Source organism: Carettochelys insculpta, chromosome 3, assembly GCF_033958435.1.
Source record: "Carettochelys insculpta isolate YL-2023 chromosome 3, ASM3395843v1, whole genome shotgun sequence".
NCBI classification, from domain to species: Eukaryota; Metazoa; Chordata; order Testudines; family Carettochelyidae; genus Carettochelys; species Carettochelys insculpta.
Genome location: NC_134139.1, coordinates 35,025,827 through 35,097,915, shown reverse-complemented (window position 1 = coordinate 35,097,915; position 72,089 = coordinate 35,025,827).

The window sequence follows — 72,089 nt, the reverse complement described above, 5'->3', positions numbered from 1 at the left end:
CTAGTCCCAGGCACTGTATATGACTCTCAAGGTGTTTGTTTAACTCACATGTCCCTTCTTTTCATGCTGAGAGATTGAAGTGTACACTTAGGATAAAAACCCAAGAAATATTGCATAAGATTTTGAGTGGGTTAGGTAAGGCTGGATAAAAAAAGATGCTAGCTTTAATATTGGAAATGCTAGAGGAGACAGTTCAAGTGCTGTAGGCAAGCAAGTATACAAGTGGCCTGAAGTTATACAAACGTCAGGTACTCCCCAACGGTGAAAGCTAGTGAAGTTCCCCTTCCAGATAGTAATTTCCAAGAACAGTCTCATAAATAAAGTAACAATCACTGGCTTATGTTGGGGTGCAGTGAGGGGCAGGTGCCTTCCCCCACCACCCCCAGTCCTTGACCAGAGCTGGTGTCATAACAACAGATCCCCTTTCCAGCTGGCATGGCAGAGTAGCACGCAGACCAAGTTTGAGTGGTGTTGCATCTAGCATGAGGTAAAAAAAATATCACCCAAAATAGGCCTGGCACCCCTCCATCATGCCAACAATAAAAGAGCCTCCACCCTTATGCCATTCAGCCCCAATTACTGCCTTCCTATCCACAGAGGTGTGCCTGCTGCATCCACTCTGGGAGGACTGAAGGGGACCTGAACAGAACCTGACAGCTCCTAACAAATCAGCTTCTGGAGACTCCATCCCCACCGATCAGTAGGTGGGACAGGGCATACCGCTGCCAATAGGGAGGCGGTAATTGAAACTAAGAGGCATAAGGGTGAAGCCTCTTCCCATGCTGGATAGGTGGCCAGACCAAATCTGGTCAGCATTTGTACTCTGTGTGTCTCACCACCACTCAAATTTGAGGCAGCCAAGAAAGTAATTTGGGCCAATCCTTAGAAAAGCTCTGCTTCCAGCCCAGCCTACTTTCGAACAAATCTGTAATAATACCACTTCAAGGAGCACAGCAGGGTGAACTTAGAATAAAAATATTTTGAATCTTTTCTTGTATTATTCAACCAGCTAAGGCAAAATAGACAATCATGACGAAAGAGAGGAGACTTGAGGTCAGAAGGAGCTGTGAAGTCTTTTGCTTTGTGTGCTTTTCTGCTTCTTCCTGATGATTCTTAGCACAGTTTCCCCTCACTTTTACTTTATGACGATATCTGTTCAGGCCTTGCCCACACGTGCTTTGTTTCCCCCTCTCACAATAATGACCAGTAGGAATTTTTTTAAACTGTAGAGCAGCTGTGATACGTAAAAATCAGACTGAAAAGGCTTTTTCGAAAACACCTGAAGAATGACCACAAAACTCAAAGTGTTTGCTGTAGTTTGTAAACTCTAGATAGTTTGGGTATGGAAAACCATGAAGAACATGTCTCAACTGCACCACTGGAATGACTAAAACCAGCTACAGTGTGTCTGCTGACAGGGCTATAGTTCAGTTTAGTGGTGCTGAGGCAGGCCCTTCTCATTGCAGGGTCCTTGACTCTGAAATTTGTTCCCCCTAGTTGTGCAACTGAGCTCAAATACACTGATCTTCAGGCCCATCTGTTTACCTAGACTTTTGACTGAAGAGGACTGGTTAGAAGGGAATCTCTGGTTTTGTCTGTTTCAGATGCATCTGATATAACAAAAAAAAAATCTGAATTGATGGATTATTGTAACCCATGTTCAGTAAATGAACTGAGGTGATCCTGGTACATTTTAGACATAAAAGAAAAAAATAGTGCTGCATTCAAAACTCTGCCTCAAAATGCTGTACTAGCAAATCCTTGTAGTGCAGCTAATTCTCACAATAGTTGGTGATTTGATTCCTCCTGGAATCTTGTTGGCATGAGAAGTTCAGCTTTTATTCCCCAAAATGTAAAATTCTAGTCCATATGGTAGAGGAGAAAACACTGAAATGCCTCAGACACTGAAAGGCAAATCAAAATAATCCAACATTCATTTTTTAAATGTGACGATATTTGAATGATGACCGAATTCAGCTACCATGAAACTTGTTGGGTTTCAAAATAAAAACATTTTGTTTTCATTTATCCTGCAAATCCATTAAAGACAAGTACTGATTCACCTCCCTTTTCTGTCACCCTCGGGAGTTCAGTGGTCCCCTTTGGGGGATTTTGATAGCTCAGGGGAGGTTAATGCTTACCCCACCTGCCCTGGTCTCTGGCCACCCCTGCTGACTCTCTTCCTCGTCTCTGGCTCCAGATGGGGCTGCCAGGAAATGCTGGCTCCCTGAGGCTGGCCCTCTGTGGAGTTGCTGGGGGATGCCACCTCCAGCCCTAGGCCTTCTGCCCCCCATGGAGCTGCCAGGGGGCCAACTTAGCTTGCACTCCTACCCCAGCCCTCTGGTCCAGAAGCATCTCTCATCCTGCCAGATGAGGGATGAGGGATGTTGCCAAACCAGAGAATGCCAGTTTTCAGAGGTGTAACATGTACTATGTATTCATCTTTCTTTTCCACATTGGATAAGTGCCAGTACATATGGGCTATGTCTACACTAGCCCCAAACTTCGAAATGGCTATGCAAATGGCCATTTCGAATTTTACTAATGAAGCGCTGAAATACATATTCAGCACCTCATTAGCATGTGGGCGGCCACGGCACTTCAAAATTGACACGGCTCACCGCTGCGTGGCTCTTCCCAACGGGGCTCCTTTTCGAAAGGCCCCCACCTACTTCAAAGTCCCCTTATTCCTGTGAGCAGATGGGAATACGGAGACTTCAAAGTAGGCGGGGTCCTTTCAAAAAGGAGCCCTGTTGGGACGAGCCACACAGCAGCAAGCCACGTCAATTTCAAAGTGCCACAGCCGCCTGCATGCTAATGAGGTGCTGAATATGTATTTCAGCACTTCATTAGTAAACTTCGAAATGGCCATTTACACGGCCATTTCGAAGTTTCGAAGTTTGGGGCTAGTGTAGACACGGCCATAGTGTCCCAAAGTTATGATACACAATTTAATCATATGCTTCTTGGATCATCATCTAGCTATCTGCAGATCATCATCTGCAGTGCTCCTCAGATCTGAAACTGTCCCAGGGTATTACCCCTGCCTTTTGGCAATATGTGCCAACTAAATATTAGATCAGCGAACTGTTTATAAACAGCATGTGATACAAGTGACAGCATTTCTAGGGATATTACTTTGAAATCTATCTCAACTCAGCACATGCTGGTATGCTAAATTATGTTTTGGTGGTAGTGAGTCCAGAAAGCTCTGAAAACAATGGATCCAACACAAAACAGCAAGTCACCATGACACATTAAGGAAATGTATCAGATACATGTTAAATTTTAATCTCTGGGCAGCTGTAAGATGCATGGCGTTTTTTTTCATACAAAGTAATACATATAAGGACTTAATCTTCCACCATTGCAGAAGTAATGCAGTCATCTGAGAAAAAAACTCCAATATAGTAGGTAAAGTAGATGCAGTATTAGAAAAAAAAAGTTTAAGAATGTGCAGTTAACTGGAGACAAGTTTTTGATCAAACTCCCCTGGCCTTTTTTTTTTTTTTTTGTTCCTGATTGTTCACACACACATTCTGATTTCCGTATTGTTTTTTGTAAGTAATCACTGAAGAATGCACATGACGAATTTCCTACCTACGTGATATTTATAGTTGACTTCAGTTATTTATTATTCACCTTTTGTTTTTCCATGTCTGATAGGTCATGTAAGACATATGATATTGGTCCTACTCTTTCACTAGATCAAAGAAACAGAACAGTATCCCCTTGACAAAGATTCAGGTGGGATTATTTTATGCACAATATTGTGCATTTATTTACTCCCATAATGTGCACCAGGAAAAAACTGTTGTCCTGAACATTGATCTTTAAAACTTAGGCCTGTAAAATCCCTTCCAGACGTCAATGGGTAGCCACAAACTCTGGCTGCTCCTTTGGTACTTATTGTATGCAACTAAATTACATTAATATCTTTATTGCATGCAATCATATTGAAGATGAAAAATCAAAGCATTTTTAAGCATACTTTATTCATATTAAGTCCCAAGTTTGATAGACTAGCTCAAGGATGAGCAAACTTTTTACATCAGGCCCCACTTTTCATTCCTGCAATTAGCAAGGTTCTCCAACCTGTCTCATATAATCCAAACTGATGGAAATTTTAGTTATGTTCATATGAAAAAAACCCCAGCTTTTGGTATGTGTAAGAAAATAAGTATGCAGAATGTAAAAACTTTATTAATTAGTATATAAATATGAATAAATTTACATAAAATAGTAACATTTCAACAATTTTAATGGGATGGACTAGCCTAAATCCTAGCAACTAATTATGCTGTGCCCCCTTTTGAAATTTCAGGGTCCCCCCGGGCTAGTTTCCCATAACTACATTTTAAAATACTGGTTGGTGCTCTCGCTCTCTCTCTCTGCTAGAGGTAGTCATTTGATTTGAATATTGCAGTGCTTTCAGGTATTGGATTTAAACATGTTCATGACATATATGGCACCTTTAACAACTTTGACATGATTTTTTTTGCCTTTTGGTTACTTATTTATGCTGTTCCTTTCCTCCCTCATATGTTCTGTTCTCCTACTCAGCAAAAGAAACTCTGCAAAGAGACATGGAATACAATGCGTATTACACCTGGAGTAAGCTATGGCGTGTTTTTTCCTGGTCCTAGCAACTGATTTTGAGCACACCTCTAGTCCTCCCTACCATCTCTTTTTCATGGAAATCACAGGGCCAAATTCTTCTCTGACTCATGCTTCAAGTGTCACCATTTAGCTCACTGGGTTAAGTGACTACATAAGGTGTGAATGTGGGGAAATCTGATCCACAGTTATCTATGATTAAAAAAGTAATAAATAATTGGACCACATTCTGAACTCAGCTAAACTCCTGCAAAACTGATAATAGAATTGCATGTGTTAGCCTAAATTCTGTCCTTGGATAAGTGTTAAAGTTGCAATGCTAAAGCAGAGTCAGGGTACTGAGTGGGGAAAAAACAAATCGTAGGCAATAATACACAAGATCAAATCTGTAACAGCAGCAAGACACATACTCAGTGTTGTACACATACCTATTGTGTGCCAAGATACTTCACAGAAAATATTCTCTGTTTAACTTTGTCCCAGGATTTAAAGTCTGTCTTTCAGCTTTTCACATATTATAGCAAGACTGTCTGCAGCACAAATGTTAAGGTTATGCCCATGTTTCCATTATAAGCTCCCTTTTAACTTCGTTATAAAAGTTTGCTTCAGGCTGGAAGTTGGCATTCAAGGGCCGAGCACAGAAGGATATTTCTGTGTTCTATATTTTGAAATAAAGCCATTTCACCAGCTTTATGTAAGAGGGAAGCAATAAATAAGTGAATAAACAGCACTAAATGCTACAGATTCTGCTCCACACTCCTAAAGAAATGTTGGCAAGAGATCAGTCTTTAATGTGAATTGAACTTAAATATTTATTTTTTAAACAAAAAGCAAAAGAAAAAAAAAATCCCTGAATCTAAAATCCTGAATCCTGCAGAGGTGGTTTGGATTGAAAACACACGTGCAACCACCTTTTCTAATGAGGTTTCCTAATACTCAGGTCCTTATTAATCTTGCAGAATGGGTTGAATGGCCCATTGTAAGGGCCAGTGGAAGGTATCCTGCCAAAACTTTAAAAAAAATACTTTAAATGAGCTATGGACTGCATTCACATGATTGCTTGAGATCCCTTGAATGGCATCTTTACACAAAAGGTGTTTGGAACATTCTGTAATGAGTACTGGAAAATTTTAAAAGGGTGCTGTTATCCCGAGAGAGAAAATCTGTAATGTTTCTTCTGTGTATGGGACCCACTGCAGAAGAGCGAAGCAGGTGCGGTCTAGATATTAAGAACAGATAAGGAGGATGCACCTAGGAGCCCAATTATGGACCATGACCCCATTGTGCTACATTCCCTTTAGAGCAAAGAAAAAGAATCTGTTCTGCCAAGTAACTAACATATATACAAACTGGTGACAACAGGCTTATACAGATGTGATGGCAGAATTTGTCTGAAGCTACTTTAAGTAATCCATTGATTATCTCTGTTTACTAAGGGAACACGCTGATATTCATATATTAAAATTACAGAATGTAAGATAACTATCTAACGACACCCCAACCATTTTACATGCAGCAATTTCCAGACCTCAGATTTCCAGCTAACCCAAGTTTGTTCTTAACCAGAATACATTTTCATCACTGTGTGTATGCCACTTTCATCCAGGGCTGATGAGAAACAAGTTTGGAGGAAAAAAAAAAGAACTGCTGGAGTCAAAAGAATAAAAGGAAATAGCAGTTGGGAGTCTAGGATCAATTAGCAAATGTGGAGTACACTGCTAGTGTGTGTGTTTTAAATAGATCAGAAGAGGTGCTTGAGGCTGAAATTCATTGACCTTTGAATTCAGTATTATTGCGGTATAGATTTAAAATACAGGATGCATTGCGTATTTGACAATTTTTCCTGAGCCTCATTCTTTTCACAGCTTTGTTCACTAAAATAAAAGGCCTGCTCTTAAAAATCTTTACCCATTTAAGAAGCCCTTCCTTACTCACGCAAATGAGAGTTTGCAGGACCTGACAGGTAGAGGATTTGTACAGCTTTATGTGCAAAAGAACAAGTCTGGGTTGTTTGGGAGAAAACTGAATGTTTTGGAACGTAAATTGTGTATTAACATTTAATAAATGAATAGATTTTTAATTACATTTATAGGTTAAAAATGCTCTTGCTAGCAAATTATTTTAAGGGAAGGTAGTAAAACAACAGAGCTCTAACATTAGATGGAAGAGAGCTGAGATCTAAAGAGAACTATTCTACCTAATGAGGAACACCTGAGAAGTACATAATATAACCAGGATGTATATTCTCCATAGTTTGCCTGACAATGGTCCTTTTTCATGAAGGAAAAAAAAGCCATTTCCTTGAACAGGTTATATCTAGAACATGCTATTAATGTTCTATTAATAGAACATGCTATTTTTATAAAAAGAACACTTTCCTGCTATTCATTACATCTTGCTTCCCCCTACCCCATGATCACATGTTGTAGCTCCTACTATCATGCATAGAACACCTGCATAAATTCTACAGAACTGACATCTGAAAAAGGAGGTGTCAGGTTCACAGTAATCTTCCCACGGTAGGTATAGAATGCATTCTACAGTATTTTTAAGAAATAGAACAAAGCAAATTCAATACACTTGTCAAGTGACAAGATCAATAATTAGGTTATAAACGTATTGGAAACATGACTTCTGTATTCGTCCAAGTAGGAGGTTACCTGAGCAAACAGATGTGTATTCTGAAAACTTATGACACAAAAAAATTTAAGATCTTTCCTTTCACATAAATAGTTCTTGCTTACATTCTTACATCGAGGGGCATAAAAATATTTTGAATTGGCAGCAAAAATGTGGTTTGATTTTCCACGTGTGTTACATTCTCCCTCAGGGTAGCTTCACAAAAGCTATTTAAATAGCTTCATTAAAGTAAATGGTGAATGACTTTGAGCCAATAGCTTAACCGTTTGTTCTGTTTTCACTGATGTCTCCCAGCCTTGAACATCCAGAGCAACACAACTCAATATTAACACACTACGACCCACTCACTTAGTCACCCTGTTAATGTTCCAACTTGTCTGCACTTTGGGTTGCTGGACATAGTTTTACATGTTCAGGTTTCAGTGTCCCCCAGTGGCCAACCAATACAACTGCATCGCTCTGTCTATACAATGAAATTTGTATTTTAAGCTTGTTCCAAATTTTACTCATACTAGGGTTCAGATCTGGACTTGGATTCAGGCCCTTCTCGGCTTTTCACATTTTGTTTCAGTTGATAGCTGAACAGCTGAGACTGCAGGCAGGAGATTCAGAGATCCCAGCTCACTCGTTGGTTATAGCAGTGGTGCTAAGAGCCATGGAACCAAACTGTAACCCTGCTTTGGGCAGGGGGTGCAGCAGCCTCCCCCCACCATGTTCCTAGTTCCAGCTCCCTGGCTTGTTGTTATGCATTTGACAGGGATCACCTTGTGGCCTGGTGTTCTTGTTTGTCCATCCTACATTCTGATCTTTTGCAAAATGACATTTACATATGTAGCTTCTCTGGTTTCTTACTCAGGTGCCAGTTTCAAAAAGTACCTGATGAAATACGTAAGAGCTGTCCTACATAGGTAAAATTTCCTGAATCAGGGCCTGAGACAGCCCAATGTTGCACAAGTACAGCTGGCTTTTACTAATCTTGGGTTGAAAAATCTAATCTCCAAGATCAATAATACCTTCTTGTTGGAACTTCTTGCTTTTGGAACCCTATCTAAGGTTCAGTGAAAGCAATAAGAAGATTCCAATTTACCTCAAGGACTTTGGATCAGGCTCTGAATTCCAGGAGGATGTTTTTTCCAACCTGAAGGATTATCCAAACCTCAGTACTAGTCAAACCCTTCTACATGTGTATGAATGCTTGTACTCACATTATTCATAAGTTTGATGACTTACATGGTCTGTAGGGTTTTTCTTATTAAATACCAGCATATTTACCTGGCATTGCTTGGTCCTTAACTCAACTAAGGGTTTGTTTTAAACAAAGGAAAATATGCATGCTTTATTTAAATGACTGTATTTTTCAAAAATGCAGTGTTATTTTATAAAGTTAATTTTTATTTCAGAATTCTTAAAAAGACATCGTTAAAATTTTTCAGGTTAATTATTTTTGCTATTTTTTTAAATGGGAATTCGACCAGGTAATTTTTTTCTTCATCCCTGTAAGTTCTTACTATTTGGTATGTTTGACCAGAAAAGGGCTATATATAATTTGTTTTCCAAAAACATTTTCTCCTAGTTTTCAAACCATAAGTGTTGATTCAGTTGTGCCAAAACAGCGTATTACTCCAAATATCCTGATTTTATCTGTTTTCTGTAAGGTTTATTGAGAAGCAATCCTATTCGAGATTTATCCTATTTTTCTGGTTCATCTTGTCTCAGACTCTTAACTTTCACCCTTTTGAGTACTGTAATTAATTTAGTGATTGTCTCTTTTCTTTTTGGTTTTATGAGAAGCAGTCTAATTCCAGGTACATCTTGTTTTCCTGGCACAGCCAAACCTCTGGATTTGGTGTCCCTAGCCTTTTAGGAGGAGTTCTTGATCAAACAGTCAAACTCTCAAAAAGGTATGGTAGATTATGTGTATTTTGACTCCTTAAATGAAGTCTTTGGTAGCTGGTTTTAGGACATATGGGCTACGTCTACACTAGCACACTACGTCGAAGAAGCCCATTTAGACATAAGAACATCGAAATAGGCTACTTTGACGTGTATCATCTACACATCCTCCAGGGCTGGTGCCATCGACATTCAACATCAAAGTGGAGACAGAGAACATCAAAAGGAGCCACCCCAGAAGGAAATGTGGAGCGTCCACACACACAAGCGCTCCCCATAGAAATAAGGGGCCAGCAAAGCCCCAAGCCGCTCCCTTAAAGGGCCCCTCCCAGACACACTCGGCCTGTACAGCACGAGATCCACAGAGCCGACAACCGATTGCAGACCCCATGCACGCAGCATGGACCCCCAGCTGCTGCAGCAGCAGCCAGAAGTCCTGGGCTAAGGGCTGCTGTACGCGGCAACCACAGAGCCCTGCAGGGGCTGGACAGAGCGTCTCTCAACCGCTCAGCTGATGGCCGCCATGGAGGCCCCCACTATTTTGACGTAGTTGGATGTGGATCGTCTACACATGCCCTATTTCGACATTGAATGTCGAAGTAGGGCGCTATTCCCATCTTTGGATAGGAATAGCAATTTTTACATCTCACTGCCTAACATCGATTTCAACATTGAAATAGCTCATGGCACATGTAGATGCGACACATACTATTTCGACATTGTGCCAGCTGCTTCAAAGTAGCTGGCTAGTGTAGACACACCCATGCTGTTTATTCAAGGTTCGTTAAATATGAGTTATTTACACCTGTGTCACTGTGCAATTGTCTTGACCAGAGTGAAAAATCAGTACAGTGAGTGTGACAAACTTAAGATAGGATAAGGATATAGCCAGAAAATACACAAGAATTAGAGCAAAGGTGAGAAGGAAAATCACTGCACTACGTGGAAATTCCAAAACTCGGGATATCATGTCACAGTCATACGATTCACTCTTTCCTTGCATCTTATGAAGTCATTTACACCCATGGAAAGTGAGCTAATACACAACTACTCCTATTGGTTAACACTATACACTAACTTTTTCACTGATGTGAATGATACCACCTCCCGCCCCATAAAGTGCAGCATCACAGTGATTAGGTCCCCAAGAATTCAGTATGGTATGGTATGCAGATTCACATCCTAGTTCATGACTGGATTCCTAGTCAATACCACAATATAAATAATTAATTGCTAGTAGATGCAAAAAGCATTCAGTGAATCAGCTCAATTAATAAATATGTTCACATATCTCATAGCACCAGAAGGGACCATTGAGGTCCAGTACCCTGCCTTCTCAGCAGGAACAAGCACCATCACTGACAGATATATGTTTTTTTAAGTTTATTTGCTCCGGACACCCATATGGCCTCCTCAAGGAGTAAACTCACAACCCTAGGTTTACAGGGCCAATATTCAAGCCACTGAGCTATCATCTTGCAGAGAGCATGGGCCAGCTTTTAGATAAAAGCATACGTAGGCAGAAAGGGGCCAAGTCCACTCAATAAGTTAAAAACTCAGCTCAGAAAAAAGAACCTGCTATCCTGCAGAATCCAAGGAGGCAATTTAAATGCTGAGAAAGTTCCTTCCTTGGTTTCTTCCTTACTTTAGGAGGGAATTTTTTTTGTACTGAGCCATTTATTGACCCCACCCATATCGGGTGACCAATTGGCAACAGAGGCAGAGTCAAGCCTTCTCCCATTCTCCACCCACTATGCTTCCTTCACACCTGCATGGGAAGATGGGGTGGCACGCTTACACAGGCCAGTGTCCCCCCAAGATGTAGATAGCCTACAATAACACTTAAAAGGACTCCCATACTCACCATGATGGATGAACCATGACCTTGCCCTTCAGTATTTAATCCACCTCTGCAAACTTAAATTCATATTTATAAACTTTCTGTCTTTTCAGTATCTAACAGTAAGCTTTTTTTAAAAAAAAAAAGTACTTTTCTATCTCAAATTACTTAAAACATCATGTAGTAAATCTTGAATGTTTTCACCCACCTACCTACGCTGGCATTCTTGTGTCAACGCCCATTCCATCTGGAATAGTGAGTGTCTGTTTAAAGCTTGGCAACATATATTGTTTTTGAGAAAGCTTTGGCACATCATGCAAGAGTTCTTGGGTTAGGCCTATACACAAAAATGTATTTTATGCCCAGTATCAGTATCAAGTGACCTTTAAAAAATAAAATCTGCTAGTGTCATGGGGTTAGAGTGCCCAAATTAACATTAATGTATTATTCTGTGGTGTGCCATTAGGAAATGCTGACACCAAAGAACTAATAAACGTATGGAAATGAAGCATCTTAGAGATCATGTGCTTCCTATTGATCAATGAAAGAAAACACCCACATCCACTTCAGCAATCAGCCCATAGTATAAGCATGTGACATACCCTGCTCCTATACAGGAAAAATATAAAAAACTTTGTATTCTGTGTGAATTGTATCATGACTATTTCAAGTTCCATGTTAACAAGAAAACCAAAGGAATTTAAAATACTTGTTTCAGCAGAATTCTGATTGAATTATTCCTTAGGTTGACTATATTGGATCAAGAGCTGCCATCTAATGAATGGTCAGTCTAGCGTCTCATTCCAAAATGGCAATCATACTCCAAATTGTTCCCTAGAAATGCAAGATGTATAAAGGGTACACTGTTCAAGTGTTTGTCTCTGTTTGCTACTTTCATACTGGGGTCATTCCTGACCTCCTTCTTGGGCAAAAATGTCCTTACTCCTTTCTATGTTGCTTTCTCTCAAGCACATGAGGAAGTGGGATTCAGGAAAGATAGTACCATACAGCAGATATTGGCACTAAGACTGATAGCAGAGAAAGCTCAATGAAGAAACAAGAACATCTACAACTGCTTTGCCAATTTTCAGAAGACATTTGAGACTATAGATCAGAAAGTGACTTGGACGGTGTTGGAGTTGTGCAGAGTAGATAGCAGGCTGATACAGTTGTTGAAGGATATCAATGACAATGCACAGGCAGCAGTGAAAACGTGCGGACGGATGGGAAATTGGTTTAGAATGAGCAGTGGTATGACGCAAGGAGATCCAATATTGCTGTGTATCTTCATCAAGCACCTAGAAATAACATTGGACAAGATCAAAGTAGAGGCAGAAGGGATCAGAATCAACAACTTGAGGTTCACAGATGACATTTATCATTGAAGAAGATGAAGAGCAGCGAGTGAGAATAGTGCAGGTGCTAAACAAGGAAGGGAAGTGGTACGGACTGATTATGAACATCGATAAAACAAAAACAATGGTATTTGGAGATAAGCAAATAGGAAGAAAGATCAGTGTAGATGGGATTGAACTAGAGAACATAGAGAAGTTCATGTATCTGGGGAACAACAGAACATATTATCTAAACTGTAAGAAGGAAAGAGCGACTAGAAGAGAGAAAGCAAGAGCGAATTTGAAGGCGATGGATAAGATCTGGAAAAGCAAAGCAATTCACTTAGGAACAAAGCTGAGCATCTTGAAAATGTGTGTATTCAGCAGCATATTGTATAGATGTGAGACATGGGTGATAATGAAAGCTTTGAAGAGAAGAATACCGGCATCAGAGAGGAGTTGCTATACAAAGATTCTGAGAATAGGACGGATGCATAAGGTCACCAGTGAGGAATTATATAGGAAGATACAGCCAAAAGAGAACCTCCTGCAGAAAGTTATATCACACAAGTTACAGATATGCGGGCATATTTACAGAATGAACGATGAACAGAAAATCAAAACCCTGGCATTAGGCATAATGGACAGTTTGAATAGGAGAGGCAGACCCCACAGAGAATGGGTAGATGTTATAGTAGATTGGTGCAGAGGTAGTCTACAGAAACTAAGCCACTCCACACTGGACAGGGAAAGATGGAAGGAAATAGTGAGAGAGGCATCAGACACCAAAGGGAGCTGAGTCCATGTTTGTTGATGATGATGATGATGATCATCATCATCATCCCCATTTTGTGCTGGCCAGTTTCTGAAGTACACAATTCCTAGAGTTCAGGACCCTTTTCAACTCCTTGTTGTACTCTTTGAATGTCAGCATTTGGTCCAATGGATCACAAGGAACACCAGATGGTGACAGTGACCAAGGATTATCCCACAACATCTAGAGCTTGCTTTGCCTGATTGTGTTTCAGGACACACCTGCATTTTGCTGGTACTGGCATTCTGGAATCATGTGCAATATAGCTTCCTGAGCACACACAATGAGATAGTTAGAATGAACTCAGTCCCCTCAAATCTTTTCCAGTGGGTGGTGGTGTAAGGGTCACCCCCATAAATGAATCTCTGCACATTGGGGAATTAAACCTGATCATCTGAGCAGACATTAAACATGATGGCTTTGTCTACACTAGCACACTATGTCGAAGTACCCTATTTCGAAGTTAGGACATTGAAATAGGCTACTTCGACGCGTCTCATCTACACATCCTCCAGGGCTGGTGCCATCGATGTTCAACGTCAAAGTAGCGACGGGGAACATTGAAAGGACCCACCCTGGAAGGAAATGTGGAGCGTCCACACACACAAGCGTTCCCCGTCGAAATAAGGGGCCAGCAAAGCCCAAGCCACTCCGTTAAAGGGCCCCTCCCAGACACACTTGCCCTGCACAACACAAGATCCACTGAGCCGACAACTGGTTGCAGACCCTGTGCATGCAGCACAGACCCCCAGCTGCAGCAGGAGCAGCCAGAAGCCCTGAGTTAAGGGCTGCTGCATGCGGTGACCATAGAGCCCTGCAGGGGCTGGACAGAGCGTCTCTCAACCCCTCAGCTGATGGCCACCATGGAGGCCCCACTATTTCGAAGTAGCAAGATGTGGATCGTCTACACACGCCCTTACACATGCCCTACTTTGATGTTGAACGTTGTGGTGCAACTATACACCGCACCACAGTCACTCTAACTCAGGGACCCATCCATGTAACAAACCTCGTTGCCAGCTCTGCCCACATATCTACACCAGCAACACCATTATAGGACCTAACCAGATCAGCCACACCGTCATGGGTTCATTCAGCTGCACATCTACCAATATAATTTATGCCATCATGTGCCAGCAATGCCCCTCTGCTATATACATCGGACAAACTGGACAGTCTCTACGTAAAAGAATAAACGCACACAAATCAGATATCAGAAACAGCAATATACAAAAACCTGTAGGAGAGCACTTCAATCTCCCAGGCCACACAGTAGCAGACTTAAAAGTAGCTATCCTACAGCAAAGAAATTTCAGGACCAGACTCCAAAGAGAAATTTCTGAGCTACAATTCTTCTGCAAATTCAACGCCCTCAGCTCAGGCTTAAACAAAGACTGCGAATGGCTGGCTAAATACGGAAACAGCTTCCCCTCCCTTGGTGTTCACACCTCCAGATCAACTGCTGGTAGTAAGCCTCACCCTTGCTGACTGAGCTAAACTTGTTATCCCCACCCTTGCTCTGGCTTATTTATACTGGCCCTGCAGATTTCCAAGACCAACATCTGATGAAGTGAGTCTGTGCTTACGAAAGCTCATGCTCAAAACTTTTCTATTAGTCTATAAGGTGCCACAGGACCCTTCATTGCTGATGCATATCGTTGTTAATGCAGAGATTATCATCTTAGGCTGGGATCTCTTAGGGTCAGAGTCTTCACTTATTTGGACTGTGCCTATCAGAGTGTGGATGTCACCATAACTCAGATGGGTGTTTTGGGCCCATAGCCTTTCAAGGCACACTGTGAAACCCATCAGATCGGCTTTTGGATTGGAACAGGTAGGATAACGTTGTGCAGGGTATTCTTGGGTCTGATTTAATCTCTGACATTGGTTATTTCATGGTGTGGTGATGAAGATAACTTGTTTATCTTTTATGTAGCTCTCCCCACCCTAAGCAGTGCCCAGCATAATAGCTCCCATACTAATTTTCTTCCCCATAGTCAGAATAAGAGGGAAGAAAATGTGGCAGGGAGTTTTGTCTCAGTAATCCCTGGCTGCCAGTGGCCCTTTAGAAATGCTAAGTAGCTGTCACAAGTGGAAGCAGACTGTGGGAAATGGGATGTGGTTTGGGGGTACTTACACCAGTTAACCAGCCTAACAAATATATCCCAGGAGCAACAAAGCACAAAGATAACATGAAAGCAGCTGCGGACTGAGTGTTAAGTTTTATCATTTTTATTTATCATAAAAGTTGGGAAGGAGATCTAAAAAATAGCCCTTCCAGAATGAAAGGCAATCAGCCTTGGAGCAGGGGGTGGGAGAAGATCAGAGTGTCTTATATTAAGGAAATGAGGGCCTTGTGAGAGCAAAAGATGAGCTCATTTTCTTGCTTTAAAAACAGTATGCCAAGAGAACACATAATATACCATTATAGCTATGGCTTTAAACTTGAACTCAGCATAAATTATTTCAGGAATGTTGTGCATACTGTCTTTTTATATCTCCAGTGCAGGAACTATTTTGATTGCATGGCCCTGGAACAAGCCTGTTATTTTTCAAATTTTATCATTTTTGGAACAGTCTGTTGCAATGCAGGCATCTTATCTTTTGAACCTCTTTAAAAAATAAAAAAGCAAAAATAAAGAACATTTTACCACTTATTAGAGAAACAGCCTAGAGCAGAAATCTCCCTTTATCCAGGGAACGATTTGTCTCCTCCAAGGAAACCAAAAATAAGGGAGAATATCTTTATTAACAGAGCACCAACTTAAAATGCTGTGTGCCAACATTCTTTGACATTCTAAATGGTCAAGACACAAAGCTGTATTGGTAAGTTAATGAAAGTTGTTTGTTTTTTTTAAATGCTGGTGATAGAGTCAGACAAATACATATGAAATTGATATTGTCGTTATATCAATACCAAACATAGGAGATCAGTAATCACCCAGAAGTCCTTTTGCCATTAAGTAGCTGTTTGTGAGCTAGTTTAAGTTCAACTCATTTTCTATCATCAAAAACACTAAGTCAACTTACATTCCTGACAGCCAAGTATAAGGGTACCTCTGCTCTAGGGAAATAAGTTGATATCAGATACACAGTTCTACCTACAGCATTTATGTAGCTAGAACTGATGTACCCAAATCAACTTATTCCACTAGTGAAGACTTAGCCTCTATACTCTCATGTCCGCCTCCCTCACTGAACATGATAGCACAGAGTAGTAGTTGACTGCAGACCCCAGAGAGATTGATTTGCCCCATTTTCACCAGACGCGCAAAAGTGAACTCTGGAAGATCGACCTTGGCCGATCAGCGTACTTCCTCATGAGAGGAATCGATCTTCCGCTTAGTATGGACAAGCCCTAAGTTTATCCCCTCGTGTGGGCATAGAAGGACACACTGCAGGACCAGACGTAGCAGGCTAGTGGTCAATCTAGAACAGGAGTAGAAAGGGTGGGCAGGAGTGAGGGAATGAATGTAGGAACATAACTGCAGCAACCACAGCTGACTCTAGAACCACTTTAAGAGGAACAGACATTGTTCCTGCTATCGCTACTACATTTTAAAATAAAAAGATGGAATCACATTTCTGGCAAGCCTGCAAAGACCTTCTCTACCACAATTTAAGGTGGACTCGGGTTAGGGACAACTGTGGCTATGGAAGCATCTGACTGCGCAAGACAGATAAACAGGACAGAAATCCCAATATATCAATGGTGTAGTTTATCAGTGTTTGCAAGGCACGGGTTCTGCACACACTGGCCATAAAGAATAGCAGTCCAGGCTGTGTGAGCAGGCAAAGCTGGTCAGAAGAATGTTCCTTTACATTAGAGTGCATTCCTATCTTGTGTGAAAGTCCATGGCAGCTTTGCCCAAACCAATTCTGAAACATTGCTCATTATTGAACAGTTGAATGCTAACACAGGAATGACATGGCTGTCACCAGACTGAGCAGATTCTGGTGATGTGTATTTAAATGGCTACTTTATGGGCACACCAAGTCCCATGTGCAAATGCACACAGATTGAGTACCAGTGTGTCTCATTATGTGGTGATGGGTAAAGTACACTGCCTTCTTGGTGGCTCATGTAATGTTGCTCCCAAAATCATGGGACCTTCCCCCGTTTCCACAGACTAACTGAAATACTAGTGTTTTGAGTAACTCCAGCATGAAATTGGTCTTCTAAAAATCAGGAGACACTTAGTCCTTTATCTGTTTAATCATTCTGCCATTAAGGCACTATCAGCGGTGTGCCTGCACGTAGAGCAGCAATTAACTTATCTATCCAATAATGAATTGGTTTTGGAGTTAGGTCATGAATGCTTTTCTTTACTAAAGAGTTTCACCCCTTATCTCTGCTGATATGCTTCCATCTCTTTACCCTTCCCCCTTTTATTCAGCTATTACACATCTTGCCAGATAGGCAAACTATGAAATGTCATGTCACTCTGGTCATACCCAAGCAGGAAAAGGCTATCTAAAAGGTCTCAAAATAGCTCCCCTGCTCAAATTTCTTTGCAGTTTAGTCATTTTAACATCAGCTTTCATAGACAGCTATAGAGAGGTAGTGAAAACAGACAGCATATGGGAGTAGGCCCATACAAATGAACACAGAGTTCTTTGGATGGATTACACTTAAAGGAGCTGTCCCACCTCTAATAGTGGTTGCAGTGAGTTTCTATGGTAAAATGTTGCACTAGCTAAGAAAGGACCAAATCATTTACATCTTATTCTGTGTAGAACATGAGTATGGGCATGATACTTCTTAAGTCAGTGGAGTTCCACCCATGTAAAACTATTGTAATAGAGATCAGAATCAAAAGTAACAAATGCTGGCTTGACAGAGACAGAACATCTTCCTAGCTTAAATCCAAACAGGATTGTTTGAAATGTTCTGTCCAGTTGCTAGAAGCATACCTGCAGTCAAGTTCACATTTTTTCCTTCTGCCTTAAGTGTCCTGCTGAAGATGGATGAACGATCACAGAGAATGCAGAACCTGTTATTCTTCTCCCAACATGGCAGTTAGCCGCTAAATACAGGGTTTCAGTTCATCAAGCTGGATTCACTACAGGACTGACGACGTATTTGCCCATAACTTGATTTCAGCCTCAGAGGTTTCACAGCCTGTGGCAACTGATTCAAATTTCTAGTGCATTTTAGAGGACGTCTTAATATGAAGGAACTTAGGGGGTGGGGCTGAGAGAAAGATTTTGTTAGGCTTGGTTTTCTCTCAAATTTCCATAATATATCTAAGTTTGCATAAAGAGCCCATCAGAAAGGGATCTGTATTGCAATTACTATTGTGTGTGATTGTAGCTGCAGCTGTCCTATATTCCTTTGGAGTTCTGTGGGGTGGGCTGGTACATACAAACATGCCATGATATCCATAATGGGTTGTGAAAACATATGATTAATACATGCATTTTGTCATCAACAGCCTCATCCACTCTTGTTCTCTTCTCTCACTCTCCAGTGTTAACTGCATAACATGCTGTCTTCAAACAGCAGCCACTTACAGAGCAACCACAGCAAAAAAAAAGCCAGCAGTGACCTACTCTTTCCCCCCCCTCCTCTCCCAAAAAAAGCTGGAATTCCCTCATGCATGTTCCATAAAGACACATGAAGGCAAACAAATCAAGGCCCAAGAAAGCTGATATTCCTGCATATCATTCTACATGTGCACAGATAAAGGGTGGAACTTGCCACACCACGGTATTTAAATTTTTCCCTGGTATTGTTCAAGCTGACAGTCTATTGACCAGCTTCTAATGACAGCTATATTATTGTACAGAACACACATATCATTTTTCATCTTATTTTTTTCTGACCAGATATTTATTTTTAACCATGGCACATAGTTTAAATACTTTCCCCTATTTTGTCGTCTGGGTGCCGTCTGGATGGGCCAAATAAAACACTCACGTGGCAAAATTAGGTGCATAATTATTACAGAAAACCTGTTTTCACAGTCTTTTGAAATCTTCAGACCAAGACTCTCAAAGCTGTGCTCTAGCTCAGCCATACTTTATTAGAACCAACTCAGGAATCATTGGAGGAGACTGCGGGTTTATGCAGGGAGTCACACTAGATGATCATAATAGTCCCCTTCTGGACTTAAAAGTCTTGAATAGAAACTATGTATTAGTTATTCAGAAGGCTTAAGAGATTTCTGCCTATCAGGGCAATTGTACACATGTGCATGTGAGAGTGAGACACACACACAGAGGCAGTAAATTCCTGTTTAACTGGTAGTTGAGTAACTGGCACACTCAGATAACTGGCATAACCCACAGCTGAGTAGCTCTGGTCAGGGGACACCAGGCAGGAGCATGGAGAGAGCAGAGGAACCTGCCAGTTGCACTCCCATGCAGCATGGAGGGGTGGAGGGCTGTGCTGAGCGGGCTGCCTGCTCCTTCCCCCCAAGGGGCAGGGCATTGCTCTCATACCCTGTCCACAAATCCCAGCCCTGAAGCCACTTCGCTACATTTCCGCCCAGTGTCTGCTGAGCAGGGGACTCACTCACTGCTCTCCTGGTCCCTCCATGCTGCATGCAAGTTCAGCCAGCAGGCACCTCTGCTCTCCTACCCAGCATGGGTTCTCTCTATTATTCAGAATATTTGATTATCTGGCAACCTCCCGCTCCCGTGGATGCCAGATATCAAAGAGTTTACCATATAAAAGTTCTCCCAACCATGAAGACAGCATTTCTGTACTCATGGCAGCAAAGCTTGAATTGCAAAACCCTTCTGCATTGGGCCAGTGTACAAGAGAAGATATTGGTATAACTTCAGCTTAGTTTAAGAAGTTCAACATCCTAACTGATGTCTCCAAAAATTCAGGTTCAAAGCTGATCTGTGGAAGATTTAGCATTTTAGCTGAGGATAAGAAGAAGTGAGCAAGAATGTGAGCACTGAATTTTCATTATATCAGCTGTCTGCAGTAGATAAAGGCAGGTGGAGAGCATTAGTGTGCTGGGGAGTTGAATTTTTTTAAAAAAACAAAGGCATGGCACATAGCATTAGTTGTAGTCTCTTGTTGGAAAATGTTTGGCTCAAGAGTGGGGGAAAAAACAGAGCAAAGACCTGCTTTCTTACTGTCAACTTTAAAACTTTTAAGCTCCTGGTTATAATAATAAAAGGTGGAATATGTACCTGAAATGCTCAGTAACCCTGATTGCTGGTTGGGGCAGCAGGGGGGCGGGGAATGCACAGACAAATAGATGGCTTGTTTAAATTTCATTAAATGTGTAGGTAAGCTGGAATTTTGCCTTCAATGGATATCATCATGGTTTTCCTCATTCACCAAATCCTGGCTCTGGTAAGCACACCAGTGAAGAGAACCTATTATAACACCAAAAATAGAGCTTATGTCTGAGTGCTCCATGCCAGCCTGCCGCAGAATGGTGAATCAGAGAAGTGGTGTAACACCCACACAAGTCCTTAAAAATAGTAGTCCTAGTTTAAGAACTTGACCCCTACACACTGTAATGTCCATTTGTGACTAGGACATCTATGTACTCCTCCATGACTACACAAATCTGCATGATCCATGACATCCCTGGCTGCTTATAAGCATGAAGCGAGTCAATGGAAAATATAGGGTGAGGAAAGAATGGAGCACATGATGTTTTCAGAAAGGCCAAGCTCCTGTTGCAGTAACAGATTGTTTCTGATATGAAAGCAAATTCCTGCTCAGACTTTTCACCCTCTCTCTGTGGGTTGCTGTCAGCACAAAATAACTCTTTACATGCTGCACATAATTAGACGGTGATGATCAAGATGTTCTGACAGGTGCTTACATGGCAAATAAATACCTTGTAGTCGCACAGTAGATCCATGTTATTGCTATTTTTAAACCTTCATGAACAGCATGTAGGTATCTAACTGACCACATGCAATTTATTTATCTCTCATTATGAGGTGGCCAGATGTCCCATTTTTAAAGGGACAGTCTCACATTTAAGCCCTCCTGAACATGCTTCTACTTTATTTCTTTTTTTAAATTAGGGCCCAATTATTCCATATTTTCTATGTCTCCCCTCCCATCAGTGCTGATGGGTCCTATCACTGGCTGGATCCTTGCTCACCAGCTACCCATCCACCAGTGGTGTGTGTGGGAGGGGTTCTGGCAGCTCATGAGGGGCTGGGAGTGCAAGACTGATGGTTGGACAGTTTGAAGGGCTGGCTCCTCCCCCTGCCGGCCTCTCAGTGCAGTCCTTGCTGAGTGCCCGTTCTTAGCCAGCAGGCTCTCAGCTCAGCCTCATTTCCAGCCAGCACTGGCTGCCAGCTGTGGTGGCTGGTGAGCATGGGCTGGTCGTAGCCAGTGATGTCCTGCTTCTGCTACCCACCTATCAGCCCTTTATTTGCTTCCCCTCTCCATACCCTCTCCCCACTGTGCCTGCTCACCTCCTCTACGCCCCTGCTCCTCCACATCCCTCTCTGCCCAACACGGTGTGTCCCACTCCCACTGCACAGAGAATCATCCCCTGTTCAGATATTCTGCTCCCCAGCATGCTGGTGAGCAAGCTCCTTCCTTCCCACATTGCCAGTGGATGGGCTGGCATCCAGGGAAAGCTCAAGACCCTGTGTCCCAGAGCATTGACCAGCAAGAGCCAAGCCTTGCATGTGCAAAAGCCCCACACAGTGCTGACACAGGGAAGCTTCCCCACCCCTCAGTTAGCTCTGCAGTGACAGAAAAGATGCTATTTCCAGCTGGTTTGCACCCCAACCTGTCAGATTCCATAGCAGCTCCCCGAACAAAGGCATAGCACCCTGTCCACGCACTGCCCCTGCCGTAGGTCCTGCCCCCAGGGCAAGCAGGGCTGCTCTGTGCCCTAGGTACCCTCCATTGCAGAGCCACCTCTGTGGCCGGGTTCACTGAAGCCCTTGCAGTCTGGTCATTGGTTATGTTGGTGGCCAGAAGTCACTTGGAGGTGTCAGCTCTTTCAACTCTGTGCAGCAGGAAGGGATAAACTGCTTCCAGTCACAGAAGAATGGGTGGGGGTGTACATGAGGGAAGAGATGACCTTTCCACTATACAGGCCATGTCATCCCTACTCTCTTCCCCCACATCTAGAAGCAGCTCTTACCCTTCTCTCCTACACAGTGCTGAAAGGCTGCTGTTCACCATGCTCTGGTGTGAACCCGGACAGAAGTCTGGAAAGGGGGAATGTGACCCTGTGTGCCCCCCGTGTGTTGTCTTAAGAAGATGCAGCACACGGTACTAGGAGAGGTGAGTCCATCCCAGTGGCCCAGCTAGGCATGGAGTTTGGAGAGTGCTGGGTAAGTTCAGGCTGGTTAGTCACCACAACCCCCACATGATAGACATCTATGGGAGTGTGTGTGTGTGTGTAAGTCACCTCTCCCCATGCAAACCTTACAGATAAGAAGGTAAATAAAAAGACTCTAGGTACTCAGTATTTTTTAAACAGGGGCTCAATCAACTTGTGAATGTTTGTAGTGCTCAGCTCTGATTGATTGCCATTGAATTCAGTGGAATACTAGTAATGTTGCCAGGTGTCCTCTGTGCTGCACAGGGAAATATGATCACCCTGTGCATTGAGCAGAACTGCTAGCTTGTCTGGCAAGTGAAATGCAAAATATAGTCTCTGTTCCAAAGAGCATATGGCCCAAATAAGTCAGACATTTATGAGCCCAGGGTTGAGATAAGCCAGGATTTTCTAGAATTATGCCTTTATTCACACAACTTGTAGTTATCTGTCTTGTAGATTCATTCTCATAGGTAATCAAGAAGTTGATAGATCCAAAATGGCTATGAAGTAACTGCATTGTGATAGCATCACCTCTCTATAAACAAGCAACAGCAACAAGAAGAGGAAAGCTACTTGGGAAGCTTTTAAAAACATATGCATACCCCAGACAGAATTCCTGATTGTTCATCTACTTGGGAAGGGACTGCACGTGTGCAAGCATGTTACCAGCAGGCACCCAACCATACACATGAAGATCCTGCCACACTCAGGGCATTTACCTGGAAAGTCTAGCCCTGTCGCCCCTGATAGAAAGGTGTAGTATGATAGTGTTTCTCAACCCTTTTCTAAAGTACACCTTTTACAACATAATGACCTCTAGACTTATCTTGCATACCCCTAAGGGTGCACCTACCACCAGTAGAGAAACATGGTCCTAGGGTAATGTGAGGTATTGAAACAAGTGCCATGCAACCTTTTCAGCTTACTGTACCCTTTTCAGGAGTCAATTTGTTTTGCATACCACCAAGTTACACCTCACTTAAAACTATTTACTTACAAAACCATGCAAAAATAACTCAGAAGACAACTACTGAAAACTTACTGGTGTTCTACCATCTTATTATCAAATAAATGAATTAGAATAGAAATATTGTACTTACATTTCAGTGGAAGACACATGAAGCAGCAGAAACAAGTCACTGTCTGAATGAACTTTTGGATTGTACTAACTTTACTAGCATTCTCATGCAGCCTCTTGTAAAATTAGGCACGTAGCTAGATGTGTTGGTATGCCCCTAGCTGAGAAACACTGCACTATGATGCCATCTGGCAAATAGCAGGGCACCCTTGCTTGCAGACTGTCCTGCTTGCACCCTGAAGTCCTGAGCAGGATTTAATTTGGTGATTAACCAAATTTAACTTGCAAAAAATAAAAAAAAATGATTCACCTACTGTTGTACCCCTCATGGCCTGCTGTAGCATAGTAGTCTCTCTTCTTCAGCTGGGCCTAATTGTAAATGGGGCCTGGCCACCTTCCAGGTGCAACTGGATGGACTAATTGCTCTCCCACTCCAGTTAACTCTTCCTTTGTCAGGGTGGGTTATAAACACTTTCTGAAATTTGCCTGAAGAGATTATGGTTTTGACAGAGGGTGGTGCCATGAAATTCCATAGCTCTACTATCCCACTGAGGTTCAACTGCGTGAACAGGGATGAGGTTCATGCGGCTTCAATTCTCTCTATTTTGGCTAGTATTTGTCAAGTTATCTCCATTAACAATGCACAGGGGAGTAAATAGTATGGCCTTACTGTATGCCACCACAGACAATTGAATTCCATCCTGTACACAGAGGCAGCCAAAATCATTATAAGCCCTTCCCCATTTGTAATGTACCAATGTGACTTGTGAGGTCTAGTACTGACAGACTTAAAATTCAGAGAAATGGGGCAGATTCTTGTAATCGCACTAGGAGTGACCTCAGGATGACTCAATATCTCACACAATTAGCAAGTCTATGGACACAGCCAAGTGTTTTGGACATTGTGAGGAGGTCCAGGGCCTGGTACTGCAGCTATGGCCTTGCTTTCTCTCTAATTAAGATCAAGCCCCTGTTAGAATGATGGGCGTCTCAGAAAGAGCGAGCTCTGCTTACCTTAAGCACAGGCACTGGTATGCAGCACCACATGAGGAGATGAGTGCCAAGAATTCTACACATTTTCACAGTCAACATTTTCATATACTAGCTAAAATTTTCAAAAATGCCCATGTGATTTAGGAGCCTGAATCCAGTTTTCAGAAGTGGCAGGGCCAGGTTTGCAAATGTACTTTAATGCTTAAATATCCTATAGATATCTCCCAGGATTTTCAAAGGTGCCTAAACAGATTAGGCCACAACTCCCACTGAAAATCACCTGAGAAAGTAAGACTTCAGGTCTCATAGGCTTAATCTTCCACAAATAGTGACTTTGATAAAAGGATTTTGTACCAAGTTATGTATTATTCAATTTTTGCTTACAAGTCAGCACCTACTTTTCAGAGTTCTCTCAGTGTATCATGTACTATTCTAATTAGAGATGGGCCCAAACTGCAATGTTCAGATCCAAAGCTGAACTTTCAAAAGTGTGCAAGGAAGAGAACTTCAGGCCTGGCAGGATGGTTGCTACAGCACATAACAGAATTAAGTGACTCTCCCAAAGATACAAAGCTGCACCTTGTGGAGAGGATTTTTCAAAAGCACTCAAGGTTACATCGGCTCCCGTTGAAGTCAACAATAAAGCAGAGCTGAGCTCTTTTGAAACCCATTTCATATAGTGGTAGTAGGCATCCTTCAGTCTGCATAGACTATGGATCGCGCCCTTTAAAATTTCAATTGAGGACTTCATTTACAGTGTCTACTGTGACTATGAAGACCCACACGAGAGTGACAGTCCTTTAGGCTGATGGTAAGCCCAAAGTCCTTGCACGCTTTGGAGAACTGATCCAGCAGTTTTTGAAGCTGGTCTTCTGTGTGAGACACTACAGCAGCATTGTCTGCGAACAGCATGTCTCTGATGAGGACTTCTCACACCTTAGACTTGGCTTTCAGCCTTGCAAGGTTAAACAGTTTCCCATCAGATCTTGTGTGCAGCAAGATGCCCTCTGTTGAAGATCCAAAGGCATGCTTCAGGAGGAGTGCGAAGAAGATCCCAAACAATGTCGGAGCAAGCACGCATCCTTGTTTGACGCCGCTCCTGATTCGGAAAGCATCCGATAATGCGCCGTCATATTGGATGGTTCCTCTCATGTCTTCGTGGAACGACTGGATCATCTTGAGTAACCGTGGAGGACAGCCTATCTTGTGGAGCAGTTTAAACAGACCATCCCTGCTGACCAAGTCAAAGGCCTTGGTCAGGTCGATGAAGGCTATGTAGATTGTCTTCCTCTGCTCCCTGCACTTCTCCTGCAGCTGCCTTAGAGAGAAGACCATGTCAACAGTAGACCTCTCTGCACGGAATCCGCACTGCAATTCGGGGTACACCCTCTCAGCAATCTTCTGGAGTCTGCCAAGGATGACGTGAGTGAACAGTTTACCAGTGACACTTAGGAGGGAGATTCCACAGTAGTTGTTGCAGTCGCTTCTGTCTCCTTTGTTCTTATAAAATGTTACAATGTTAGCGTCGTGCATATCCTGTGGAACCTCACCCTCTTTCCAGCACAGGCACAGTAGCTCATGTAGGGGTTCCAGGAGTGTGTCCGTGGCACATTTGATTACCTCTGGTGGTATACCATCCTGACCAGGGGCCTTTCCTGCTGCAATGCTGTCGATGGCTCTCTTCAGTTCATTTACATTTCATATGTATAATGTGTATAATACTAAGACTATGTAAGAGACTGTACCTTTAAGCTCAGTTGGCCCTATACCTGTTGCTTTCCCTGTTCCCCTGCACAGCAGTGTGACTTCAAGATAGTATTTTCAGTAAGTAGAATTTCCTGTTTTTCCCTTGTAATTTTGTCACAACCTTAAGGTTGTTCATCTGCACTATCTATTGTTCCTCCTCTTATCCTATGATCTTTGTCCTTGTTTTCAGGCAGGCCAGCATGGACCGTGCAGGGTTAGCTAACAGAAGAAAAGAATTCTTGGCTAGACTGCCTATTGGCATTCATGTTCCTTTGAGTCACACCTTCTTTTGATAGTAAAGAGTTTGCTTCCTTGTACATGACGTGTGTGTAAGGTTTTGTATACTTTTTGCTATGACTGGGTGAATAATATTTTGCTAATATACATTTTTATGCTCATATGAATTTGCTTAGGCTTTGCAAATATCCTTTTATAATTTTTTCCTTTGAACATCTCAGCAATGAAGCTTTACATCTGAAATGATCTATGCAATAGGAGTTGTAAAGGCATATTGTGATTGCTAGTGCACAGTTATTACAGATGAACAGAACTTATTGTTATCACATGGAAAACTGTGTCTTGCCATCAACCAACTGAAATATCTTGGGGATTTGGTGAAAAATTAATCAGATCCTGGACAGGGAAGGTTGAAAATTTCTGCAGAAAACTTTCCCCTTCTAAACTTTCTATGGAAAAAAATTGATCAGCCATATTTATTTATTGCTAAATTTAATATAAAGGGTTAATATGGTATTGTGAAGAAAAAAGAGGGATAGAAACGGGCACCCTAACATGACATAACAAGTGACTGTCATAAGGTGGGAAGAAAGAGAAGAGGATTAGAATAACAAGATAACATGAATGTCACAGGTAACACGACAGAAACCAGTTTTCAGGAAGGATCTGAATGAGGAAAGAAAGACAGCTTGGTGATCAGTTCCAAGGAAGGGTGTTCATGTATAAACCAAATGTTAGTTTTCCATATCAAATATTCATGTCAAAATTACCTGTGTGTTTAGTCATTCAAGAGAAAGCATACACTTATAGGATGTACTCACATAAAAGCCATGCTACAAAGTAGGAGTAAACATCCTTTAGCTCCATGTGACTTATGCCACCAATCACAACTTGACATCTCAACTCAAAGTCGGTATCTGTATCGGTCCCTTTAGTGAAAAGAATTTATAAATATATGTGGTAAATAAGATCTAACAAAGGAGACATTCTCTCTGGGAGAGAGGCTGCTGTTAGGCTTGAGGTGGGCCACAGTGCCCAGCACACGTTGGGTAATGCGGAAAAACAAATAAATTAATGATCATCTGTGGGTCTGCTTCTGAATATTCCAAAAGCAGATGGATTAACATTTGTCAAATAGATGCATTTTTATCGTTTTTCTTCATCCTAGTTTCCATACAGAATGCAGTATACATTTATGATTTCAAAAGACATTTCTTCATGCCACCATAACTTTCGTAATTAAATCAGTATGTTGGACTCTGATCTGCCCACATGCTGACCAGGGCAAACTAGAGCCATGCAGTCAATTCTGACTACAAGACAGGAAGCCAATGACATGGAATTGAAACTGATTCCATTAAAGAAGATTGTATATTTTGTTATATGTGTTTATGTACTGTCACCTTTTCTCACACCGAGACACCAGATTTTTTCTTATGTGAATCCAGGCATGAAGACATAACAGACTGTAACACAATTCACATTATGTAATTATTAGTGCATTTTGTAAAGTACCCCACTAAGCCATGCTGCTTGTAGTTGGCCTTCCAAATGTCCTTGGCTGCTTAGCCTACATTTCAGAGCCAAGCCGGGGCATTCTTGGCTTCAGTTAAATTTGTCTTAGTCCATTCCAGCACATCCCAGTTAGCAGTTCCCTTGAGCACTGAGTTTTCTTTGTGAATCAGGAGAAAAAACAGGATATCTGTAAATAAGAGTCACAACGTCTTATTGTGAGCCTACAGTAAATATGTCATTTCTTTATGGATACGATCCAGCGTGCTTACCTAGCCTTCCAATTCAGGAAAGAATTAAAGCAATTAACTCTCTGGGTCAAAAGAATCAATCACTGATTATATATCAAAGTGTTTTATTTTGGATGAACATAGTTTCATAGGAAGGGTGAGAAAAACATCAGGGACTATTCTGAAATGTCCCCAGTAAATAAGCTGCTTAAAGTGCACTATACTTCACATGTTGGATAAGACAAAATAAGATTCTTTAACTGATATGTCACAGTAAGTGCGACAAAACTCCCCCTCAGCTTTGGTGACTCTCATGCTTTCAGGTGCATTGCTCGCCTGGGAAGCTCACAGCAGGCCTCAGTTTAAGCACTTTCTCTAGGCCATCAGCTTGCTGTTTGTTGAGCTACTCTCATCATTGGACAGCATGTGGAAAAAAGGAGAAACCAAATTCCATAGCTTTTTTGTCCCCTCCAAATGGTACAGGGCAGGGCAAACTCCTTTACCCTGCAAATGTCTCCAACAATGGGGCTGACAACCACTGTGGACCTCAGGCCAGGGTGGAGGAGGCCCAGCTCCATGCTCCTGCAAGGGGTGAGCCTGTGGGTGACGGGCAGATCCAAGGGCAGTCCACCCTCAGTGTCATCCAGACCATAGTGCTGGGCCATGCCCCAGCCCTTGGAATTCCAGCACTGTGGCAGCAATTAAAAGGGACCCAGGGTTCTGGCTGCTGCTGCTGCTGCTGCCATAGTAGTAGTGATGGCAGCTGGAGGCTCTTGTCTCTTTCGAAACCCCAGGACACTGTGCAACTACCTCTCTTGCCCTCTCTGTCTCCCCCAGTCAGTGGTCGTGGTCTCCAATAACAGCTGTGTGACAGGTACGATCTCCAGGGCCACTTCCCCACAGCCCTCCCTAACACCTTCCTTACCCACTGGTGCTTCTTTCTGGCACCTGCTTGTGTTTGCTCCCCCAGATCCTCCACAGAAACTTCTCTCCTCAGCTCCTTGTGCACATTGAACTAACAAACGAGGATCCCTTTTTAACCAGTCTCAACTGGTTCCTAATTGGCCCCAGGTGTCCCATTTGTCTGACTCGCTTGACCCTGGAAACTTCATAATTGGCTCCAGGTGCTTTAATTAGCTGGATTGCCTTACTTGTTTCTGGCTAATTTCTGCTGGCTCTGGATTAGCCTTTAGTAGGTGACCCTGGGAACAGGAACCTGTTTAGTCTGGGCTAATATATTTCTCTTCTCATACTCTTCTGTGGTCCTCTGACCTGACTCTGTCACAAAAGGGCCTGATTCAGAGAGGTATAGAATCCACACCATTCTCTAGGGTCCAGATTCTGACCTCAATTATATTAGCCTAAGTGGAGTCAGAATATGGTTCTTTGACTTGAATAGGAATTGTGGATCATCTTCTGCAAAGGGATCTAGAAATGAACTCTTAGTCCAGTACAAAATCCCACTGGCTTCAAAACAGACTGTAACAATCTGTCTTTCTTCAGTGGGATGCTGTAAAAGGTTTAAAGCTTGTGGATCTCTTTGCAGGAGCTGGTCCTTAAATTTTACTCTAGAAATGGTTATCACTCCTATTCACAAACCACAAAAACCTCACAAAGAGATTTCACCTGCAGAACAACCCATTGACTTTGACAGGAGCATAAACAGGCTTTTCAGGAGAATGTCACCCCTGAAGTAAATAATTTCTGGTGTAATCTCATGGATTCAGTGGGAGTTACACCACAGATGAATTTGGCTGAGTGTAATCCTGTTCTGGAACTGGAAATCTGCTCCTGGTTTTGGTGGAAAATTGATTAAATGAATGGCAGCCGTCACTTGATGGATTAAAGTGTTCTGTGTGTGCATAACAAAATGTTTGCACCTGTACCTTCATATTGAAATATGAGTTTCACAGTGTGTTTTTCACATAACTTTCAAAGCAGTTAGTGGGTAAAAACTGACATTGCTAGGACAGGAATTGTGTCAGGTTACCACACCCTCTTAGCTCTTCTGAGAGACTTCTAAATTGGTACGACATTGTCCTGATACTCCATTCTGTGCAGTGCTTCAGTTTTTCTGGGTCTGTTCATAGGTTTTCCCATGTAGGGTACACTCTGACCTAGTGTCCATGATTACGATACCTGTGAACACACATCTTGACATAAAACCTGTGTTATTGCATGTAATTTTTATTCAGGATTAGCACACCATTAATACTACTACCCTTTTTCTCAGGATAGCATTTGATGATGAAAGTAAAGACAACTTAATGGAACTCATTTGGGAGAGAGTAATACCAATATAAGGTTAACTGCCTGTATGAAAACTCAGCCCACATAGCAACAGGACTGTAACTCTGATAAATCAAGGGTTTCCTTTATCTAAAGTAATACAGCTATCACTTCACCATATTTTATTTAACTCTAAGTCTTGCTTCAGTTTACAAGAAAACCTAAGGTGCACTTGGAATTCCCCTGCAGAGTCTGTGAAATCTTTTATTATTAATTTTAAGTTGCAACTATTTCCAGGTCAGACTGAATCTACTACTGGGTTTTACTTGCCAACAGGACTGGTTTCCTAGATGGTACTGCAGAAATATTTATGTAACTGGGCATTGGTGCCCTAGGAGAATCCTAGTTCCTTCCTCCTGACCATCCCACGACACGCACTCCAGAGGCAAGGGAGGGGAAAGCAAAGAACATTGACTTAGATATTTTTATGTAAAAGTAAAGTCCATAATTGAGACCCCTACATCCCTGTTCTTTAGATACCACTTGAGATGCACACTCAGATCATGACTAATACACAATTTACTTTCCTTACTGCTGTTTATCTTTTCTTGCTTTTTCTTACTTCTTTTTCATTTAGGTATGTTCTGCTTTTTTTATATTATCCAATTTTATTCTTTTTTTTTTTATTCCATCCTTCTCTCAAGCTTCTGATTTTTCCTCCTTGCTCTTTGGTTCACTTCCCCTGTGACACAAGTTCTTCTCTGCTTCCACTCTGCTTCCCATCCTTGGCTTTCCTCCTTATATTTCCTGACCTGTCAAGATCAGTCTGTCTTGTCCTATTCTTCTTCTCCCTTCTTTTCCCATCCCCCTCACAAGTGGTCCCTAATTAGTCGGGGGGGGGGGGGATAAGGTCATTCCTCAAATTTTAAGCTGGACAGGGTTCCTTCATTCATTACTGAGACAAAAGGGGGTATTGGTTTGTCTGGTGTCAGGTGGAAGATGCCATTTTGAAAAGCAAGGCATTCTGCCCTTCTGCCATGATCTCACACACGGTCTCACTGGCAGGAAAGGGCAGCATGCTCTTCGAATTGACATGCTCTCTGCAACGTGATATTGCATGCCCAATGTATTGTCTGGTAGTCTGGGTTGTCCCTATATAATACCCTGCTTTTCTTTCCTCTTCAATTTCACTTTCCCAAACTCTCATCCATTCTCTTCCCCTGTAGCCCTGTCATACTTACCTCCAAGTGATCGTCTGTATGTCTTTCCCTCCTTACCCATTCAAAGCCTATTCCAACCCTCCTGACCTACAAGTAGTATAATTGGGTATTGTGTGTGTGCCCACCCTCTCTGAAGCATTCTACAAAATGCTCTCAAACTTGGGATTCAAACTCCATGCCAGAACAAAACTTTGCCAAATTTCAGCCTATTCAGACCCACCCCGTTTTAGCAAAACATCTGACTTGCAATCCAAGATCCAGGCTTTTGCATTCAGTGGTTTGTTTTTGATTAATCTTCACTAACTGTACAGAAATTAGAAATGTACTTGAAGACATAGGGTACCATTTTCACCTGTTTGAATAAGGAGCCTATAGATGTGTAGTCAAAGGGCTGTCCTGAGCCTTTCCCATTAAAGGGGTCAGGGTCTTCCTTGCTGGGATTCTCCTCAGAAATCTTTTTGCTTGCACTCCCAGGCCCTTCTCTAGGGTGGGGTCTATGTGATCAGTAGGCTAGGTTCTCAGGCCTGGTGAGCACAGGTTCCAGGTACCCAGCAAGTTGAGGCTGAAGGACACAGGGGTGAGGCTTCAAGCCCATTGATGAGGGCAAGTACTGCCACTCCAAACATGGGTAGTGGGGTTGTGGGGACACAGGGGCTGTGTGCCCAGCCAGCTTCACAGTATGCCAGTTTAGGGCCCTTTCAGTGACAAGATCCAACAAAGAGTCAGTAGAAATCCCACTGCAACATGCCAGCCCTTGGTTATGGAGGTCCACAGCTGGATGTTAATCAGGTTCCCCTGGGGTGTCTCAGTCATATCTGCATATGTGGCATGTCCTCACCTCCTCCAGCTTCATGGCACATGGCAATCCCAACAGCCTCTCTGCTTCTGGTGTGTCTGATGGTGGAGGCACTGTCCCAGCTCGAGTGCAGCTGGAATGGATCTGCCTCCTCTGGCAACTTGGCCCAGACTGCGATGCAGGGCCTGCCTCTTATATATCCTGTTCCTGCAGAGGCTCTGCCCTTCCACTTATGATTAGGTGGCAGAGGATTCCTAGGTTCCTGCCACCAGAGGTTGTCCAGGTCTTCCATGCTGGAAGACCAGGTCCCTTTGTTACAGAGCCTAAAACCATTTGGCTGCTACATTTCATGAATTCTTTTAAAAAATTTGCCAGAATGAGAAACATACATGTATAATGACGCATAAATTAGGTATAAGTATTATTCACTCTTTCATTTATTGTAGCATTCAAGCCATCAATCAGCATCAGGTTCCAACTGGAATGGGTGTAGTACAGCTCCATAGGAAGAGACCATCTTTGCCTCAGAACCAAAGAAGAAATTTTCAAGGCCAATTATGTACCTACCTCCTCTATGGGCCAAGTCTGCCTTTTTTATGTTGAAATAAAAGTTGCCACATTCACTGTAAGAACCAACACAAGAGAAAGATGAGGGTAATAGATATTGTCTCTCAGCTGAATAGACCAACACTGTGCATCCTGGGTCCAATTCATTTCCACGAGCATTTCAAAAAATCTTCAGCAGTCTGTAAAGCCACTGACTCCTTTAACATTCGCACATCCGCCCACTCCAGGCCAGCCCAGAAAAAGTGATCCTACGGCTGCTTATTTTTATATCTTTTCTCCTTGCTGCACAAACTATTCCCAGACACCCTCTTTGCTCAGGATTTTTATCCTCTTTCTCCAAACTAACACATTATGCTCATAACTCTCCAGGATATTTCTGCCCTCCTAAATTATCTCTGCCCTCACTGGGCTGCCTGTCTGCCCATTCTGAGACCAAAGCTGCGTCTACACGTGCACGCTACTTTGAAGTAGCAGCAGTAACTTCGAAATAGCGCCCGTCACGTCTACACGTGTTGGGCGCTATTTCGAAGTTGAAATCGACGTTAGGCAGCGAGACGTCGAAGTCGCTAACCCCATGAGGGGATGGGAATAGCGCCCTACTTCGACGTTCAACATCGAAGTAGGGACGTGTAGACGATCCGCGTCCCGCAACATCGAAATAGCGGGGTCCTCCATGGCGGCCATCAGCTGGGGGGTTGAGAGATACTCTCTCTCCAGCCCTTGCGGGGCTCTGTGGTCACCGTGGGCAGCAGCCCTTAGCCCAGGGCTTCTGGCTGCTGCTGCTGCAGCTGGGGGTCCGTGCTGCATATACAGGGTCTGCAACTAGTTGTTGGCTCTGTGTATCTTGCACTGTTTCATGAAAGTGTGTCTGGGAGGGGCCCTTTAAGGGAGCGACTTGCTGTTGAGTCCGCCCCGTGACCCTGTCTGCAGCTGTGCCTGGCTCCCTTATTTCGATGTGTGCTACTTTGGCGTGTAGACGTTCCCTCGCTGTGCCTATTTTGATGTTGGGCTGAGCAACGTCGAAGTTGAACATCGACGTTGCCAGCCCTGGAGGACGTGTAGACGTTATTCATCGAAATAGCCTATTTCGATGTCGCAACATCGAAATAAGCTATTTCGAAGTTGGGCGCACGTGTAGACGTAGCCCAAGAGTCCATCATAGCCTGAAAGGATTCTTGAGTTCCCTCTGTAGCTCTTCAAGGGGCACAGTTGAACCCCAGCCGGTATTAGTGACAAGGACCAACAATCAATTATGTGATCAATCACTCTGATGTCCCTGAAACCAGGGATGTGAGGGTGTCCTCAGGGCTTGTCCACTATCTCAGCCCCAACATAATCCTTCCTTTTCCCACATTTCTTTCCACACACACCCTGGTTACCAAAAGAGCTAAGAGTATACAACTTCTAAATCCTTTGGAACCCTGGAGGCTGTAAAGAGCTGCTGCTAGGAGAACACTGGGTGCACTGTTTGGCCAATCCATCCTCAAACTCTTGGCTCTGAGGGGCTTGTGGGTAAGCGTGTTTTCTAGTCCCTCCCCTGGTTCTGCTGCTAAAATGCCGGATGCTGCAGGCAAGTCCTTCTTAGAAGATGTCTGGTGAGATTTTTGTTTATTTTTCAATTTTGAAGTGCTGCTTTGGTGGCTTGTTATAAAAATCAGTTGATTTTTGCTCCCATTACACGCTATAGGCCAGACCACTCGGACAACTACCTCTACATTGGCTGTTTAGTATTTTGATGTGGGGGATGGGGGGAGGAAATTTTCCACATAATCAGATGCTTTTCATGAAAAATTGCATTTAGGCAAAATCCCAATTTTCCACTGAAAACTTTCAAGGCAGCCTAGTCCTTTTCTCTAAAGTGAGTCACTAAAAGGGTTGGATGCTATTCAGTTAGCTTATGGCATATTTGTTTAATAGAGGAGGAATTGCCAATATGATAAGGGGTGGATTTTCTGCCCCTCCTCTCTAAGAAGGCAGTACTTTTACTTCGAGATAGTGACATGTTTCATCTAGTTTGTTACTGTTGACAGAGGACAGCTGCAGTAGATTCATTTCCTGTAAGAGATTGGCATGCCAGACTTGTACAGTCACATACTCCTTACCTTCTAGGCAAGGCAGGAAAATGGAAAAAATATTCACTTATCTTCAAAGTTCAAATAATTAAGGAGCTGAAAATGAATAAATGATGCGGCTTGCAAAAATCACATAGCTGAAATGCATACGCTTGATTTTCCACTAAATCTGTTGAAATGTTTTAACTTGCACCAAGGCCCTCTGTGATGAGGCATGTTGGATTGGCAGGAAATAAAAGGATTGAAAAGCTGTGCAATAAAAAAATTACAAATTAGTGGTTTGCTGAGTGGTTCAGAAAATAATTTTGTAGCCCACCCTAATGCTTACTTACCTGCTGCTGGTTACCTGCCAGGTTTTTACCTCTGTAGATGCTTCAATTTACAAAGCAGCCACTGCATGGGGGAAAAAATAGGTTTACACAATTGACTCTGGGAATATGTGCTTATAATGTTATTACTTTTTGTCTGGTTCTCTCCTTTTTTGTAAATACCATGCACAAGTGGATAAACCAACAACTTCACATTAGGTTAAATAATATTTTTTTCCAAATTATATAGTATCCTACATGCATATGAGCAAAACATTGGTTACTCTAACATACTGCCATAACATGGCACATGCACATGTGTGCATGTGTGTGTACACACCACTCCCCTCCATTGGAACAGAAGCACAATGGCTCAGTTTACTGTGCTGTAGACCCTATAATGCCATTGCCTAAAGAAGTTTTGCCTTTACCTTAATTGGTAAGGGTAGAGGAGCTGAGTTCTGTAAGCTCTTTGGAACAGAGACTGGCTATGACCATGGCTCAAAGTCTGCAATTTGCTGCGCTTAGGTGGACTTTGATGACAACATGGAGTCTCCATTGACTTCAATCCCACAGATGCTCTGTGTGGGCACTGGAGTCTGCCCATGCACAAACTCCAGAATCAGACCTGAAATTTGCACAAATGGATCTTTTTTTCTTGACTACGGCCTTTAGGTGCTACCAGAATGAATGACCTTCCCCATAGTGATGATGACATTCCAAGTGGCCAAGGCATACGTCACATTTCCCAACAGCCCTCCATTGTTATTAAAATACATAAATGAAGTAATCTCATGATTCACCTCATCCTCTCTTATAACAGAAAGATCTTAAGGCATATTAACAGTCAGCCATTTACATTACTTAGTTCAAGCTATAAACTTGTGGCAGTTTTAGATTTGCATACTCTTTTCCTCTCCTACCCCAACCTCACTTCAAATTCTGTGTGTGTCTCTGAGGTGGGTGTTTGGTACACTTAGAACATAAGAACATAAGAACATAAGAATGGCCATACTGGGTCAGACCAAAGGTCCATCAAGCCCAGCATCCCATCTGCCGACGGTGGCCAATGCCAGGCGCCCCAGAGAAGGAGAACAGAAGACAAGTGATTTATCTCCTGCCATCCATCTCCTGCCCTTGTTATGAAGGCTAGGGCACCATACTTTATCCCTGGCTAATAGCCATTTATGGACCTGACCTGCAAAAATTTATCAAGCTCTTTTTTAAACCCTAATAGAGTCCTGGCCTTCACAGCCGCCTCGGGCAAGGAGTTCCACAGGTTGACTGTGCGCTGTGTGAAGAAAAATTTCCTTTTATTAGTTTTGAACCCACTACCCATCAATTTCATTTGGTGTCCCCTAGTTCTTGTATTATGGGAAAAGGTAAATAATTTTTCTATATTCACTTTCTCCACACCATTCATGATTTTATATACCTCTATCATATCGCCCCTCAATCGCCTCTTTTCCAAACTGAAAAGTCCCAGTCTCTCTAGCCTCTCCCCATATGGGACCCTTTCCAAGCCCCTAATCATCTTAGTCGCCCTTTTCTGAACCTTTTCTAATGCCAATATATCTTTTTTGAGGTGAGGAGACCACATCTGCACGCAGTACTCGAGATGTGGGCGTACCATAGTTTTATATAGGGGAAGTATGATATCTTTTGTCTTATTATCGATCCCTTTTTTAATAATTCCTAACATCCTATTTGCCTTACTAACTGCCGCTGCACACTGCGTGGATGTCTTCAGAGAACTATCCACTATAACTCCAAGATCCCTTTCCTGATCTGTCGTAGCTAAATTTGACCCCATCATGTAGTACGTGTAATTTGGGTTATTTTTTCCAACATGCATTACCTTACACTTACCCACATTAAATTTCATTTGCCATTTTGCTGCCCAATCACTCAGTTTGCTGAGATCTTTTTGTAGTTCTTCACAATCCCTTTTGGTTTTGACTGTCCTGAACAACTTGGTGTCATCTGCAAACTTTGCCACCTCACTGCTTACCTCATTTTCCAGATCATTGATGAACAAGTTGAACAGGATCGGTCCCAGGACTGAGCCCTGGGGAACACCACTAGTTACCCCCCTCCATTGTGAAAATTTACCATTTATTCCCACCCTTTGTTTTCTGTCTTTTAACCAATTCCCGATCCATGAAAGGACCTTTCCTCCTATCCCATGACCACCTAATTTACATAAAAGCCTTTGGTGTGGGACCGTGTCAAAGGCTTTCTGGAAATCTAGGTATATTATGTCCACTGGGTGCCCCTTGTCCGCATGTTTATTAACCCCTTCAAAGAATTCTAATAGATTAGACAGACACGACTTCCCTCTGCAGAAACCATGCTGACTTTTGCCCAACAATTCGTGCTCTTCTATGTGCCTTGCAATTTTACTCTTTACTAGTGTTTCTACTAATTTGCCTGGTACTGATGTTAAACTTATCGGTCTATAATTGCCAGGATCTCCTCTAGAGCCTTTTTTAAATATTGGTGTTATATTGGCCGTCTTCCAGTCATTTGGTACCAAAGTGGATTTAAAGGATAGGTTACAAACCACTGTTAATAACTCCGCAATTTCACATTTGAGTTCTTTCAGAACCCTTGGGTGAATGCCATCTGGTCCTGGAGACTTGTTACTATTCAGCTTATCAATTAATTCCAAAACCTCCTCTAATGTCACTTCAATCTGAGTGAGTTCCTCAGATTTGTCGCCTAAAAAGGCTGGCTCAGATTTAGGAACCTCTGTAACATCTTCAGCCGTGAAGACTGAAGCAAAGAAATCATTTAATCGCTCCGCAATGGCACTGTCTTCCTTGATCGCTCCTTTTATATCTTTATCATCCAAGGGCCCCACTGCTTTTTTAGCAGGCTTCCTGCTTCTAATGTATTTAAAAAACATTTTACTATTGTTTTTTGAATTTTTGGCTAGCTGTTCCTCAAACTCTTTTTTGGCTTTTCTTACTACATTATGACAGTTAATTTGGGAGTGTTTATGTTCCTTTCTATTTTCCTCACTAGGATTTGACTTCCACTTTTTAAAAGCTGCCCTTTTCTCTCTCACTGCCTTTTTAACATGGCTGTTTAGCCATGGTGGTTCTTTGTTAGGTCTCTTACTGTGTTTTTTTATTTGGGGTATACATTTAAGTTGGGCCTCTAGTATGGTGTCTTTAAACAGTTTCCATGCAGCTTCCAGGGATTTTAGTTTAATTACTCTACCTTTTAGTTTCTGTTTAACTAGCTTCCTCATTTTAGTGTAATTCCCCTTTTTGAAATTAAATGCCAGAGTGTTTGACCGCTGCGGTGTTCTTCCCAACACAGGAATATTAAAAGTTATTATATTGTGGTCACTATTTCCAAGCGGTCCAGTAACAGTTACCTCTTGGACCAGATCCTGCGTTCCAGTCAAGACTAGATCGAGAATCGACTCTCCCCTTGTGGGTTCCTGTACTAGCTGCTCCAAGAAGCAGTCATTTAAGGCATCAAGAAATTTAATCTCTGAATCCCGTCCTGAGGTGACATGCACCCAATCAATATGGGGATAATTGAAATCTCCTATTATTACTGTGTTTTTTATTTTGATAGCCTCTCTAATCTCCCTCATCATTTCAGCATCACTATCACTGTCCTGGTTAGGTGGTCGGTAATATATTCCTAATGCCATATTCATATTAGAGGAATGAATTGTTATCCATAATGATTCTATGGAACATTTTGATTCCTTTAGGATTTTTACTTCATTTGATTCTATATTATCCTTCACATATAGTACCACTCCGCCACCCGCACGACCTGTTCTGTCTTTCCGATATAATTTATATCCCGGTATGATAGTGTCCCACTGATTGTCCTCATTCCACCATGTTTCTGAGATGCCTATTATGTCAACTTCCTCCTTTGATATGAGGTACTCCAGTTCACCCATCTTATTAGACAGACTCCTAGCATTAGTGTAAAAGCATGTTAGAAAACTACCACTATTTATATGTCCGCCTTTCACAGACGTGGTGGATTTTTTTATGCACGATTGTTTCACATCTGATCTTGCCCATATATTATTTCCCACGTTCCCTATCTGACTAACTTCTAGGGAATCCCTGTCTATGGAGCCTCGTGTAAGAGAAGTCTCCGTCCGATCCAGGTGCTCCCCCGCACCAATCGGCTTTCCCCCACCTCTTAGTTTAAAAACTGCTCTATGTCCTTTTTAATGTTTAATGCCAGCAGTCTGGATCCACCTTGATTTAGGTGGAGCCCATCCTTCCTGTATAGGCTCCCCCTACCCCAAAAGTGTCCCCAGTTCCTAATAAATCTAAACCCCTCTTCCCTACACCATCGTCTCATCCACGCATTGAGACTCTGAAGTTCTGCCTGTCTATCTGGCCCTGCGCGTGGAACTGGAAGCATTTCAGAGAATGCCACCAAAGATGTTCTGGATTTCAGTCTCCTTCCTAGTAACCTAAATTTGGCCTCCAGAACATCTCTTCTACCCTTCCCTATGTCATTGGTACCAACATGTACCACGACGACCGGCTCCTCCCCAGCACTGCCCATAAGTCTGTCTAGATGCCTCGAGAGATCCGCAACCTTCGCACCAGGCAGGCAAGTCACCATACGGTTCTCCCGGTCATCACAAACCCAACTATCTATATTTCTAATGATGGAATCCCCCACTACTAAAACCTGCTTCTTCCTAACAGCTGGCGCTCCCTCCCCCGGAGAAGTATCCTCGGCACGAGAGGATACAACATCACCCTCTGGAAGGAGGGTCCCAACTACAGGATGGTTTCCCTCTGCTCCCCTTGACTGCTCTCCTTCCCTGAGCCTTTCATCCTCCGTAACAGCCTCAGGACTGTCAGATTGGAGGTGGGACAGCCCTACTATGTCCCGGAAAGTCTCATCCACAAACACCTCTGCCTTCCTTAGCTCCTCCAGTTCAGCCACCCTGGCCTCCAAAGCACGCACTCGGTCTCTGAGGGCCAGGAGCTCCTTGCATCGAGCGCACACATACGCCACCCGCCCACAGGGTAGGTAGTCATACATACTGCACTCGACACAATAAACAGGATAGCCCCCACTCTGCTGCTGGGCTTCTGCCTCCATTTCCTACTCTAGTTATATACGAGGGTTAATTAAATGTTTCAGATAGAGGTTGTTATAAAGGATTTAGTTTAAGGGCAACAGAAGTAAGTCACTGGCTCCCTCCAAGCTCCCCCTCTAAACTCCCCTCTCCAAACTCCCTCCTGTTAGCACGCACCCTGTTTGCCAGCACCCGGTCGCAAAGCTCCCTGGTCGCTTACTAGCAGGGTTTAAGTGCTCAGCCTCCCTGATAGCTCCTCCCTCTGCCTACAGCTCAGCCAATCAGCACACGGTGTTTCAATTCAAACCTAATCAGCTTCCAACTGCCTGCCTGCCTGCCTGCCTGCCTGAGCACACGGCCTTTCAAACAAACAAACACACACTCAGCTCAGCACTCCAAACAAACAAACTCCAAACTCCAAACACACACACAAGCCCAAAACCTCCAAATATAAGCAGCCACTTACCCCAAGGTGCTTTAGTTTGCTCCTTCCTTCTCCTCCTCCAGGAGAGCCTCTCCAAACTCCCTCCTGTTAGCACGCACCCTGTTTGCCAGCACCCGGTCGCAAAGCTCCCTGGTCGCTTACTAGCAGGGTTTAAGTGCTCAGCCTCCCTGATAGCTCCTCCCTCTGCCTACAGCTCAGCCAATCAGCACACGGTGTTTCAATTCAAACCTAATCAGCTTCCAACTGCCTGCCTGCCTGCCTGCCTGCCTGCGCACACGGCCTTTCAAACAAACAAACACACACTCAGCTCAGCACTCCAAACAAACAAACTCCAAACTCCAAACACACACACAAGCCCAAAACCTCCAAATATAAGCAGCCACTTACCCCAAGGTGCTTTAGTTTGCTCCTTCCTTCTCCTCCTCCAGGAGAGCCTCTCCAAACTCCCTCCTGTTAGCACGCACCCTGTTTGCCAGCACCCGGTCGCAAAGCTTCCAGACCAGAGGTGCTAGTCACGTGCTACCCTAACTCAAGCACAGTATTGTGTTGCAGAACATGGTACAGTGGATGCTGCTCATTCTGACCATTTTCGAGAGAACAATTGCCTGACTAGTCCCTCTTGTTTTCAACGGCCACTCCCCCCCATGCACTTTTTTTTCTTGGCATATAGAACTAGTCTGCCCTTGCAAAACATAGCTACCATTTAGCCTGAATAAAACAAAACCTAACACAGGCTCAATCATCTCAGCACAGTTGACATCTAAATTTCCAGGACATTAAGATATCTTATTGATTTGATACCACTTTAGGCACAAGAGTTTTAACTGTTTGTGGCCCAGTTATGGTTGACCTGTGTTGTGGTTACAAAGAAAGATGGACTCGACTGTTTACCTTATGGTTACCCAGACTTTCTTTCAAACCTTCTTTTATTATCTGCCTCACTGAAATTTTAAAACAAACAAACAAACAAGCCCACCTTCCCAGCACTTTCCAGTAGTGAGTCTCTGATTCTCTGAACTGTAAAGAAAAGATAGATATTTCTAAATCTGTAGCCAACATGAAACTAGTTTACTCTTAACGTGACTTCTTACTCTGGGGAACTGGTGAAGACCAGTCTTTCCCATGCTGTAGTTTGGATCTTCTTATATGGACTGCATCTACCAAGAAGGTTGAAGTCATCTTGTGAGTGTATTGGAGGGAGACAGAAGGAGGAGTTAGGGTGATCATAATTGCAAACTGGAGATTAAATTTTTCTTCTCTGGCCCAAAGTTTGGGCACTATAATGCAAAGCCCCTCTGCTCCATCTTGGGTGAAAGAAAAAAATCTTTGAGCATATCAGCTCAAATAATTTATTCTACAACATTAAAACATCTCTTTTAAAGGAGTAAAATGAAATATTTTGAAACAAAAATATAGTTATGTATGTTTATTGTAATAGAACCCTAGAGGCACCAAGCAACAGGGGGATCTCATTGTACTGGACACTATATTTACGCAAGCTACAGAGAATCCCAGACCCAAATATAAAAAGACAAATTAAACAAAGGCTGAGAAGAAAAGAGAGGCACAGAGTGTTTTGAACTCTATACACTTGTACAAAACAGATCAGCTTCAGTGAAGCAGTATTCTTCAACAACAAAATATTGTTGAGAATGTTCCTAGGCATATTATTTTGATTTCTATATAGGTTATTCGGGGCCCAGAATGACTGCAAGCATCTGGCCCCAATCTTGGAAGATAAAAGTAATATGTTCTCCAGACCACCTTTGCCAGAAATTTGGTGGAAAGGCTTTGGAGACAGAGGCCTGCATTAGACAGTGCATTTTAAACTGCCTTCTGTCAGTACTTCCCTCTCATAAATTGCTTCCAGTGCCTTTTATTCTACTTGGGTTATGTCGGCATTATGAGCTAAAGCTGAGATACCCAGCTGCACTGTACACACACAATAGCTCAGTAAGGAAAGGCACAAGTATAAATGGGAGTGTAGCCACAGTAGCACAGTCAGCAGCTGCCTGGCTTAGCCACGGCAGGTATATATTCCATTGGTTTCAGGCAGGTTTGACTTCCCAGCATGATTAATCTGTGTCTTCACTGCTGCTGCCAATGCTACTCTAGCTCCCCCTCTGTTTATGATCCTGCTAGCTCAATGAGAGCTACCATTAATATAGCACCTGGGCTGGGAGCCTGGGAATCATACCCCTAGCTCACTATGTAGATATAGGTGAAAGTCCCCAGGTCACAGGAACCTCTTGAAGGTTCTAGTTCATCTGTAAGAAATCTAAATTTCACTAGTGTAATATGAAAAACATTTTAAAAGCTATCTGTCCTGTTAGTAATGGTGAGGACACTCTTTATATTAAAGGTGTATAACACTAACACACTATTCATAATCATTTTATTAAATGGCTAACCAATTCTCATAGCCTGTAATTGAGTTGAGCAGCTCAGAAATTTTCTGATTAAACATTTTACCATTGCAAAATGCTTATCCATCAAAAAGTAAGGTGCATCATGGGAAAGTGCCAATTTCAATAAAATTGCACTTTTAAAAAAGTAGTAAATTATTTTGACATTTTAAAACAAAACACTCATTTCCATTTCAAAATTACTTTTCGTTCTAATTTTTTTTAAATTATATAAAAATAGACAAGAAAAAGCAAAATTGGAATGAAATGTTTCTATTTTGCCAAAGCACTGTGTTTTAATCAACTCAAACATTTAGAATTTAATTTTGTGAGAAACTGATATTTTTTCTTTTGTTGCAATTTAAAATAAAAAGAGTTCAACGTTGTGAAATTTCCTGCAAGATGTAAAATCTGATTTCCAACCATCTCTATTATTGAATTTAAAAGATTAACAGATTGATTGTAAACACCTACAATGCCACCTACTGATGTGATTAAAACCATCTTTATTCACATGCTACAGTCTGTAACATGCTTTCTCCTCTATTAAATATTAAATATTTAAAAAATTATAAAAGTAACTTATGAAACTGTGACGAATAAGGATAATTAAAAAATAAATATATTCTAAATTATAACTCATATGTACTAATTAGCATGTTTTTATTCTCTATCTTATCTTCTGAGCAGTTTATTGAATCAATTATATTTCTATCGTATTTCCAGATACAGATACAAACTGGTAGTTGTTGGCTTCATTGGGCACTGCTTTGTATCATGGGTAGGCATTTATAACTATGCTAATCTGGAGAGAAGTGGTTTTCATTCATTTTGAACAGGTTTAAATAATGACAACCAGGGTGAACCAGATGTTCAACCTGGACATTCCTGGATTTTTGAAAGTCCATCTCCAAATCCAGATTTAAACTTCACGGTAGGCTTGTAACTCTGGAAAGGTCTAAACCAAAACCTGATAACCACATTCTCTACTTTCACAACTAACAAAGTTTTAAGCTATTTATTTCTTTTTTTTCCTCTGCCTCCAAACTTCTCTCCCAAATGTCTCCTCACTTATCTGCCAAATCAATTTAATTTTTGTGCTTTTTAAACTCTAAATGCTTTAGCACATGCATAAACTCTGCTGATGCCAACTCGATTTATTCACGTTTAAGTGTTTTCCTAAACTGAGGCACTTGCATCTGACCCTCGTCTCACCTTCACTAGATTTACACTACTATGACTCTATGATCTCCAGTGGAACTACAGCAAATTCACATCAGTATAACTGACAGAAGTATCAATCTTGAGCATAGTTGTGGTACACAAACAGAAAGCTACAAGAATGCAGAACACCTACGAGCTTCCATTTTGAGCATGGCTGTTCAGTACATTTGAAAATCACGAATACCAGTTAGGTACCTCAGCTGGGAGTGAGGAATCCAGATGTAAACAGTCATTTAAAAAAACTTGCCTGACCAACTACATATTCAAAAGTAAGCAAAATAATAAATCTATTTTTTGTCAGTGAGATATTAAAATTTCCAGCATATTTGTTTGGCGAATTTTCTAAAACCTAAAAGTTTTAAAGCTCATCACTCTTTATTAGCACAAATCATCTATGTTTTCAGCTCATACATACAAAATAGACAAAGAAGATGAGGTTAGAGGTGATATTTCAACCAGATGTTCATTTCCAGGTTCTGAGAGGAAAAAAATCAAACAAAATCATAATAAAAGTAACCATGCCTCCTTTGTTCTTACAAGCTGACAAGGTTTCATAGTCGATGAATCACGGTTTCAATTTTGGATTTGAAGCTTCTTTATTTCAAAGGGATTTTTTCCTGTTTTGGCTTAAATCATGCAGCTGAAGCACCCCTTACTCTATGAAGTATTTTGTACTGATTAATATTAAATATAGAAACGTTAAAAATTACTTTTTTCCTTAAAATGCCAATGATTAAGGGATCTGGAGACATTGCTGAGCTGGGTTGTGTTTTGAAGACAGATACTCTTTAAAAAATCTTGACGAATGTGCGAGGAGAAGTGCCTTTCAAATGAAAATATTTAAAGTTTCATGTTACAGTAAAACTCAAAAGTTATTTTGAAATAATAGCGTGACTATGGCAGATCTAAATTGTGAAGCATTCTAGTGGGACTAAAGAGGGGAACTGTGTAGTACCTTTAACTCAGAATTTACTTGCAGATTTTTCTACATTTATGTTATTTTAAGACACCTTCATTTGATCGTTCAGTATTTCCCACCCCTGACTAGATGGTAAATAGACTGCCACTTGACCCTTTCTTGTTCCCCTCCTTCCTCCAGCTTGAATATGTCTTTGACATGAAAAGCAAGTGAAGTGGAGAAGCCACCAGGGTAATTTTTAATGCCATTAATAAACAAAAAATAAAAGGATTCTCACAGAAATAAAACTTCAGGCACTCCTTGAGTCCACCCCACTGTGAAAAATTCTAAAACATCAGCCAAAATTCATCTTGCCAGAATTTCTACATGAAGTATTAATTCATTCTCTCACAAAATCACATTACTCCTTCCTGTTTAATATCACCAAAAGCACTCTAGTCTCTGCTAAACCCTTTCATGTGTTTTGGTTCTCTCACCTTGATTTTTTTGCAAATTTTTCTTTTCTGCTTCTTGAAATGCTAATCTTCCTCTCCTAACACTCCAGTAATGTCAATTCTTCTTTTTCTTCTGCACATATTTTAACACATAATAATAAATTTCCTCATCTTCAAGGCCCTACACAATCTTTACGCTACACCTCTGTCTCTCTCTACTTTCCTTTCCTCCTACTTTCCATTTCTACCCCATCCCTAATCCTTTTTCTCCTCCTATTATCTCATCCTTCCGCATTTGTGTTTTCCTGAATTTGCACATGATATCACCTACACCTGGAACCATCTCCTGCTTCCCATATGACAAATTCCCCTTGTATTCCTCTTTCAAGTGTCACTTTTTAACTTCTTCTAGAACCTTTGACAACTTTAGAGGACTGGCTAGCACTGGGAATCTACTGATGGGGCCCCTCCATTAATGGCTTGCAGGAGTTGTTACTTGGAATGTAGGTGCTTTTCATGCCTAAATAAATTAATTTTATCCTGATCATAACTAGGGTGACCACGTTGTCTGATGACAAATTCAAGACACTGGCCGCCAGGGATTGGGGGCTGCTGTCCCATGTCAGGGCTCCTTGGCAATGGGGACTGCTGCCCCACAGTGAGGCACCAGGGATGGAGGCACAGCAGCCTCCCAATTTGGGGAGCAGGGGGTTGGGCCTTCACAACCTTCTGGTGCGGGGTGCTGAGAATAGGGGCTTTGCAGCCTTCCAGTGGTGGGAGGAGCAGGGAACAGGGCAGCCATCCCATGGAGGAGCTTCCACTCAGAAGGAGCTGCCTCCCTGAGGAGCAGAATGCTGGGGAACAGGTAACTACCCCATGGAGGAGGTCCCCAGCAGCAGGAGCTGCCTCCCCTGGCCATGGGGCACCAGGGAATGAGGCAGCCACCCTGTGGCGGAACTTGAGGCAGGGGCTGAAGCCATGGGTCCAAGGGAATGGGGCAACTGTCTGGTGGAGGAACTCCCCTATGGCAGCAGCAACCACAGGGCTCTGGGGAATTGGGGGCTGCCCTGCTATGGGGCTTCTCAGCAGCAAAGGCTGCTTCCCTGAGATACCAGGTGCTGGGGAAACAGGAGTCCCACAAAATACAGGACAGTTTGCCCATTTCCTTAAAAAAGTCAGGACGCCTGTGAGACAGCTTTAATAAAGGACTTCCAGGGAAAAATGGGATGGATGGTCACTCTAATCAAAACTCACCTGACTTTCATGATTTGGCTTTAAAGCCAATCACGCAGCCAAAACAGCTAGGACTGACATCATTAGTGGGTCTTTGTTGCAAAATGAATGGCTGCTAACATCGGTTGTAGGCTTACTTAAATATACAGACTGCTTTGGACACATCGGATAACAACATGCTTAGCCACTGGATGTCTAGTATAAAGACCTTTACAGCTAGTAAGACTCATGCAGAAGTGATTTGAATTCTATCACATTTTTGAGACCACATGAACTATGGCAAGATTTTAACTCACCTTTATAGTTTAGCTGTGGGGCCAATGGGGTGTCCATGCAAGCCAGCTGCTTTTTTCAATATACTCACAATCTTGGCAATTTCCCCTACCTCATGTATTGCAATTACATTTCCTTATATCCTCTTCATTGAGTGCGGAATAGGAGTAAAGCTGAGGTCAGCAGGTCATGTCAACCAATTGGATTGCTATCTCTGCAGTTTCTAAGGACACTTTCTCACTTATTCCTTGTTGAAACACTGATGAAGCCTCTTTTATGGAACAAGAGACTAACGGTAGATCATCAGCCTACACACAGCCCCCTGAACTCAAAAAAGTAGAAGTTGACACAATATCCTTATTTACTATTAAAAAACAGGGTGAGATCTACAAGGGGAGTTAAGCTCAGCACTATAATGTCTGACATTTACCAATCCTGCTATCCCATTGAACTCCCTGACCAATGGGCCACAAGTTATTTGGCACTGGAGTGGACTGTTAATTTTTCCTATTAAGCTTGTTTCACTTTCCACAAAATTCTGTATTGATATATGGACTGGTCCCTGAAGCTCCCACAAGAATGAACTAAACGTTGGGTTCTAGGCTCCCTCAGTCATTCTCTGGCCTAGTGACTATGAACTTCGCCACTAAAAACAGGCTGATGTTCTCTGAATTATCTGTGTGAGTGTTTTTGTGATCTGACTTTTTAACCTGGGTAACAGGCTATTGTAATTTCATCATAGATTATACAGGTTAAATCTCTCTAGTCCAGCTGGCAACACCCGTTATACAGCATGATTTTAGTTAACCAGATAACGACTTATTTTGGGTGTGGCCAAGTTTCCTGTAGTCCCATAAAGTTTGTTTATAGCTATGAGTTCTGGCTCTCAGTGTTCTGTGCTGTTATTTACCTCTAATTTACCACTAAATATCTTCTAAGGGCCGAGTAAGCAGTCAAAGTGTTGGTAATGATGCTAGACAACATTAACCTCCCATGGTCTGGCAAATTCTCTGGTTCAGGCCCGAGGATGCTGAACCAGAGAGGTTCAACCTGTACAACTATCCAAAGCAAGAAAGTAATGGGCATGATTTACTGCTGTCTTACACCTTTTGTGGTCATTAACATCTGTACAAAGTGAGGGAAAACCTCTGATCTTTTGGTTTTGCAGCTTTGCACAGTGACTATGCCTGGGACAAAACAGTGAAAAAGTGGGCCAGGTAGGTCAAATGTACATCTGTTTCAAAGCTTTCCATGGAATGCAGATAGGTAATCTTATAGCTGAAAACTCAAATTCCTGTTGAAAATAATTTTGGAGACATTTTTCACATGCTATTAAACAGCCAAACTAAAAAGATTTTATTTAAAAAATGCCATCATGAGGCTTCATGGGAGATATAGTTGGGTGCCACATGCCCTCATTGCCCTCAATGGGCTAGGTTCCCCAGCAGGATTGTATTCCCCATGATATACTGTAGTTGCTGAACAAGAAAGGTGACTTTGTGCATCATGGGAGATGAATTCCAGCCTGGGAGGTTTACCTAAAGAGACAAATGGAATTTTAAATATACAACTCTCCCCTGAAAATTTTCAGGATTTGCCTAGAATGTTTTGGGGCTTGAGCTCTTAACAAAAAGTCAAAATTTTCCAAGAAAAAACCCCGTCAGCTCTAGTCAAATCTTGAGCTTGTGCAGCAGATTTTTATACCATTACTGGTGGAATGTGGCCATGACAAGAGGTTAATGTGTCCTAGAAAGATCACCCAAATGAAGGATTATCCCCCAGTAATACAGAGTTGCCATGGGAACTCTTATCTACTTACCCTTCCTGCTGCCAGGACAGAAGGGAAAGGGGATTCGGCTGAAGGAAAGGGGTCTGGCAGATGTGATCTTAGGCTGCATTTGCAATGCTTTATGCCCAATTCAGCCATCATAAACTAAAACTTCCCAAGGTCTGCTTTAACATAGCACAAAGGCATTGCATTCAGATAATACAGTGTCTGACATGGGAATTCTGTGATAACTTTTGTTAATAGGTGAACCCACCACTTTCAAAATTATTGTTTGTTAATGAAACAAAACATGTGATGTTGGGTGGTTACCTAGGCCTAGAGCACTGATAGAATCATGACAGCAGATGTTCCCACGGATTCTGGTGACACACGTTGATCAACATCGGCTGGTACACGCTAGCCAGCCTGCCTAAGTAAACAAAGGTAGATTCAGAGTTGGAGCTTTGGGTGGCATAAGTCAAAATCGATTTCAGTGCCAGTTTATACAAGCTGAAGCTCTGATGCACAAAGTGGAAACACATATTCATATTCTGGACAGAGATTTCTATATAGCCAAATGTGCATTGTCCTGTATTAGAAATGTGAGATTTCTGGGTGGTACAATGTGATGCTATATTAAATATAGTTCTGACTCCATTTAATTTCATTCCATTAATAAACTGGTTCTAATAAATCTCCATTGCTCTGTCCCACTCTGGCACCTCCACTTATTGTACTAATACTCATCTTTCCACATCTTCCATTATAACTGCCAACATACAAATGTCAAAGTGAATTTTAAACGTACATTTATCAACACATAAACAGCCACATAATCTTGCTGTTGTCAACATTCTCCTCCATTCCCTCTTCTCTTACCCTTTTGCTTGTCAAGTCCCATGTTATGTCTAAACCTAGGTCCCCATCATATTTCATGGCAGAAAAACCCTTGCTGGGGAAAAAAATCGTTCAAGTGCAGGCAAGATGTTTACCCTTCTGTAGAGGAAGGTAGGCATTCACACCCCTTAAGATAAGACATGCTGCTGGCTTCTACAAATTTTGCTTGTCTTCTATCCAGCCACATTGGCACATGCAGCAGAGAGCTGCTGACTTCAGAAGCACACACCTATAAGGAAGTTTACAGTATAGGAGGGATAAAAGCATAAATAAATATAGCCTTAGACTATGCTAACTTGTGTGGGTTTTACCTGAGGGTTTGTGAGCAGAATCTAGAGCAAGGGTGAGCAAACTTTTTACACTGGGTCCCATTTGTCATCCGTGAAATTCATCCCCCAACCTGTCTAATGTAATCCAAACCACTGGAAATTTTGGTTGTGGTCACATGACGAAAATAACCCTTTCAGAATGTGCAAGAAAATAAGTACGTAGAATGTAAAAACTTTATTAATTAGTATACAAATGTGAATACACATACATAAAACCAGTAACATATTTCAACATTTTAATGAGACCCAGCAGCCAACCGTGCTGCACCCCCTTACATAATTTCCCACCCCTCACTTTGTACACTTCTAATATAGAAGGAGTGCAGCTCACTTTACTATTACTTCCCTTTTCACCTTCCACCCTGCCTCCACAACTCCTCCAAGAAGCTAAAATTCTGCAGATCCCTGTGGAGACACTTAAAGAGTAGGAAACATGGATCCTATAAAACACTAGGTCTTAGGGTACAGATTATGTCTTATGCATTTATAGAACATGTGTGTGAACCGTATAAATAAAGTAATACTGATAAAATACAGTGTCACAATAAAATAAGAAGAGAAAGTCAAATATTAAAGACACAGGCCAAACCTTTCAAACCTCTATGCCTAAATTTAGAATCCTATATTCATATTTATGCACGCTTGAAGTCAATGGGAATTCCAGGTGTTCAGCAGCTTGGAAAACCAGGCCACGTCTGTTTTTATGCACTTAAAAAGATTTAAGAGTCCAACTCCGGGCAACCAGGTTTAAAAGTTTTGGCCATAAATCACATTTCTTTCACAGGGCATTCTAGGAGCAGGCATAACTACAATCATTACTGTAATTACTGCCAGACCTGAACTTCATTCGTCTCTTCATCTAGTGTGTTAGTTCTGAATAAACACTAAAAAGCGTATGTGTGTTTTTGAGAGACTATGAATGTATTCTGATTTGTAAGTAGAATTTATTGAAGTTGAAGCCCTTGGTTGTACACATTTATATGGTATACTCTAAGGTGAATAAGCAGAGCAGTAGATTGCCTACAGGCAGCTTCTTACCTACAATTACCAAAATTCTTTGTAGTCATGTTAATTCCAGTTCTTGAGAAAGCTCTGCAATCTGTTTTCCTTAAAGTATATATGTAGACTCTTAATTACCGCTTGACATATTGATAAGTCAGCAAATATGCCTACAGCCTTTTTGCTTTGAAAACATGTTACTAGAAATACAATGAACAGATTAAATACAGGACAACAGGTAAGCCTCACCTAACATGCTTAAAATGTTAAGGGATTTTTTTCCAGAACCAACAATGCACCATCTAAAGACGTTTTTTATTTAAAACAAAATCAAAAACAAAAAACCTCATAAACTGCAATTATATATGAAATTTCAGCACTCATGTTCAAAAGCCTTAAAATCAGAAGGGAAATTCTGTCTCCAGTTACTAAATCATACACTAAGCGTCATATTGAAAACGTAAAGCTTTTTAGTGTAATTTAGATATAACTGTTCTTATTGTGGTTTTAAAACAGAGAACCAAGACTGCAAGAGGAAACAACAACAAAACCTCTTTGCTATTAAAAGGAATTTGTGAAATTATTCTCTTCTGGCTGCCTTTCTCTTTTACAGAGAGAAGGCACAATTACTATATAGGGCAGCAAACATTCAGTTTCCCTCCATGACAGACTTGGAACTTCTATTTTTCATTTTACAGGAATAGCTCTCATATAAATGTATAACTTTAAGGCCAATATCTGGCCTCAGACCTCCAAAAAAAAACACCTGTCCAGGCACTAGGAAAAAAACCCTCATATATGTTGTGTTTATGTTCTAGCTTATAAATGGAAAGAGACTGGCTGAATTCCAAGGCATTAGAAGGTGATTGTAAAAAAGTCTTCCTTGAAAAGGAAACAGCGGAAAAAGAGAGTTTGGAGACTTTTTTACATTACACCCAGCTTCCACAATGCAATATATAAATTAGTATATAAACTGTTATTGCCTGGCAAGTAGTCTCAGGTAACAATCATTATTTCAAAATAACTATCCTACTGTCTACACAACAGAACCACTTTTTTGAAAGAATTTCAAAACAGCAGTTGCCTTATTTCAAAATTGGTAAACCTCACTCTACAAGAAGCAGTGCCTATTTTGAAATACAGCCATTGGCTGCACTATGGCTTATTTCAAAATAGGTTCTGTGTGTGTATATGCTGCATTTCAAAATGCATTTTTGTGTGTAGCAGTGTTATTTCTAAACAAGCTCTTCCAGAATAGGTTATGCAAAATAAGGTTGTTGTGTTGACATACCCTCAGCAGGGTAGCTGTGTTAGTCTGCAGCTTCACGAATAACAAACAGTCCTGTGGCACCTTAGAGATTAACAAATGTACTATGTCATGAGCTTTTGTGGGTGAAATCCACTTTTTCAGTTGAAAAAAAATGTGTGATTTACATTAAACATCAAAATCTTACTGAAACCTACAAAGGATTTTAAAATGATACTGAAACACTTCTTTACTCTGAGAGGCAAAATAATTTGTTTTGGCACCAAATAATGGATATGGTTAAAACTGTGTCATGCAGATGATCATATTATATTACTGAAGTTCCCTGACTGGTTCCCAGATTCAATACAAGTAATCCTATTATGAATATAGCTTACATATTGAAACTTGCTGAGGGGTTTGAAGTGATTAAGGTATTTCCTCCTATCCCTGTAGTGTACAAAGGAAAAAAAAAAAGAAGTTTATACTACTACTTTGATTTATTTCTAAAGTAAGGGGCAGTGTATGTGTGTCTACCAACACAAGGAAACTGCTTGTAATACAGAAAACTAATGTACAAGCCTGTATATTTCATTAGTGCTCTAGTACAGAGCTGGGATATTTTTAGTTTATTACAGTCTTTCATGCTAATTTCCCCATGTGTGTGGTATACCATATATCTTAAACAGATATTTAATAACCTAGCACAGAAAGACCAAGCAGTATGTACAATCTGCCTACAGGTCTCTTTGCATGTCCCTTCCTGCCATAGGATTTCCTTTTTGCCTAGTGAAATTGGGTCTACTCAAAACCTCCTAAAAATATCCAAGGGAGAACTTTGCTGGACATTCCACAAGGTGAATATGTTTGAAAAACGGCGACAAATACACAGATGTGTGTAGGTGTACATGTATCTGTTTCAGAAATATTTGTTCAGAAATGCATGGTGAAGAGGCATTTCTGGATTAGTGCTGGTGTCATATACATGTTACAGTGGAAAAATTAGTGGGTTGGATAAATGCCAAATATTAGGGCTAGACAAATTTAAATTTATAGGAATGATCACAAAGATAGAGCCAGCCTCATTACACATTTTAAATATACCTGCAGAGATATTGGATTGTGTCATGGAGTATGGGGGCCACCAGGCCTTGCGCCCCCTTTACAGTCAGATGTAACTCTCATCATCAGGTAGAACAGACGGTTTATTGGTTGACAGGGACACAGAGTAAAACACATTTGTTAGCACAGGAACCAAGAGCAGTCAGTATAATCCATCTTGAGGAGAGGGGGCCCAGTGGGGGTCACTGAGCCGAGGCCCTGGTCTTCCTTCTCCCTGTCCAGCCAGACAGGACTTCCCCTCTCAAATTCCAGTTCAAATTCAAACCACCCAGGCCCCTCTTCCCTCCTTTGTTCTGTTTCCTGAAGAAGAAAGTTGTCACCTGGTTGCCTAAGTTATCAAGAGTGTGAAGGGCCATTGCCTACGTGTGAGAAGTCATCACACCGAAACTGCCATCACCCCTATGCACTGATGCTGTGCCTAGGAAAACTGAGGCACCACCTCAGGTTACTACAGGACAGTAGGAAGCACCTGCATCCTAATCAAGAGAATAAAATCCTCACATGCTACTTTGTCACAGCATGATCTCGTGGGGCAAACCAACAGATAATGTATGAGGAGAATGAAGTTGAATAAAGACACAGATGATTTTAGACACCTATGAGATTGAATGATAACTGACACATTACATGACAGCCATGCTAGCCCAAGGCCACATATTTTTGGTCTGCCTTAGTGGCAGTTTACAATGAAGGGAGGAAGTGTGGCCTTGTGATTTAGGCTTTGGAATAGGTCTTTGTTAAGTTTCTAGCTCTGCTGAAGACTTCCTCAGTGTCCTCAGGCAAGTCAGATACCTTTAAAAATTCAGTCCAGAGAAGTCATTATGACAGAAAGCAGAGATGTGCCTAGTGGGATTTTCAGCAGTGAGTAGACAGGCCTAGCTGCACCGTCCGGTGTCTAAGTATGGTTAAAATATCTGGCCGTTTGTGCCTCAGCTATCCATCTGTAACTTAGGGAGCTTCATACTTTTCTTCTTCTATTGCCTCGTTTGTTTGAAACAAAGTCTTGCAGATAAGGAATGTTTGACTGTGGTTCCTTACACAACATCCAGAACATCCATTTCAAGCAGGGCCTCTCGTCCCCACTGGAAAACAAGTAATAGGATTGGTTTTGAAGATTTTCATTGTTGTAAAGTAGGAGTGGAAGGAGAAAAGTATGTGCACTGGGCCTGGTACTTTTGTATCCCAGGATAAAAATGTGCTGCAAAACTAAGAACCACTTCCAAGCAACCGAATAGTTAATTTTGAAGGTCTGTTAATGAAGGGCTGCAACAACCAAAATAAGCAAAACAGAGCTAAACAAAGCAGCCAGAAATACTTTTGTCCTCCTTTGTAAATTAGAGTACCTAAGAGCTCAGCTCACATTCTTAAGTACTACTCAAGGAAGAAACACTTATGTTTGTTTGGAGTAGTAACACCAAAGCTAGCATTACTGGATCAAAGTAGGCAGGTTGAGCAGAAATTAAAAATTATAGATATATCTAACAAAATTTTACATTAATTTTAATTTTAATTAGAATTGCAGTATTGACGCATGTGACAAGTGCCTTGAGATTAAACTTTTTAATTTTTATAATATTCTAAATTACTACGCGGACATGTCTTTAGGTTCACAATTCATCACAAAGATCATAAGCTATTTATCCAATAGAATTATTTTCAAGGCACTTACATTTAATCTAAAAGCTACACAGCATTCCATTTACAGAAATTTTTCTCACTTGCATGCCAAAAACCCCAACACCAACAAAACCCCCCCGATGTTCTCCATTGGTTGCTTTGCAGGATCTAGATGAGGAGAGGACAGTTTTGTAGCCAACATGGGTCAGCAGAAATGAGTTCTACCTTGACTCTGCCACAGCCTTCCTGTGTGAACTTTCATATGGATTGCTTGTGCAATGTTGCTCAGGCTGTCAGCAAAGACACTGTATCTACTATAACCAGTTAATTGCTTTTCATGGTTTAACCTGGGGTGACTTTAAAAAGCGTTCCCACAGGAAGAATATTCAGAATATTATATGGAATTTTCATTTGTGTCTCATATTTATTTGCCATCGTTTCAAAAACTACTTCTAGTGATTATAATTAGCAAGCTACAGTAATGGTTTGGATTTATTATTAAAAAACTGAAAACTTAAGTCATTCAAAATTAAGGATCCAAGTACACAGCACTTTCTAAGGTGTGATGATTGCACTCAGCTCCCAAATAACCTTGTCATTCAAAATTGACAGTGCACTGAGACTTCTGACTCCACATTTTAGCTCATCACAGCTTTCCACAGGGACTGTATGCTCTTAGAACAGCCTGCAATTTTACATATTGGGAACCAGATTTTCAACAAGCTTCCTTTACTTGTGACTGTAATGTTTTTGGTGGGTATTTCTTTCCATATGACTTGTTTGTGCACAGAAACAAGCAGCTATCTTTAGAAATGCTAATCTGTGTGTGAAGAGCTTGCAGTAGCTGCTCACTACAGGTGCATCTACACTAGCTGGCTACTTCGAAGTAGCCAGCACAACATTGAAATAGAACACGTCGCGTCTACACACGCCGTGTGCTATTTCGACTTTGAAATCTACATTAGGTGGCAAGACGTCGAATTCGCTATTCCTATCCGAAGATGGGAATAGCGCCCTACTTCGACATTCAACATCGAAGTAGGGCATGTGTAGACGATCCATGTCCCACTACTTCAAAATAGCAGGGTCCTCCATGGTGACCATCAGCTGAGGGGTTGAGAGACGCTCTGTCCAGCCCCTGTGGGGCTTTATGGTCACCATGTGCAGCAGCACTTAGCCCAGGGCTTCTGGCTGCTGCTGCTGCTGCTGCTGCAGCTGGGAGTCCATGCTGCATGCACAGGGTCTGCAACCAGTTGTCAGCTCTGTAGATCTCATGCTGTGCAGGCCAAATGTGTCTGGGAGGGGCCCTTTAAGGGAGCGGCTTGGGGTTTTGCTGGCCCCTTATTTCAATGGGGAGCACTTGTGTGTGTGGACGCTCCGCATTTCCATCCAGGGGCGGCTCCTTTTGACGTTCTCCGTCACTACTTCGACATTGAACGTGGATGGCGCCAGCCCCGGGGGATATGTAGATGATACACGTCGAAGTAGCCTATTTCAATGTTCTTACGTCAAAATAGGCTACTTTGACATAGGCTGCGTCTACACGTGCACGCTACTTCGAAGTAGCGGCAGTAACTTCGAAATAGCGCCCGTCACGTCTACACGTGTTGGGCGCTATTTCGAAGTTGAAATCGACGTTAGGCGGCGAGACGTCGAAGTCGCTAACCCCATGAGCGGATGGGAATAGCGCCCTACTTCGACGTTCAACATCGAAGTAGGGACGTGTAGACGATCCGCGTCCCGCAACATCGAAATAGCGGGGTCCTCCATGGCGGCCATCAGCTGGGGGGTTGAGAGATACTCTCTCTCCAGCCCTTGCGGGGCTCTGTGGTCACCGTGGGCAGCAGCCCTTAGCCCAGGGCTTCTGGCTGCTGCTGCTGCAGCTGGGGGTCCGTGCTGCATATACAGGGTCTGCAACTAGTTGTTGGCTCTGTGTATCTTGCACTGTTTCATGAAAGTGTGTCTGGGAGGGGCCCTTTAAGGGAGCGACTTGCTGTTGAGTCCGCCCCGTGACCCTGTCTGCAGCTGTGCCTGGCTCCCTTATTTCGATGTGTGCTACTTTGGCGTGTAGACGTTCCCTCGCTGTGCCTATTTCGATGTTGGGCTGAGCAACGTCGAAGTTGAACATCGACGTTGCCAGCCCTGGAGGACGTGTAGACGTTATTCATCGAAATAGCCTATTTCGATGTCGCAACATCGAAATAAGCTATTTCGAAGTTGGGTGCACGTGTAGACGTAGCCATAGTGTGCTAGTGTAGACATAGCCTACAACTTGTAATGAATGTCAAAGTATATTTGGTTGCTGCTCTGAGCAGCTATCTTAATAGAATAATTGAATCTTAAGACTGGGGATATTGTCTTGTTCAGCCCCTTCACTCTTGTCAGCACTAAGTATTATCTATTCTAGACCATCCCTGTCACCTCAGATATGTCTTCTTTATTCTGGCTGCTTATAAGTCCAGCTGTTGGGTCTCAAAGTCCTAAAAGGCAGAGGCTCTGTCTATGTTCAAGAGTGGCTGCTTGAGTCTCATCTTTATAACTACACAGAAACTGCCTGCTTTAAGACTATATAGCTATCCTATACCAAATCAGCCAGTGACCTTGCCTGAGATGATCCCAATAGTCATTTAGTAATCCCACCTTCAATCATCACATTATGGCCATGTCTACACTAGCCCCAAACTTTGAAATGGCCATGTAAATGGCCATTTTGAAGTTTACTAATGAAGCACTGAAATACATATTCAGTGCCTCATTAGCATGCGGGCGGCCACGGCACTTCAGAATTGACGCGCCTCGTCCCAACAGGGCTCTTTTTTGCAAGGACCCCACCTACTTCGAAGTCCACTTATTCCTATCTGCTCATGGGAATAAGGGGACTTCGAAGTAGGCAGGGTCCTTTCAAAAAGGAGCCCCGTCAGGATGAGCCACGCGGAGGCGAGGCGCGTCAATTTCGAAGTGCCGTGGCCGCCCGCATGCTAATGAGGTGCTGAATATGTATTTCTGCGCTTCATTAGTAAACTTCGAAATGGCCATTTGCATGGCCATTTCGAAGTTTGGGGCTAGTGTAGAAACAGCCTATGACTCCTTTATCTCAACAAAAATATTTGTTCAGTGTGTTGCCTGTAGGCCCCACATGTATTACTGTATTTCACTATTTTGCAAAAATTAGACAATTATCATGTAACTCTCAGTCACATATACCTGGGGAACTGGGTAACAGTTCAGCTCCCAAAAAATATACTGCTGAGCTACCATAGGCCAGCGGGAAAGCTAATAAGACTTTTACCTTCTCTGTTGAATACTTATTAGAACACAGTCATGCCAGAACAGGGTGAATAAGTTTTTGGTTCGATATCCAAACCGAAAAAATTAAATTGTTTCAAATTGCGAGCATGACAATTATTTATTTTTTTCTTCTGACAGAAATGAAATTTTATTTTGGGTCAAACAAAGAGTTTTCTACAACCTGAAACAAAACATTGTGTTTAGCTTATGGCTCATTTATCTTTTGTTTTTGTTTCATGCAGAAATTTTAGCAAGAGTCAATAGTTTCAAAAAGCATTTCAATTGGAAAGAGTCAAAGGGAAAAACTTGGAGTTTTTAGGAATTTCTATCCTTTCATTTATATTTGGCTGAAGCTAGTCATCTAATCTAACTTGATTTCACAGAAAGCGTCAGTCATCCCAAAACTGCATTTTTGATGAAAACTATTTGCTGAATAAAATAGTAATCTTCCTCCTCCTAGCTCTGCTTCCCATGCACACAAAACCACTACACTATATTAAACTTTCCATTGCATCCACCACTTTACCTGCATTCCACTCTCTTCCTCCTCCATATGTGCACTCCATTATTCCAAGAAGATGGTTATATTCAAAAGTTTTCATGGTTATAGTGCAGCTGTCCACATGTTTCAAGATGTGGAGAGGGGTATATTTTTACCAATAAAATTACATTTTTTTTTATTTGTCCAAAGGGAAAAAAATGACATTCAGTGGTCATGTCAGAAAATCTCTGCTAAAATGAGTAAATGGCCTAAGATAGAATAAAATAAATACCTTTGTCTGAAAACACAAAAAACATAGTAAGATTTCAACACTTCTGTTTAGAAATCCAGAAATTTTAGTGCGTTTAAATTCATGATTATTTTATACCATTCTGATGCCTCATTACACAGTAAAGATAATGTGCTTCTTATAAATATACAGACCAGAAGAAGTTATCTTATGCTCAAATTAAAAGGAGCACTGGAGCTTAAATTTGAAGCCAAGTTACAATTGGCTTAATTCTTCAGTTTACTTTATTTATCCTCCTCAATTAGTGAGCCTTGGCTCTGAATCTTTTTAAGTTTCATAAGAAATGTTATGAAAACTGGTCTTATATTTATTAGCACCAGCACTGATTTAATTACACAAGACTCAGCTGAGCAGCATGATACTGTCACATGCTTGAGCTTTGCATTCAACAGTTATTAAAAAATAGAAGCATTTAATACAAAAAAAGCAAATCATTTAGTCTCCCTACCTCCAGAACTTGTGTTTATCTGGTTTAGAGTAAACCTTAAAAGTTCATACATTTGAGGGTGCTGGTTGGATGGGACTATCTGGAATTACATCCCATGTGCAGAATGTTGTAGCCACATGATGTAGTTCGGGAGATATGGCAAAATGGAGCTTGTTTATTTGTTTTATCTCTTTGTTGCATGGAGTCTGGGTTTTAAATTCTCCCTTTTTTGGTTTTAGTAACAGGAAGGTTTGCACATGGAATTTCATCCCTACCTCTCATTTAGTGAGGTTCAGTAGCTGCGGTACGAGTTTGGAACCCACAAGTCCTAGGTCCTTTTCACAGTTCTGCCACTTATACTCCTCACTTTCATCCCCTGGCTTTTGTTTGTCTCATTTATACATAGATTTCCAAGGGCAGCAGTGCTCTCGCTATGTGTAAATACACTGTTGAGTGCAAATGTGGTTCAAGTCACGGTTGAGTTTCTAAGCACTAGCATAAGACAAACAGTAATTTATCAAAAAGGGGAAAGAGTATTTGCTTTCCTGCTTTATTGGGCTGCACAAAATAACAACCTTCATACATTTCCTCAGATGTTAGTCTGTGCAATCATATAAGAAATTGCTTTAATGAACTGCTGATGTGTCTACAAGCTTAGCTCTTTGTACAATGTGTTCTCTCAGTTGAAGGTGTATTGTACTAATGTTTACTGCTCTCCAAAGTTTACATGCTGGTGCAAGTTCTACTTTGCATTTCACTTCTCATGAATGGCCTTTGAAAGCAGTACAATGTACACGATGAATGAGAACACACTGGAACAAATTTCAAGGATTCTGGAAACAAAGCAAATATTTGCTTTGTAGAGGAAAATCAATAATTCCTATCTAATGACCTCCTTTTTTCAGTGGGGGCGAAGGGGTGGCTTAGAGGGAACAACCGTTGACTCATCTTCTCAGAGCACCTATTTATGGATCCAATCCAGGACAGCCCACATAGTGTTGCTCCACTTTAAAATATTAATACAGTACATTATACTGTATCACAAATATTTTTATAACATACCCTAAGATCAGCAAAAGGGTGTCAAATACTGCTGTAAAGAGTTGATAGATACAAGAGTAAGCAGGAAATTTTTCCTGACATGTAGCAAAACATAATAAGCACAGTGACACGTGGAAAGCATGTTATGTTCCTTCAGCAAGTCACTTAGTTTTTCAGTGATTCAGTTTCCCAACTGCAAAAATAGTAATATGGTACTTACTTTGTAGATTTAGATCTAGGGATGCAAAAACCCCTATATACAGTAACAGCTTATTAAGTATTCTAATTAGGGATGTCAGATTAATTTCAGTTAACTCATGTGATTTACTCAAAAATTGTGGTTAAAATTAATCATGATTAATCAGTTGTAATTGCACTGCTAACCAAGACAATACAAACTGACATGTATTAAATATTTTGGATATTTTTCTACATTTTTAATTACAGCACAAAGTATACAGTGCTCACTTTATTCAGGATAAATATTTGAACTATAAACATGATAAACAAAAGCAGTAATATTTTTAATTTACTTCATACAAGTACTGTAGTGCCAGCTCTTTATAGTAAAAGTTAAACTGACAAATGTAGATTGTTTTGTTTCTGAGTGCAGTTATGTAACAAAGCTTTAGAGCCTACAAGTCCACTCAGTCCTACTTCTTGTTCAGCAAGTCACTAAGAGAAGCAAGTTTGGTAACATTTGTGCACAGGTACTGGAACTAGGGATGTGGGGCATGCTGCAGCCTCCTCGAACTTGATGAGGCTTGTATTAAGAACAGGGTTTACAGTTTGGCTCAATGGCTCTCAGCACCCCCACTACAAAACTGTCCCAGCACCACTGAATTTGCAGAAGATAATGTTGCCTGTTTGTTATTTACAATGCCACCTGAAAGTGAGAACAGGCTTATGCCTGGCACTTTTACAGAAGGCCTGGCAAGGTATTTACAAGGTATGGTTGAAGCATGAAGGGACATATGAATCTTTAGCAAATGTGGCACATGAATATTTTGCAATACTGGCTACAGCTATGACATGAAAATGCCTGTTTTCACCTTCAGGTGACAATATAAACAAGAAGTAGAAAGAATTATTTCCTACAAATTTAAATAAACTTGTTTTTCTGAATGGGCAAGATGCAGGATTGAGTGGACTTGTAAGATCTAAAAGTTTATATTGTTTTATATTTTAATGAGGCTTTTCTGTACATAATTCTATCTTTGTAAGTTCAACTTTCACGATAGATTGCACTTGTATTAGGTGAATTGAAAAATACTGTTTCTTTTGTTTTTATACTACAAACATTTTACTAAAATGAATAGAGAGTGAGCATTGTACACCCGTTATTCTTTTTTGCAATGGAAATCAATATATTTGAAACTATAGCAAACATTCACAATATTGAAATAAATATTATTCTAATATTGTTTAGCAGCACGATTAATTGCACAAGTAATTTTCCTAGTTGCTTGACAGCCCTAATTATTATTGGAGGAAGTAGATGTGATGTTCTAAATTAAAGCATCAGGTCCTGGTAACCAAGGGAGGCAGGTTGCTAGATGTGAGGAATGCAGTGTTTTGAAATAAGTATGGGGCCAATGCTGAACTGAGGAGGAAGAGCTTAGGTGGAAGGGAGTCGCGTTGCACCATTTACAATACGAGAACTTTATAAACAAACCAGGACAGTTACAGTTTTCTCAGAGCACCTTGTTGGAGGTCTTAAGGAATTGCCCTTCATTAGGAAAACAGCTGGAGTATGATTTGGTGTAAACAAAAACAAACTCTCTGCAAGATGGCTTTGAGCTTCCATAGATCTTTGTAATTTCTGGCCACTTGAGAGGCCAGTCAGGAAGTAGCCACAAGAAGGACTTTGCAGAGATTAGCCACCCTAAAGATTTGTCCATGGGAGAATTGTGATCCATCCCTCCATACAAACGTGTCTGTGTCATTTCCCTCAGACAGTGTTCTTTAAATGCACTCATAAATCTGAAAAGAACTGGACCAATAAAATTCAATATCTTGTTTAAAAAACTCCCTCTGTAATATAACACATGCATTTATCTACCCAGCAATCAATTAGACAGTTTAATAGGGGACGCGTTTGTTATGACAGTTAACCTCGTTTATCATTTCTGGCTAGATGAATTCCTGTTACTTTGGCAGGCAATTCATGTGGTTCACTAACTGATAGAAACTTTATCTCATTCGCCATTTATTAGATGAATTCATTTCAGTGTGGGCTGTAAAAGATGAGCTATCTGAAAGGCCTTCCACACTCCCAAAAGGGCTGACACAGATGGTTTTACCCTATATGGGCAAGAGGTAGGCCTGATAAACTCTATGGAAAGGTGCTTTCTGTTCCTTACAGATTTTTTTTTCCGGTTTTTTGCTTTATCTACACTTTATAAGAATTTGTAATTACTTAAAGGTGAGCAGATTCTCAAGCCCAGTTACAGCTCTAACCAAGTCCTATCCTCTTTCTTCTAACTTTGCACCCCTTTACACAGGGAATAGTGGATGGAGCACCAGCTGAGAATACAGATTGTGCACAGAAGCTGTATAATGAACAGAGAAACCAAATACCCTGCCCTCGGCAACTCTCTTTTTTCAAAATCTTTGCCATCAACTCTTTCTTCATGCTTCTCATTGTCCCTGTGTTATTTTCAGGGATCAGATGCAATCATGGGAGGGGGGACCGACAGTGGATGGCCAATTGAGAAGACACACACTTGATGATTTTTATAAAATCCTTGATAATTCAGTTACAGAAGAGATTTCTATTAACTTTGCCATGTTTGTTGATGCCTTACTTTTCCTTACTTCCAACTGGAAAAATGGACATTTGCTTGCCATGGGAGGGGAATGAGGGCAATGCAATGTGGGAAGATTATGTCAAATACCAGCAAACATACCCAGAATGCTACGGAAATGAGGGAACTGTGGGACAGGTCACCACGACGCACTGATGCAACAGTTGATGTTTGTGGATTGAGGGTGGCAGCAATAAGTTGACTTTGTGAGGAGCATGTAGGGAGGTGCTGATAGTCAAATTTGAATTTATACAAGCCAGCATCACAAAATTGATATTAATAAATTCATATTTATCTCAAAGTGTAGACAAAGCCTGTGTCTTAATTTAAATGTGTCTTTCAGGATTAAGTAAAGTCTGCTAATAAGAAGTGTGTACATGTACACACACACACACACACAAACCCCAACCAATTAACAGAAAGACTCATTTTCCCCTTCCCTGGTATAGTTATACCATGTCTATATACTGCTGCTCTTAGAAATCCATAGTAAAGAAATAAAACATTACCCATGACTCTGCTAAAGCAATTACTGTATCATTCAGCTCTACAGAATAACTCTTTCAGAAACTACATTCTCACAATGCACTCTCACCCATTCAGAGAGAATGAAATCATATACAAAGAAGAGAATACGTTTTAGGCAAACATACAGTCACTGTACTAAATTTTCACCACACTCCTCCAGCTTGAACAAATACCATAAAAAAAAAACCTCCAAAAACTTCTCTATTACTCACCCTTGCTTATAAGTCAAGTATCAGAATATGTACCTTTCTCTTCCATACCTGTCCCAGTTTAGACATGTTTTCCCAGCTACAGATCCTAATTTTGTTCACACATATAATTTCCACTGAAATCGCCAGGAGCTGTGCAGATATCTGTGGAATCATTTGAGCCTCTAAATTCAGCCACAAATTTCATATTCTGACTGGTAGATAGGCCCAATTCTCCACACTTATTTCTCCCATAAGTTGCACTATTGTAAGTGGGAATGAAGTCCAACTTGTGTAGAACAAGAAAAGGTTGTGTTTGGAGGTTAAAATACAAATCTCATTTCCTGCCTTTTGCAGAGATGGGAAAAGAAGACTGGTTTATCATCTTTTCTGTTTATTCTACAGAAAAGATGGATATTTAAAATGAGCTTACTATCTATGGGCTTGTTGACACTTGCCCCCAACTTCGAAGGGGGCATGTTAATCAGGGTGATGGGAAATTACTAATGAAGTGCTGCGGTGAATATGCAGCATTTCATCAGGCTAGTTCTCCCTTGTGGCAACTTCAAAGTGTCAAACTTTGAAGAACTGGAATGCGGGTAGCCGTGGGGACTTCAAAGTGCCTTTACTCCTCAAAATTTTGGGGAGTAAAGGCACTTAGAAGTACTGTGGACACCTCCAAGTGCCTGTGGCTACACGCATGCCGGCACTTTGAAGTTTGACACTTTGAAGTTGCTGTGCGGGAGAATTAGCCTAATGAAGTGCTGCATATTCACTGCAGCACTTCGTTAGTAATCTCCCATCGCCCTTATTAGCATGGCCCCTTCGAAGTTGGGGGCAAGTATAGACAAGCCCCATGTGTTCTGTGAGCAAACTCAATATGCTAATGAAATAAGCTACCTAATATTATTTTCTCATCATAACCCTGCTCCTCCAACAATGCAATATGTGATCAACAAAAGCAATGAAAGAGAGTTATTGTTTATGCATAATTATGCTAATTGATAATTTTTGGAAAAAATAATTACTGAATAATTACTCTTTAAAGAAAAAAGACAAACAATAGCCTTTCTGCAACCAAAGAAGTTCAATAGAAATGCACAAAAGAGAGTAGCATCCACCTGTCTCCTCTTTGTCAGTGGACTGTGGTGGGGGCTTTGACACGCCCCTCCTCCAACTCATCTACCTGTGTTCCAGATACTGATATTTTGAGGACCCTTATGTGAGCCTCTTCAAAGCAGTTAAGCGTTCTTTGCATCTTTTTGGATTGCACACCAGTAATAACGAAGATGTTCCGGTGTTAGTTAGAGCAATATGAAAATTACTTTCCTGGAATATTCACCAAAATATTTACACACTTCAAAATGTGTGAAGGGACAGAATGTCTACAATTCTTGCGCCATGTTTCTTATTGTCCATCTCCCAAGCATTAGGAAACTAACCAGACTGAACCCTTTGACATAGGCCTGAAAATTAGAAAATTAAGTTGCTGTATCTACGATGCTCAGGGCATGAAAAATCCATACCCTTGAGAAGCATAGTTTAAACCTTTAACCCCCCGCTCCCCTCAGTGTAAACAGTACTAGATCAACAAATTAATTCTCCATCAGTCTAGCTACTGCTCCCAGGGAGGTGAACCTAGTTACTGCCTTTCTTCCAAAAAGAGAGCACTTTACCATTTCTGAAACTTGCATGTGATTTGCTTATTGGGTTTGAGCTGTGGCCCATCCCTGCAGGATCTGGCCCAGTGTATTTACCTCACATTTTTTAGAAATTCTGAAGTCCATTTGGATTTTGGCTAGTGACTTCAATGGGAACAGGATTGGGTCCATTATGTTTACCCTGTTACATAGGCCATTATGCCCCTTTTCCATATTGATACTGTGTTCCTATTGTCATTAGAAAGATCTCCCTTCAGCTATAAATTTGAAACTAGGACAATCCCAGATGGTGCCAAAGGCTCATGACAGACTAAAGCTGGGGTGTCAAATCCATTCAGCAGGGAGATCTGAAATCCCATTTTTAACTGAGGTCTAGGGACCAATGTAAAAATGCAGGACTCGGTAGTCTCCTCAAGTCCTAAGTGGTTTTCACCCAAATATCAATGGGAGGTTTGCCCAGCAGAATGTGGCCTTTACATACTACCTGAACATCTATTTGCTCAGTACCTAATCACCACGTTGAGTGGACAAATACGCTCCATTTTCATCTCAGCACAATTTCTTCCCCATCTTCCTTTCTCAGTTTCTCTTTTCCTTGTCGGCCTTCTGCTTTCTCCTTTCTGCTGTTCCCGCCTTCCACCCACTTCCATCCCTAGGTTCCAGTTCCAGTCTTTTCCTAATTCCATCCCTAAAATAAGCAGTGAAACTGTTAATTGCTACAGTGATTTAAAATGCCATTAGGCTACAGCATCAAGAACCCACTGACATAGAAAAAGGTAGATGGGGCAGTTCATACTTCTCACCGTCACTGTTTTAACCTGCCTACAGACTGAGACTGATGTATTTTTACTTTTGTGGCACATAAGTTATTTATTGTTTAAACCTGCAGTCATGACGGTTTAGAAAGTTCCTGTTCTTCAGTTGATTTTAGTACACTGAATACACTACACAGGCCATGTAAACATCTCATGCAGACCACACTCATTCTATAAACTGGACATTGGTCAATTCAGAGTTAAAAATATTTTCAGTTTCTATAATAAATTTAAAATCTTTTCTTTAGCGAAAAAGGAAGGTGAAGAAAGTTAGCCTGGGGGCTGAGACTTTGTCTGGCAAATTCCAGTCAAGAGCAGAATTGTAATCCAAGTTATAAATCCCAAGAGGGTGAGGAAGGTTTATAATGGAAGTGTTGGCACAAAGCTAACAGTGGGATTGCAAACACATTGGCTACGTCTGCACTGCAAAGATCTTTCGAAAGAAGCCCTTCCATAAGATCTCTTCTGAAATAACATCTTTCGAAAGAGGGCATCGACACAGCTCCCACTCTTTCAAAGAATGGGCCAGGGATCAAAAAAAAGAATGTTTTGTGTGTGTGTAGATGCTCCATGGGAGCTTTTGAAAGAGCTCCCCATTTTTCAAAAAATCTTTCGAAAGAATGTGCTCATGTAGACGCAGCCATTGTTAGAATAATAGCATCAGTTGAATGGGAAATCACAGCTGCTGCAGTAAAGTCAAGAGATTTAATTTTACTTTTGTTTGAGGACTTGCTGATATGTGTAATTTAAAAAAAACAAACATAAAGGCCCCTTCCACATTCCTCATGAATATCTTTCCTACCTTGATTTCTACATTCCAAATGAGAAATAGCAGCACCCATTAAAAACAACTTAAATAATAATTCCCATACTAGGGCAGATTGGCTAGCCAAGTCTGTTTTTATCCCAGTGGCTGATCTCATGACATGTCGGTGCAGCAATAAAATTATTTTTATTGTAAAATACAGTTTTCTTTTTATTCTTATGCTCATTAAGGTGCTTGGATTTATGAGGTGTTTGTATTAAATCAATTTGACAGCGGTAGTTTAGTTTCTGCAAAGTTTCAGCTCAGTTTTTCAGCTTACAAAGTTCAGGGGACAAGGATACATTTCAGCCTCAACACAATATATGGAATTGGTTTGTGGGAAGAGAAACAGATAGTTACAGTATTCCTCCAACCTACAGCGACTGTATTAATGGATGAGAGTTCCTGGATGGTCATTTGACTTCTGTAAACAGTAAAAATATGGTGTTTTTCTGCTATGGTAGCTTTGAAAGAGCTTGGGAGGCCTGTAGTCACCATGACAACCTGCTTCTGGGGATGTCTAAAAGAAACTATGATGAAATATTATTTGGTAAGAAACATCAAAAGGACATTGTCTAGACTAACAAGTCCCAATTTTTATCTCTGAGTTTAGAGCTGTATTTTGTTCTGGGATTGTATAAATGATTTAGTGAAGATTGTGATGTTGCCAATAGAGCACTAGACAAAAGATAGATGATAAATCAAGAAAAAAAATTCTGATAAATCCTTAAATACTGTAGTGTATAGTAAATTGCACACCTTTTATAATTTATTTCTGATAGGGTAGCCTCTCCATTGTATTATCCAAGATAGTATTTGATTCATTATATTGTCCTCTGTAAAACCTGTGCTACTTCTAGAAAATATTAAACCCACTTATTTATATCAATGTAAGTCCACTGAATCAACCCCATTTTTTCTCAGCAGGTGTACCATGTGCCTCAGGTGGCATGTGATGACTCCTGGATACCAAAGTTGATCTGCTGGTTGGATCATTAGCTTCCTGAAGCCAGGTATTGGTGGAAATCATGACACAATCCATCCCTATCCCCTTAGTAACTCCACAGAAGCCACCAGCCTTGCATTAATGTGAAATAAGAGCAGAATCAGGTCCTTACTTCACACACCATTTAAATTTGCTTTCATTGTTTCTATACATTCTCCTGTGATAATTAAGCTACCAACCTTCCAAAATAAGGGCTGCTGCAGTCCAGCAAAACTCCTCAGCCCTGTGAGAGGTATACCTAACTGAGGAGGCAATTTCACGGCAATTATTTGTTAATGAATCCCAAAGTTACATTATTCTCCCTATCAGGTTTATTCATACCTGCTAAGAGAAGACTGCAATGGACAAAGGACCTGCTTTTGAAGGACTTCATCTAAAATGAAACCCTGGAGAGTTCTTTTCAGAAGCAAGTTTATCAAGTATGTCTTTATTTAAACCTGGTGTGAGCACTTTTCATCCCTGTCCCCCAGCCCATCTAATGTAATCCAAACCAATAGAAATGTCAGTTATGTTCATGTGGAAAAAGAACCACCTTTCAGCACGTGTAAGAAAATAAGTGTGCAGAATGTAAAACCTTTATTAATCAGCAGTGTTTTTTGTGCTGGTACTTGCCGGTACCGAGTACCAGTATCCAGCAACCCCAGCCACAGGATTAGCTGGGGGGAAGCGGCTGCGTACAGGCTCTACTTTTTTTAAAAACAAAAAAAGCACAGTTAATCAGTATATAAATGAATACACATCCATAAAACAATAACATATTTCAACATTTTAATGAGATGGATGAGCCTGAGACCCAGCAGCTGATCGTGCTGTTCCCCCTTATGAAATTTCGCAATCCCCCAAGGGGGCCCACACCCCACTTTGCGCAACTCTGATCTAAACTGTAGATTGTTTTATGCTGGATGATTCACCTCACATAATAAGATGTCTAATATTTTTGAAGAGAACATCTTTTTTGGTTGAGTAGCTGCAATCAGCTGGGACAATGGAACATCTGAACCAGATGTTTACAGTGGAAGCAGCAAAGTGCATCAGAGGCTGTGATTTGCTGACTTTTAGAATACATTTCTGTTACTCTACACATGGTTCATCCAGTAAGAGAAATGGAGAGAAATTCTGATTGTTAAAACCAATCTGAGGAGTTTGCAGTGCAATAAAGTCCAAAAAATACTTAATTACGTCTAAGCAGCAGCACCAGTGTCAGGGTTAATTTTTTTTTAAACAGCTATAGTTTGAGGGTCTCTATTTTAATGTGCATAAATTTAATATGCAATGACATGAATAAAAGACTGGCTCCTGGGGGTATATGTCAATCTCTGTAGAACAATCATAAAGCCAACACACACAACATACAACAACACAAAGTTCTGGCACGAAACATTTCCCTTGCTTTCATGAGGCTGAACCAGCTGATTGTTTATTGGCTGGAAGAGAATACATATGTTTTCTGCATTAGCATGTGCTTTTTTTGCTCCTTTCCCATTTTACAAGCTGTAAATTTAAATAAGCCAACATGAAGTGGAATGGTAGCGGATATAGCAATCATAGCTGCCATGAGATGTTCACCAGAGACTTGGATGCTGGCAAACAGAGCCCTATACACTCAACGTTTGGCTCATCTTGCTCCCTTGAGTTTGGCTGAGTCTTTGTCTGCATCAACTGGATGTGAGTGAGAAAAAGACTTGTGTTTCTTATATCATCATTTCTGAGTGGTCTGGTGTTGCCCTGTACTTAAGCAGACAGTTTAACATTAGGATAATGGAAAATAGCAGTCATTTTGCATTAAGGGGAATTTGACTTCATAAAAGTTCTGGGAGCTAAAGCAAAGAGAGGAATGGGAAAAGGGATTCTGGCACTTGGAAATGTCTGGTAAAGGAAGATAAGTGTTTTTGCTAAATACTCTCTCTACTCACATCATTTTCAGCCCCCTATTTTTAAGCTGCAGTACTAAAGCAGAAACAGACCTATTTTAAAGTCAAAGCAAATTGTTGTGATTAAACTTTGCAAAAAGCCTATAAACCTATGAGACTGATTCATCCTCTCCACTCATTTTTAATTAGGCCAAGACACTTGGGCTACGTCTACACGTGCACCCAACTTCGAAATAGTTTATTTCGATGTTGCGACATCGAAATAGGCTATTTCGATGAATAACGTCTACACGTCCTCCAGGGCTGGCAACGTCGATGTTCAACTTCGACGTTGCTCAGCCCAACATCGAAATAGGCACAGCGAGGGAACGTCTACACGCCAAAGTAGCACACATCGAAATAAGGGAGCCAGGCACAGCTGCAGACAGGGTCACGGGGCGGACTCAACAGCAAGTCGCTCCCTTAAAGGGCCCCTCCCAGACACACTTTCATTAAACAGTGCAAGATACACAGAGCCAACAACTAGTTGCAGACCCTGTATATGCAGCGCGGACCCCCAGCTGCAGCAGCAGCAGCCAGAAGCCCTGGGCTAAGGGCTGCTGCCCACGGTGACCACAGAGCCCCGCAAGGGCTGGAGAGAGAGTATCTCTCAACCCCCCAGCTGATGGCCGCCATGGAGGACCCCGCTATTTCGATGTTGCGGGACGCGGATCGTCTACACGTCCCTACTTCGATGTTGAACGTCGAAGTAGGGCGCTATTCCCATCCCCTCATGGGGTTAGCGACTTCGACGTCTCGCCGCCTAACGTCGATTTCAACTTCGAAATAGCGCCCAACACGTGTAGACGTGACAGGCGCTATTTCGAAGTTACTGCCGCTACTTCGAAGTAGCGTGCACGTGTAGACGCAGCTTTGGTGTTGCAGCCTGATTTTTGCAGGTTTTTATTGGACATGCTGATTTGCAGGTTTAAAAGACAGCATGAAAACAGCAAACAATAAAAGTTCAATAGTGCACAGCATAGGCTATTTTCCCCTTTTAAATTAATATATAGTGTTCTGAAAATATTAGCTTCTGTTGAGCCACATTCTGCAGGGTCACAAATAGCCTATGGAAGGTATCAAGCAGAGTGGAACCATGTGTAGTTCTGCTATGTGGTGATTTCCAAACCAACCCCCATCATCCCTGTGAAGGGAGGATGGGGGTTGAGGGGAAGGTGGACAAAAGCCCATCAGTGTGTCTGTAGAAGGGTGGGATTCACTTGGACAAATTGTTAGATGCCTCATGTGTGGCCTGTGGCTTAGAGAGGCAGGATTCTATTTCCCCTAAGCCTTGCATAGTTCCCCTGCATGAAGCCTGCTTATCAGGGGAATAAGCAAGAAAGATGAAAATGCCCCAATCAGGTTATAAAGCAGAGATAAAGAGCAAAAGTGCTCTGGACTTTTTGGGATAGGAAAGGGGGAAAAATTGAAGC